The 72,089-nt window shown below is 39.4% G+C and overlaps 6 protein-coding genes and 2 pseudogenes across 8 annotated transcripts in view; 3 read left to right on the forward strand and 5 right to left on the reverse strand.

The window, feature by feature from the left end:
- LOC102013512 (olfactory receptor 4C12-like) overlaps positions 1-8,324 on the reverse strand; it is a 15,756-nt gene extending 7,432 nt beyond the window's left edge. The window contains exons 1-2 of the mRNA XM_005383939.2: positions 8,256-8,324; positions 2,658-2,723 (exon numbers count right to left, since the gene is read on the reverse strand). The gene's annotated coding sequence lies outside the window, so the exon portion shown is untranslated. The remainder of the gene's footprint in view (positions 1-2,657; positions 2,724-8,255) is intronic.
- Positions 1-8,335, reverse strand: part of LOC102014140 (olfactory receptor 4C12-like) — a 15,785-nt gene extending 7,450 nt beyond the window's left edge. Inside the window, exons 1-2 of one of the 2 annotated variants that reach the window (XM_013514328.1) lie at positions 8,256-8,335; positions 3,701-4,653 (exon numbers count right to left, since the gene is read on the reverse strand). In XM_013514328.1, the coding sequence (XP_013369782.1) occupies positions 3,701-4,609 (909 nt within the window). In that variant the 5' untranslated portion in view covers positions 4,610-4,653; positions 8,256-8,335. Of the gene's footprint in view, positions 1-3,543; positions 4,654-8,255 lie in introns of those variants that run through there. The other variant, XM_005383941.1, reaches the window with a different exon arrangement.
- Positions 8,336-18,832: 10,497 nt separating this feature from the next.
- LOC102029982 (olfactory receptor 4C45-like) lies at positions 18,833-19,762 on the forward strand. The gene has a single exon (XM_005384931.1). The coding sequence runs from the start codon at positions 18,833-18,835 to the stop codon at positions 19,760-19,762; it is 930 nt and encodes a 309-aa protein (XP_005384988.1).
- Positions 19,763-23,907: 4,145 nt separating this feature from the next.
- On the forward strand, positions 23,908-39,346 carry LOC102014456 (olfactory receptor 4C45-like). 2 transcript variants are annotated; one of them, XM_005383944.2, is made up of 4 exons: positions 23,908-24,154; positions 36,403-36,700; positions 38,307-38,453; positions 38,565-39,346. In XM_005383944.2, the coding sequence occupies exons 3-4, from the start codon at positions 38,339-38,341 to the stop codon at positions 39,266-39,268; spliced, it is 819 nt and encodes a 272-aa protein (XP_005384001.1). In that variant the 5' UTR covers positions 23,908-24,154; positions 36,403-36,700; positions 38,307-38,338; the 3' UTR covers positions 39,269-39,346. The 2 variants fall into 2 exon arrangements, with proteins under 2 accessions (XP_005384001.1, XP_005384000.1); XM_005383943.2 differs by having other exon boundaries at positions 24,066-24,154; positions 38,541-39,346.
- Positions 24,683-26,956, reverse strand: LOC102030327 (annotated as a pseudogene).
- LOC102030645 (olfactory receptor 4C5-like) lies at positions 28,969-36,745 on the forward strand. The gene is given in 4 exon segments (XM_013513824.1): positions 28,969-29,352; positions 29,355-30,105; positions 36,080-36,229; positions 36,403-36,745. Coding segments are annotated over 4 exon segments (1,434 nt in total). The 5' UTR covers positions 28,969-29,162.
- Positions 39,347-46,138: 6,792 nt separating the features above from the next.
- Positions 46,139-47,046, reverse strand: LOC102003251 (olfactory receptor 4C3-like). Its single transcript, XM_013513877.1, is given in 2 exon segments — positions 46,139-46,470; positions 46,473-47,046. Coding segments are annotated over 2 exon segments (906 nt in total).
- Positions 47,047-61,028: 13,982 nt separating this feature from the next.
- On the reverse strand, positions 61,029-68,672 carry LOC102003562 (annotated as a pseudogene).
- Between the last annotated feature and the right edge of the window lie 3,417 nt (positions 68,673-72,089).

Raw genomic sequence — 72,089 nt, forward strand, 5'->3', positions numbered from 1 at the left:
TACACGTTTCTCAAATCCTCATTAACCACACAGTGTCACAGGAAGCTGAAAATGTCAAGATGGCACCCAATTTGGCAAGCGAATTCAATAAGCAATTTGTCAGAGTTCCAGTGCCTTCGGAATTCACATCAAAAAGAAAAAGAAAGTACTACGTTGTGTGTGAAACTCGAAGTCCTTAGGTGCTAAAAAGATTACCTGATCTTCTCTGCCCCCAAAGCTAAGGTTACAGAATAAGAGACACAGATACTTTTCACAAGGAATGTCTCTTCTTATTCTACCCTGAAAATAAGAAAATACCTTGTGGAAACATGGTGTGGAGAGAAGGTGCTGGAAATTTTATTAAATGACGTATCCTTCTATCTAATTCTTTGCCCTCCCCTCATGAATTATCTCTGCTTTATAAAGAAGTTTGCCTTAGAGACACATATTGAGGAGTATTTATCTAGAAACAATGTATCTTCACCTGATTATATCTTTTCCCTGTGCTTTAATTCATTAACAGCCTACATTTCTGGTCTGGAACACTAGGTGATAAAGCACTGCTCTGGTGAGCCCTTGAGTATCCAGAGCTGGGACACAGAGGACTCTAAATGCGCTGTGATAACAGTTTCAGCTTTCATTCAGCTCTCATATCCCTGAGGACATTTCCTCACTGTCTGAGGTCATTTGGGAGGTTGAGGTACAGAGTCAATCTCTCAGCTGCACCCTAAACATACTGGAACATAGTCTGTCCATAGGAATGAAACTTGGAACCTGAAATACAGCCACACAGAGTAGTGCCTAGAGCTGGGATATAAATGGAGGCTGAAAGTCTCCTGTGGCTTCCAAATGTAGAAACCAAAACTCTGTGTTGGTTTTCGCCCCTTCCCCTTGACATTTTGTGGAATGTTAGGCATTCCATGGGCTCTTTAAGGGAGGAAGCCTCACCTAGGCAAATAGACTTCAAATTCTCTCCCTACATAGTTATCCTCAGGACACTGGAAATATGAACAAACAAATATGTTCTGACATCACACATATTATGGAAATTACTCTCTGCAGTCTGGAAAACAAGTGTTTCAATCACAGGTCATAAAAGTTGAAACATTACAAATATGGCTATGCAGGGAGCAGAGATCCAGCAAAAATAATAATAACAGCAGCTATCATTACTAGTACTAGTAATATAGTACATTACATTGCTTGCTCTCCATGTATTAAAACAACCTTTGATCCTAGAATAATAGGATTTAGTTTGTTCCAATTTTTCCAGTGGCCTCAAGGGAAAAGGTAAGGTGACTGACTTAATATCTTTGTTTCTTTTATATATAAACATTAATAGCTATACATTTTCCTTTTTTAATTTATTTTAAAAATAAAAGAAGGAAAACATTAACAAACAGATATCCATTTACAAAATAGCATAGGAACAATACAAACAATACAGAGTTACAGACAAAGTGGTAGGAAATTAACAATGGTTGTTGTGTTACATATTGATATCCTCAAAGTGGTTTCTCAGGAAAACAAATAGAGACATGCAAGATGGATCAAACAACTAATCATTGACTGTTTTTTCAGTAAAGCAATAGAAGACAGTAGCACAACTATGTTAGCTATCCTGTATATACATACATACATAATTTCCCCTTCTTTCCCTTCTCTTTTCCCACACCTCAGTTGCCCTTTACTTCTGAGCCTTTGCCTTTCGTTTCACAATGTCTATCATACCTCCTAGTTTTTATTCACTCTTTCAGGTTCTTACACTAGTGAGACAATATGTCACTTACACATGGAGGTCTGATTTATTTCACTTATGAGTGTGATCTCTAGTTGTGGCCATTCACCTATAAAAGCCTTGAGTTTATCTTTCTATATAGCTGAGTAATATTCCATTATATAAAAGTACCACAATTTTCTTATCCAGTCTTCAGTGGATGGACATTTGGGTTGCTTCCACAATTTAGCAATTACACATTGTGCTGCAATGAACATGAGTGCACATATATCGCTGTGATATGATGTTTTCAGAACCTCTGGGAAAATACCCAGAAGGGGAATATAGAACAGCTATACATTTTCACTAAGCACTATCTTAGATTGCCTCTTTCTCCCTTGCTGGTTTTTGCTTCCTGTATTTTGGGGCTCTTTTATGAGTTGTATCTATATGTGTATATGATTATTATATCTAGATTATTACAACATTATAAATTGTCCTCCTTGGTCTCTCATAACAATTTATGTCTCAAATTTTATTTGTCTAATAATAGTTGTTTTCTTACTTTTTACATGGTAGAAATTTTTTCCATACTTTTACTTTCAACTTATTTGTGTCTGTGAATCTGAGGTATTTCTCTTGCAGAAAGCATATTGGATTGTGTTTTTTGCGTTCATTCTCTAAATCTTTGCACTTTAATTGGAGTGTAATTGACATATTATAGCAACTTAGTTTGGGTTAATACACATTACCATATTACATAAGAAAATTGTCCCAATATGGCTCTATTACTATTCTATAGTTTGTGTTCTTGCTATTCAAATTACATCTTTATATGTTGTATTCTCATTAACACATATTTATAATTATTGCCTTATGCAGTTGCTTTTTAAATCAGATAAGAGGAAAACAGAGTTATAAAGTAAAATACATAAGTACTCTCCTTTACACATGCAGTTACCTCTGCCAGAGCTCTTGATATCTTCTTGTGGACTGGGTTACCATCTGGCATCAACTTCATCATAGCCTGAAAGACACACCTTAGTATGAGCACATGTGCTATTAATGAAGCCTTTACTTGTTTATTGCAGTTGGTAGTGGTGTTTTGTTTGGTTTTTGTTTTTGTTTGTGAATATCTTAGTCTCTCCTGCATTTTTGAAGAATATTTTCTTGAAGAAGAAATCCAGTCTTTTTCTTCCAGCATTTTGAATATATCACTCCAGTGCATACTAATTATCATAATTTCAGGTGAGAAATCTGTTTGTCTCAATGACTTAGCACAAAAAAAAAAAAAAAAAAAGACCAGCGAACTTTACCATTCAACAATCAACAACTACAACTTCCCAAATATTAGAATCCCAGCCTCAGGGAGGAACCTAGCCTCAAAACATATACCTTCCTTAGGTACCCAAGCAGTATCTATGCCATTGTCATTAATCCTCTGATGTTAACTAGTAACTATACATAAATATCCCCTTTCAAATCAGGAAAGTTGTGTACTCCTGCTTGGACTTGACCCATACAATATGGAACACAGGGCCACCTTTATAGACATTAGATAAACACTATTTCTTGTTCTATAGACAAATAGAACAAGAGATCTCTCTAGAATGGAGGTCAGAGTCCAAAGTAAAAGAATATCATTAAACATGTCCATATTAATCAGCAGTAGTAAGCAATAACTCAATATTACACTAACATTACTTTAATACCAATGCAATATTCTAGATTCACACTTTGGAGTTTACGGAGATGTTGCAGAAATTCGGTTCATTTATAAATATTGATTGATTAAGAAGCAGTAGCTATAATAACAAGAGTATGTGATAGGAGACAGTAATTCTAGATTACACTCCAGTGCTTAAATAGCTATCTGAAAATGCTACATAAATCCTTCTTACAGCTGATGTCTTCACCTGTAGCTCAAGAAACTCAGATGACATCACATCTATTACCTCTCTGTGTAATATTCATTGATCATGGTCAACTATTCGCTGAAGTCACCTTTCTGCTCCAGAGCTTCCACATTGCACTCTTTACCTCAGCGTTTCTCAGGGTGTAGATTAAAGGGTTTAACATAGGTGCCACCACGGTATAAAAGACAGCCACTGCTTTGTCAATTGGCAAAGTGGTCACTGGGCGCAGATACACAAATATGCAGGGCACAAAGAATATAACAACGACTGTAACGTGAGACACACAGGTGGAGAGGGCTTTGCGCCTCCCCTCCAAGCTATAGTTCTTCAGGGAGCGCAAGATGACCACATAGGACACCATCAAGAGGAGGAAGTTCAACAGGCAGATGAGCCCGCTGTTGGCAGCAACAAATACACCAAGGGTGTGCGTGTCCGTGCAGACAAGTTGCAACAGAGGGTACAAGTCGCACATAAAGTGGTCTATGACGTTGGGGCCACAGAAGGGCAGCCACACGGTAAAGAGGATCTGAATAGTTGCATGCAGAAATCCTCCAGTCCACGCCACCCCCACAAGGAGAACGCAGAGCTTGCGGCTCATGACGGTCATGTAGTGCAGAGGTTTGCAGATGGCCACATAGCGGTCGTAGGCCATCACCGTCAGCAGGATGATCTCGGCAGCACCAAAAATGTGTTCTGCGTACACCTGAGCCATACAGCCGTTAAAGGAGATGACTTTCTTCTCATGCAGGGAGTCCACAATCAGCTTCGGAGCTGAAGAAGAAGAATAAACTGTGTCTATCAAGGAAAGGTGGCTCAGGAAGAAATACATGGGCGAGCTCAGAGCCTGGCTGCTGACAGTGGTGACCACGATGAGCAGGTTTCCGGAAAGCGTGATCATGTACAGAACCAGAAAGACCACAAACACGGCTCTCTGCATCCCAGGGTTCTGTGTGAGACCAATTAAAATGAACTCGGTCACGTTCCTGCGATTCTCCATGCACTCAGTGTGGGTGGTAAGAATTCCAGATACAAATGTTTAAGCTTCAGAGAAAGAAAGAGAAAAGAACCACAGAAAGTCAAATAATCCAAAACTCTGCCTTTTCATTGCCCTAGCACTTCATGGGTTATTCTTTTCCTTCCCAAATCTCTTTATAAATGGAAATCTCAAAACTTGTCTTAATTGACCCTCTTAGTTTCCTGGCTTCAAAGTACTCTTACAAGAACTAGAATATTCAGAACAAATGGATTTCTTGTGCTAGGATCAGGGGACTATTTTTAATACTTCACTTGAACATCAGTATAGTGGTATAAAGTAGTCATTAGAAGTAATAATTTTGGATACCAATAAGATGTATATATGAAGTACTATCATTTAGAGCCATGAAATAATCTGTATAATCTAGTCATAATTTTGTAAGCACACTAAGGGTAAAATGTTAGTGATAATAGGCATGAAATTAGAGTTTGAAGATTATAGATTTTATATGTATATTTTGATAATAAAGTTCAAAACCTTCACAGAAAATTTTCCATAGGTTTTGTTCTACCTACAATAAAATACATGTAGGAAAGTTTCTTTTTCCTCATCCTTGATAACATAGGTAGAACTAGGGGACATTATGTTAAGTGAAATAATCCAGAGAGAATACCACATGCCGTTCTCTCTCGTATGTGGAAGTTCAAAAACATCAATCTGAACACATAGAATAGCAATTACCAGGGGAGCAGAGTATGAGGAGATGCATAATTCTGAAGTTCTACAGCCTGGTGGGATGACAACAGGTCACAGTAACCAATAGGTTTTGAACATCTAGAGTAGAACAGATCAAACTCTCAAAATAAGAATTGAAAGGAAAGGGAACTGCTAATTACCCTGACTAGATCAGTGCATGTTATATGCGTGTTTTGAAATACCACAGCCAGGGAAATAGCTCAGCAGCACATGGCAAGCACAAGGTCCTGGGTTCAATGCCTGGTACCAGAAAAAAATAAATAAAAGCACATTTCATACCATTAGTAGGTACAACTATTACATAACAATCAAAAATAAAATTAAAATATGCCAATTCTATACGGCCATTAAAAGCATATGTATAGGAAGTGGTTCATTAGTAAATTAGCTAACACATTTTGAGCATTTACTTCAAGATGTGAGATTAGGTGTGATCTTTTTCTGTCTTCCCTAATTGCTAGAGTTTGCACTAATAATTCTAGTATAAGAAAAATGCATAATTTCTGGTTTTTCTTGGAGGCCTAAATTGAAATCATGAATGTTCAAATTCGGTAGAATATGTTAGACAACAAATATGGGCTCTCTTACACTGGCACACGGTGGGAACTAGGGAAATATTATCTGAATATAACTAAAGTAGTGTTGTTCTAAGTGTAAGTAGTACTGAGGATATTGTTGTTAACAATTCACCAGATGAACAGAGAGTGACACTGTCATGACTGTCCCACAGAACATTCCAAACATCATTTTTAGTCTACCAGCTAAAGATGATTATTCTCTGCTTTTAACATGCTATTTGTCAATAATTTATATGGATAACTGGTTAGCCAAGTCTGAACATTCAACCAGAACCCACTTAATTCAAAATCTGTTTTCATTTACTTAATGCAGAAAGCACGTCACATAGAATTCAATTAAACTTCATAATAGTATTGAAAACTAAAATTTGTCATTATTAATTCTCACATTTACAAGGACCTCAGCTCCATTTTATTTATTGTTATGCATTCTTAAAACACAAATGTAATGAAAGGTAACATGAATTGTCCCTGTATGTATGGACATGACACATGATGAGGGAGTTAGAAAGGAAACCTATTCCAGATGATCCCACAAGTGCTTCCTTGTGTAGATTGTCTCACAGCTCCCAGCCCAGAGTCATGGCCTTACTTCCTCATATCCAGTGTGCTAGACAATCCTTTCAGGTACAAGAACCCCTGAGAATAAAATTGAGTGCACTCCTACTTGCCAATTCATCTCTAGAGGAGATGGCTCTTGGGAGAACCAACAATGGATGAATATGTTTCTATAACTTCCTAAAGATCTGTGTCAATGGTTAGATTTTCATCACTGAAACCAACAGAAAAGCCTAAACTCAGCACACTCATTTTAATTTCAACTTGTAGTTTCATTTCTTACAAACCTTGACTTTCTCTGTATACAATTAAAGAGAGTTCTCTTTTGTAATTTCTGCCTGACTCCTTTTACCACACACCACACAAACAAAAACACACAAACAACTCAGCTTTATATTAAATTGGGTGAAGTTGGTGTTAATCGGCAGGCACAAACACAAAATCAGTGTGATTTTCTGTCCAGTCAAAAGACCAAGAATGTACCCATCAGAACACAAATCCTCTGAGAGTTGTATTTTTGCAGCAAAAAGAACCCTGATCCTCCATAAAAGGGTCCTCGTATTTTAACTGAGAGGCAAGAATCTAAACAAACATTCCCAAACTTACTCCCAAAAACCTTTCTGACTTCTTTAAATTTCACATACTTAAGCGCTTTCAAAGGAAACTTTGCCTGTAGCTCTCCTTTCCCCATTCCTAATAACAGGTACAGATTTATTTTTCCCATCACTTGCTTCTTATAAAAGAATTATTATGTAGTGTACGGTACCTGCTTAGCTTATAATAAATGGTTTATAGGTGCTATTTCATCTAATCCTCACAACGATGCTATAAGGTTGGTACAATTTTATTTGTATTTTAAAGAAAAGTAAATTATGGTTAGGAGAAAGAAATAACTTGCCCAAAGTCATAAGGATGATAAAAAATAGAGGAAGTTGTATTCAAACCCAGGTTATCTGTCTCCAGCTCATCAGCACACACTCAGAACCTTCCCCGTATAGATCCTGTTTAGTTTTAGAGATCAACAGTGCTGGTGCGTAGAGAAGTGGACTAATGCCTAAAGCCACAGCCTGTGACCCCAAGGGATCCATGGCAGATTTTTTTGACACCCTATGAAATGTAGAGTCTGACACAAATGTAAGCTTCCATCAGACAAGTCTGTAGAACTGTGATGCTTTAGAATTCCTCAGATACCTTTCATTTTATTATTTCATATATGATTCAGTGATGAAGAACCTGAAGACCAGACAAAGAAAGTCCAAAGAAATAACCTCAGTGACTGGGGCAGAGGACAATAGAACCCAGGTCTTGTAACACCTACCACTGTGAGGTTTATCCCACCACAATAGTCATCTTTCATAGGAAGCCTTAAAATGAGTATGTTTAAGGAAAGATAACCCCAAGAATACAGCCAATATTTACATTTATCAATATCTGCCTGGATGGCGTGAAAAAGAATGCTGAGGCTGAATGGAAAGCTGCAGAAATGGAGCCATCGTTGAGACCAAATTCATTGCAGCAGAAACAAGCTCATACCTGGCAAGAACAATATCTGAGGAAGTCTGATAAACTAAAAATAAACTGTCACCTGAGCCTGGACTTTAGCAAGACCCCCAACCACTGCAGAGGGTACACTCCCTCCTTGCAGATCTTATACTGTAATGCATTTACTTCTTAGGTCTCAGTCTTACAGTTGCAAGATTCCTTTTTAAAACAGAATTTGAATGTTTCTCTCCCTCCCGAGCTGACCTGTCTTAATGGCAGTGACGTTCACATACCTCATCTCAGCTCTGCTGCCAATTAGACTTTGTATTCTCAGTTGCATCTGATACTTCCTCCCACCAGTACAAGGCGAGATTTTTGCCTCTTTTTCATCCCTGTAAATTATCAAAGTCAGAGGATTATTTAGAGGACATGAGTGACTGTACACAAACCACCTCCAACCACCCAAACCACTGTGGAGGAAACGCTCTGCAACCTGTCTAGGTATCCCACTCTCTCCAAGCTGAAAAGCCTAGAAATTAACTCCGAACACCATAAACTTTATGCCTTTTGCTAAGAAACTGTAAATACATTTATACTGACACTTTAGGAGAATAAATATTTCTGTAAAATATTCTAAAATATCTAAATGTAATCACTGATCAAGTGTCAGAAATTAATGCTCCAATGATCTTAATTCCAAACCCTTGGGAAAAACATGGAAATGAAACTGGATTAAAAATCAGAACTTCTAGATAACTTATTGTGGTTGCCTCTTTAGCTGAAGATAATGTTTGAAGGAATTCATGTCAGAAAAAGCAAACAGAAAAAGAAAGTACTATATTAGATTTCAATCTCAAAGTCCTTAGACACTAAAAACAGTCTTCTGGTCTCCCACACCTAAATCTACAGCTACAGAACAAGAGACACAAATATTTCTGTCATTAAATACCCCTTTTTATCTGCCCTGAAAATAAGCAAACAGCTTCTTCAGGAATCATGGTATGTAACTGAGACCTTTATTAGAAGAAATATGCTTCTGTCTAAGGCTTTGCTCTCCCAGGAATTAATTACTTCTGTTTTTTTGTAAATATTACTTTAGAAACACATATTGAGGAGTATTTATCTAGAAACAATGTGTCTTCACCTGATTAAATCTTTTCCCTATTCTTTAATCCATTAACAGCCTACATTTCTGGTCTGGAATATTACGTGATGAAGCACTGCCGTAGTAAGCCCTTGAGTATCCGGAGCTGGGACACGGAGGGCTCTAAACGCTGTGTGATAACAGTTTGGGCTTTCACTCAGCTTGCATATCCCTGAGGACATTTCCTCACTGGCTGAGGTCATGTGGAAGGCTGAGGTACAGAGTCAGTCTCTCAACTGCACCCTAAACATACTAGAACATAGTCTGTCCATAGGAATGAAACTTACAACCTGACATACAGGTTCCAAGATATTACACAAAGTAATATCTAGAGCTGGGAGAAAAATGGAGGCTAAGGTTCTATGTCAAGTTTTCCAGGGTAGGAATCAAAACTCTGTTGATTTTCAGCCTTCACATTGGCCTGTTTTTTTTTTAAATTTTAGAGATTCAATCATCTATTCAATGGAAGAAGCCTTACCTAGGAGGAAGATTTCAAATTCTCTTCATATATAAATATCATCAGGCCAGGGATGACATGAACAACCAAATATGTTCTGACATCTTGCAAACGCACATTATGGCAATTACTCTGCAGCTCAAAAGACAGGACGTTGTTTAAATCACAGGCCATAAAAGTTGAAATAGCTGCTATATTTACATTTATGGCTAGGCAGTGGGTGGTGAACCAGGAAAATAGCAATAATAACAGCTATTGTTACTGAGCACTGTGTACTTTATTCTGTACATAATTGCCTTGGCAGATTTTCTTTTAGTCTGTGAATTTCTTTTTGGATTAGATGTATTTCTTATAGGCAGTATATTATTGAGGGCTTTTTAATCCAGTCTCTTCTCAGTCTCTTGGCTGGAGAGTGAGGTCTTTTACATTGACAGTTATTATTGATAGCTATTGATCTACCCCTGTCATTGCATTGATTTTTCTCTTTTTAGTTCTTTGAGACTTCCTTTTTTGTTTCACTACTCATCCCGCTTGGTGTATTCACTCCACCAGACTTCAGGCACTGTTGGGTTCATTCACTCTGATAAATTTTTCATCTGTGTTTTCAATGGTTGTGGCTAGCTTTTCTAATTTTTGCTTGACTCTTCCTTAAATTTATTGATCAATTAATTTATTAATTCTATTTATTTGATTATAGCATCTTTGAGCTAGACAATTTTACATGCTTCCTCTTTCAATATTTTGTACAATTCAGCTGTTAGTGTTTGATTCTCTCTTTATTGATACCCCCTTGAAACTGTTTTGGGAGATTTGGGAGTTTTGGAGACTTTTATTACCCTGTCCTTTCATGTTTCTATTTGTGTGTTTGTGCGCGCATGTGTATGTATGCGTGTACATGAGTGTGCACACGCATTGGTGAGGATGAGGTCAACTGTGTTAACAAAACATTCATGTTGGTATAAAGCTCTCATTAGTTACATTCTCCTTTCTGGCTATGCGAACTTGGCCTTGTTTTCCAAGAGATATTGTCTAGAACTGCAATGTATTACATAAAATAGGATTAAATCTAGTCACTGTGTTGCAAGAAGAGAATTCCTTCTAGCTAAAACAGCATCAACAGAGCCAACCATAATCATGAGCATTAAAATTTGTTTCAACAACTTTACCCTTCTATCAGTTTTACCCCTTACAGACTGTAGTATACTGCTACTAACAGACTCGATGTGGAGGGGGAAGGAAAGACAAAGAGAAAAGGATGGAGCAAGTCAGTGACAGAAGAGGGAGAGAGAAGTATCACTAGGTGAAAAGGAAATGTAAAGTCAGACTCAGTTTGAATTATTTTACAGTGGAGTAAAGGGTAGTACAGAAGAGTGTGGGAGAGTATTTGTGCAGGTTGGAGGAGGGATACAGTCCTACTTACTTTTCTCATCCTGGGGACAAAGTACCCAACACCTGAGACTTAGACGAAGAGAGGTTTATTTTGGCTGACTTCCCAGTCCTTCGTTGGCTAGCTCCAAGGCAGGACAGCATGTCAAAGGGTCATGGTAAAGGAGAGTCGCTCTTGTATTGAAGACAAAAAGCACAAAAGATTAAGGGAAGAGCCAGGAAGGGAGACAGCCCTTCCAAACCACACCCCCAATGACCCTTTTCCAGTCAGACCCTGTGTCCTAATAGCAAATCATCAGTAAGCTCCCATAATGCAATCATCTTTTAAAGTCCCACCTTTAAGCACATGAAACTCTTTGGGAACATCTAGATATAAAGCATAATATTACACCTCTGGCCCCCAAAATGCTCATGTGCATTTCTTTACACAAATTTTATTTATTTATTTATTTATTTATTTATTTATGCCAAATGTATGTATGAAAATGTATTTAATCCCTTTCTAAGAATCCTCAAAGCCTTAATAGTTTCAGCACTGACAAAAGTCAAAGTCTGAAGTACCCTCGGGACATAAGGCAAACTCTTAGTTGTGAGCCGGTGCAAAAATCAAAAAGGAAGTTAAATACAGCCAACATACACTGGCACAGGAAAAACATTCCCATTCCAAAAGGGAGAAACAGGGGGATAGAAACCAGTGGGACCAACACAAGACTGAAACCTGGCAGGGCAAACGTTAAATCCTGCAGTTGTGTATGTAGCTCCCTGGGCAAGTCGTAAGAAGATATGAACTCCAGAGATCTGAGCAGCCTCTGCTCCTACAGTATTGCTGGTGGTTGTTAACTTCATGGCTTGTCTCTGGCTAGCTTTGTTCACTCCTTCCTTTGGCTTCCCTTGGACAGTTCACATTCCTGGCTTCTCCAACTTTCTAGGGATTTCACTGCGCTTTTAGTTTTACTTTCACAGCTTCATATGCAACCCTCTTAGGGGCACTCTGCTTGGCCTCCTTCCAGGCTTTCTTCTGAGTGGAAGCCTTCCTGACCCCACAACTCTTACATTATGCATGCCGTAAATGCAGCACCACATGGATGACGCCAGCGTTTGCTATACCTGGCGCAGTAACCACGCTCCCTTGAGTTTCTGCTGCAGAGGCCTCTCAGTGCCTGGATGGCTAAGCACTGTGAACCAAATCTTAGGAGACAAATTTCCTAGGTGGCTGTTCTAGAGCCTGGTGCCCTGAGTGCTGTTCACAAAGCAAAGTCTCTTGTTTTGGCCATTTTGAACCCACAAAGTGTGGAGCCTTGCTCATTCCTGACATTCTTTTAAGCCATTTTTTCTTACTGTCCTGATCTGAAGAATTTCAGTGCCAACCTTTTCAGCAATCAAGCCATCCTCTTCTCCATCTCTGGTGACACTTTCTTTCTGGCAAATCTGTTGTTGTCGTGGTTTTTTGCTTTTTTGTTTTTTTGTTTTTTGTACCTGGAATCGAACTCAGGACCTTACACTTGCCAGGCAGGCACTTGTGCCACTGAGGTATATCCCCAGCCCTTCTGGCAAATCTTAAGACTTTTTAAATGAGATTTTTGCTCTGATTTTCAGCATAAGCCTGTCTAAAAGCAGGAAGCATTATCCATGCTGTAAGCTGAACATAGGGGTGCTTTAAAATTTCCTCTACATAATTAATTAGCGTATTACACTTAATCTCAGTCTCCCCAATCCTCTCAGGACATAAGCAGAATATAGATAAACCTTCTGCCAGAGCACAACACGCATGGTCTGGAGTTCACTTGCCAATGAAGTCATGGTTCACAGCTGAAACCTACTGAGCCTGGCCTTTACTGTCTGCATTTCTATCAGCATTCTGGTCTTCTTAGCTCTCACCAGAATTTTCCATCAAGCTTGGCTTATAATTTTCTAGGGCTGTTTCTCCAATCAGCACCTCCTCTCTTTCAAAACTGCTCCCATGAACCAATTCCAAAGGCTTTGAACAACACGGTCAGATAGCATCACAGCAGCAACCTCATTTCTGTGGTATCAAAATCTGTCTTGGTTACTTTCCTTGTCACTGAAACACAATACCCAACACTTATAACTTAAAATAGAAGAGGTTTATTTTGGTTCACAGGACTATCTTTCAGTCCACAATCAGCAGACTCCAAAGCAGTACAGCATGGCACAGGGATACAGCAAGAAAAAGCTGTTCATTAAATCCAGGAAGCAGAGGGTCAAGGGAGGAGCCATGAAGGGAGACAAATGCATCTAGGCCAGGCCCCAGAGACCTGTTTCTTCTGACCAGATCCCACCTCCCAATAACAAGTCAGCTATAAGTCCAAAAGTGCAAACATCTTTTGAAAGGCTATCCTGTAAGCACACAGACTCCTGGAAGACTTCTAGATATAAATCATTACCAGATGCAGACAGAGGGAAGTGTAATAAGAGATGGAGGGAAGCTGTGAAGTTATCAAAATCTGCTAATATGCTTGTACTTAGTTTTATTTGGGTCCCATATCCTCAATTTTTGTAAGGTTTACTTTGACATATCCATGAAAGTTAAAGCACTAGTTAATTCCTATTCTCTTTTACACTATATATATATATATATATATATATATATATAGTACAGTACATACACAGTATATGTCATATATGTGTATACATACAGTGTGTATATATGTGTGTGTATATTTACACATATACAGTGTGTATGTATATATGTACATATATATATTATGAAAAGTGGAGAGGAACAGAAGGAAGATGAGGCAGTAAGAAAAAGAGAAAGAAAAAATATCTAAAGAGTAGGAACAGGAAAAAGGAAGAAACAAGAAACTAATAAAATAAAGAGAAAGAGAGAGAAGCAGAACAAAAAAAATTAAAAATAAACAAATGAACAGTAAAACCTCGCTCAGCTACCACAGCACAAAAACAAACAGCTCACCTCATGGGCCAGTCGGAGACCAACTGCAGGGGTCCAAGCTGGTTCCCACCCCTGTGGTTTGCTTCATTGCCTGCATAGGAGTGGGGAGCCCTGTTGATCTGGACAGGTCTGTTGACATGCCTCTTGGCTGCAAGCTGTGCTTTGGAAAAGGCGGACTGTGAGTTTCTGTCTCTGTCCAAAGATCCAACCACATAGCCCCGGGCTTGGCAGAGGGCTTCTTTTGCAGTGCAAGATAATGGACAGTGGGCAGGGTATAATACTGCCTCATATCTTCCCCGTGTTTAGGAATATAATAGGAAAGTACTTTCTCTGGTCTGTCTCTGCTGTATCTTCTTTCTTCTCTGTGCCATCCAGGATATAGCCCATGGCCCTGACCAGGTAGTTCCACGTTGCCCATAGCTCGTGGCATTTAGCTGCTATCTGCCCAGTGTTGAATGGTAGACACTGGGCAGAATGCTGTAGGAACACAGAGTTCACCCATGTTTGGGAGGATGATGAGGAGGGATTTCCTGTTTCAGTGATGCTGGCTCTCATTTCCTCCCCCGTGTCAGCTGCTGGCTATGGCATCCTGGGCCCTAACCTCCGTGCTAGCTTTCTTCTTCCAGGTGGGAGGGAGAGCATATGAAGCCTAACTCAAGAGTCTGGCCCCTGAATCACTGGCTTCTTCCCACAGGATATTGGAAGCACTCCCAAGATGACACTGGCAGGGTTAAGGGAGTAAGGGGTATTGTGGACAAGTGGTGGCCCCTCTGCTATTTCTCAACCACCCCAGTATTTATTCAATCTCATGGATTTCTCCTTCAGATTGATTCTCTGTGTCTGGGTGTGTTTGCCTTCCCTGCTTTGGAATATTTGCATCATCCACTGGCTCTCCTCCGAGCTTCCCTTATCACCTGCCTCTGCTTGGCCATCATGGACCTTCAGAAGATTGGCCTTTTGTAAAATCTTTGTCAGGTCTTTAGCACCATGATGAAGAAGTCTTTATCCTCTTTTATGTTGAAAAGTTTTGACAATATATACTTTTTTTTAATATCTGGGAGAATTTGCCAGTAAAGTTATTTGGGGCTAATATTGTCTTTAAAGGAAAATATCAGCAGTATTTAGTCAATGAATCATACCTACATAGATATCTCTCAAGGCAGTCAGTGGCATTTCTGTTTCCTCTAACCTCATTTGTTATGATTCCGCATGAGCATACTAAAGGAGTAAATGAGGTTCTAACACACCCGACAGGCATCAGCCATCTGCTTCCCATCACAGCAGGCAGGATACTGGCATAGCACATCAGTTTGTGGCCACATAGAAGCTCCCTTATACAACAGCCTATGCCCATATGGTGCACTGATAGTGTTTCTCTCAGGTTATTAAAAAATATAGACTATGACCTATAAATTCCATGCTGCAGTACATCTATCTGTACTTCAGTACCTACAAAATGAGTCAATAATATGTACTATGTCACTTCTTTTCTCCAAATTAGCCACTTGGACTTTTTAGGTAGAACTTGAAAATCAGAAGTCCATCTTTTCTTCTCTGGACAAAGTCGATCCACAGATTTTCACAGTGACCTTTTAGTCATCATCTGCCATGAAGTGAATTGTACCCTCCCACCCACCACCAAATCTGTATCATGAGAACTGCAGTCTTCTGCTTTCCATCTTCATGAACAAATACCTGAGGTTCACAATTTACAGAGGAATGACTGATCTGTTGGGTTTGGTTTGTCAGTATCTTGAAGACTGTTCTATCTCTGGTCATCAGGAACATTATCCTAAATTTTTTTCTTTTTTATTCTAGTGTTCTTGCCCAGTTTGGGTAGAATACTGGACTCACAAACAGTTTTGAAGAATTCTCTCATTTTTAATTTTATGGAAGAGTTTCAGACTTGTTCTTATTCAGTAAGTGTCTAAGGATTGAGCTACAAAGACATCTGGTTCTGGGCATTTCCTTCAGAGGAAAATTTAACTACTGATGCAATTTTTAAAAAAATTAAATTACAAACAAAGAAAAAATTTTGCATTATCCACCAAGGAGGTAGCTAGAGTCATCAAATTCAAATAGGCAGAAAGCAATTCAATGATGAAATCGCATTTTTATGGTATATACAACACCACAATATCTTTTCAAGTAACAAGGCCATGAGTGATGTTGGTGTAAAGCAAAGCTAAAACAACTGATGAGTATTAAGAATAGAGCTGAAAGCTTTGCTTTGCCTCTTGGTCTTGGAATCATGAGGTTGATAACTATGAAAGGTGATTCATGGTGAGGTTGAGGCCAGTTCTTCATCACCTCAGAAGCTAAAGGAAAGAAAAGCACAGTTGAACTTCCTTTCAAAAGTGTTTCTGTTATGTGTCTCCGAATGTCTTCAACCATGAGTATTTGGCTGAGAGTTGTAATCTCAGTAGTTACTGTTGGAAAACATAGTAAATAAATATCTCCATTATCTCTTGTGGAATAGAAAGAAAAGACACCTGCCTTTGAATTAACCTTGAGGATGTGGCATCTAACCATGTAATCATCATGAAAGAACTTGATTATATGTATGACATTTAACTGTTCAATCTTTGGTACCTGGGAACCTTGCAGTCTAAATCCATCAGTCAGTTACTAATAAAGATGTCACAATCTCCCAAAGGGATCAGGCACATAACTTTTCCATTCTTCACAGAAACCATACCATTTTTTTCAGTCATATTTTCCAAAAAGTTTATTCTCCTAACTCTTATCTATGCCTAAAGCCACCCCACATCCTAGCCCAAGTTCAACAATGTCACAGTTACCAAAAAAGCCAAATAAATAAGTTTTCCAAACGATATTATTCAAGTTCTCTAAACTACAGTCTGGAAATATCCCTAATTCCACTTTGACATTTCTAAAGCTAACCACTAATGACATCTGCGGCCACCAAGTGGGAATAAGAGAAAGATCTTGACAGTCGCTTTGGCAAAGATTTCAGCAGAGCCAATTACTAACCCTCTGGGAACTTGAGAGGTCAACGCCAAGCTCTGCAGTCCATGGAAGTCTCTTTAAATCTTTCCAGAGTCAGTGAAGAAAGTCTTGCAGAGAAGAGTCTGTGAGAACCGACAGCAGCAGAGCCGCAGACCGACAAGCTGAAGCTTCAGGAGATGCTGCTCCTGCGCCTGAGTGGTTTTCCAGGGAAATAGAATTGAAAAGGAAAACTAGGTTAGAGTGTAATGAATTCTCTCTCCACATTGTTGGTGGGTTCTTAGGAAGCAAAATTTTGGAGGACAAAATCAGTGTCCAACCAAGTGAGCATTTTTCACTTCTGCTTTATAGAGTTGAATAAACTGACTTCCTAGATTTGGATAATTGGGTTTTATACCCATTATTTTTAATTTTGGATTGAATACAGCTCAGAGATTCCTGAAAAACTATATATATATTCTTAAGATTCACTTGAACTTTCATAGGAGAGCAAGAATGTCGATAGAAAATGAAACCTTGAGCTATAAAGGTTTCCTAACTGAAGCAGCTCCTTTTCTAAGTAAATCTAGGCTGTCAATGAAAACCAAATAAGCTACAGTGTCCAAATTAGAGAATTTCACTAGAGAGAGAATGATGTCAGTGTCTTCCTTATCAGATTGCCAAGTCCACTGAAAGCTGTGTTCCATGTGAATGGACAGGAAGACAGCAGTGCTGCACTCAGCCTACACAGAGGCATACACAGTCCACCAGAACCAGATCAATGAAAACCAAGCTGTCTTTCCAAAATTTTTAAGAAGATGAATTTGATTCAGCTAATTTCTTTTCACTGAAGTAGTTCCTTTTTCACTGAAAGTAGTTCCAATTTCACTGAAGTAGTTCCTCTCATACTTGACCTGAAATTAAGTGGTTTGCTATGGAAATTAATCTGGACAAAATTTTTAAAAACCCATAGAAAATATTTTCTGTGATTTGACAAGCTAGATGTTGTTAAGAAGGATTGAAGTTATTATAAAACACTGGGTCTAATGGTTATGTCTCACTGAATATGCTGAATCTGGATACTTCTATTCATAATGGCTTGAATTTATTGTTTTTTCTTAACTTTCATATTGCCATTCTGAAGACAGAATCAGTGAACTGAATCAATAACTAACCACATATTCACCTTTTTAGAAAACACCTCAGATGCTGGTCGTTCCTGAAAATAAAAGATATTGTCCTCATTTCTACTGAAGCTGAGAAATCTTCTTGCTGATATTTGTGTACAGAAAATTTTTGGAAAAAAAAAATTTGAAATTTTTCTTAGGGCTTGGGTTAAAAAGGGAAGAAAGAGAGGAAAATGAGTAAAATGTCTCCTGTTCTTTGCAACAACATCATAGATTCACTCTGGAAAGTCCAAGTCTAGGTTATTGAAGAAAAATTTTACATATTCAATATTTCTACTTGTTAACAATGAAAACAACAAATCATTTTAGATCACCAAATTTATCCCAAAAGGGGAAAATTTATTATCTTAGCTGACTCATATTTGTATCCTCGCCTTAGGAAATTCAGGGTAACCTCATGTCTCATTTAATTCCATTTATAAAGTATAAGGGGGGAAATTTATATAATCTAGAGCATGATTCTATATGTGAAAAAACGTCAACAGAAAAGAAAATTTATTCACTAGAATAATATTGTTAGTTATTCCAATGAAAACAAGCCACTGTTGACTTTTTTTAGAGCTAGAAAGAGAATTGGGATATCAACCACATGTAAATATTCATTCCTAAGAACACCTTGCTTTATTGTGATACGTGTAAGGAATTATCACTATTCCATTAAAGTGAATTAGAAAAATCTATCCTCCTACGATGTCTTAAAGGAGCAGGTGTACTTCATTAACTTCAAAGAGCAATACTAACAAGGGAATGAGGTGTTTTAGTGTTATATTTATAAAAATACAATACTATTGTGATCCTTTTCAGGTGCGCCATATGCCCACAACCCAGGCTAACTGATGGAAAGGATGAGAAATGTAACAGAATTCATCCTCCTGGGCCTCACTCAAAATCCACAACTGCACAAGCTCCTATTCAGTGTGTGTTTCCTGACCTATTTGATCACACTGGCAGGTAACACGCTCATCTCCGTCACCATCTTCATCAGCCCTGCCCTGGCTTCCCCCATGTACTTTTTCCTGTCCTGTCTGTCCATTATAGATGGTTTCTACTCTTCCTGCATAGCTCCCAAAATGGTCTTGGACCTCATCTCGGAAAACAGCACCATATCCTTCAACGGCTGCATGACTCAGCTCTTTGCTGAACACTTTTTTGCCGCAGCCGAGATCATCCTGCTCGTCGCCATGGCCTATGACCGCTACGTGGCCATCTGCAAGCCCTTGCACTATGTGACCGTCATGAGTCGACCTGTGTGTGCTTCCCTGGTGGGGGCCGCTGTGCTCTTGGGATTTGTTCATGGAGGGATACAGATTTTGCTTATGTCTCAGTTACCTTTCTGTGGCCCCAATGTCATTGACCACTTCATGTGTGATTTAATCCCGCTCCTGGAGCTGGCTTGCACTGACACACTCACTCTGGGGCCCCTGATCACTGCCAACAGTGGGTCGCTGTGCTTGCTCACTTTTTCTATGCTGGTTGCTTCCTACGTCATCATCCTGCGCTCCCTGAGGACATGCAGTTCTGAAGGGCGCCACAAAGCCCTGTCCACCTGCGCCTCTCATGTCACGGTTGTCGTTCTATTTTTTGTGCCTTGTTCGTATCTCTATCTGAGACCCGTGACCTCCTTCCCCACCGACAAAGCCATGACTGTGTTTTGCACCCTAATAACACCCATGCTGAACCCTTTAATCTACACCCTCAGAAATGAGGAAGTAAAAAAGGTTATGAAGAAGCTCTGGGGTCAAATAATAAAAAGGAATGTTGGGTGAATCTTGTGATTCGTGTATTTAGACTGGAGTTATCTAGTGGCAATTTATACAGACTTGTTCTCCTTGACTGGGTACACTGAAAGTCATGTTTTCCTCTCTGCTTTAAATTCTTTAATGATGTATAATAGTAGTATGGGGTACAAGGTGATAATTCTGCACACGTATAGGATGTATACTGATCAAATCAAGCAGTGTTTAACATTTCTTTGTGATGGGAATCTTTATACTCCTGCCTTCTAGTTCTTTATAAAATATATAATATGTTGTTGTGAACTAAAGCCACCCTATTGTGCTGTAGAATACTGAAACTCTTTCCTCTTATTGTCTGCCTATTATCCAATTTTCCTTCATTCCCACTCCTCCATAGTCGTGCTAGCCTCTGGTGACCACTAGTATTCTCTCAGCTTCTATGAGAGCAACTTTGCAGTGTCCACTTATGGGTAAGACTATGCAGAGCTTGTTGTTCGGAGCCTGGCTTATGTTCTTTACCTAATGTTCTTTAATCCCACCCATGTTGCCATAAAGGACAGGATTTTGTTAATTTTATGACTGGATAAAATCTTACCATTCATATATGCCACATTTTCTTTATGCATTAATCCACTGTTGGAGACTTTAATTTTCATCAGACGCAAAGACAAGGTCCTGGGCTGACATTGAGACACAGTAGGAAGACAGCCAAGATCCCATCATATTTACACAGCCCAACTTCTTTAAAATAAGAAGAAAAGATAAATGTAATCTAAATCCAACTTGTATTATATTCATCTTTATACCTGTGTACTCATAAAACATAATTATTATTACTTTTGTGAGGAAAGGCCCCCAAAGGTTACAAGTACCAAGAGCCTACTACAGTTATACTGCTGTCTCTTTTGTGGGTATAAAAGGGATCAACACCATATTCCTGACAACTTTCACACTCTGTGCTGCAATCAGAATAAAGCTGTGTTTTAAGAGAGGAAAGACAACTATGAAAGAAATGTCCAGCAGCAGGAAAAACCTTCAAGAAGTATGTTCATCAGAACAGTTTTTTTATCTTCCTAGACTGACCGATTTACAAAAGTTGGCTTACTGTGTAATAGAAAATTTTTTGCTTACAGTCACACAGAAAGAGCCATTTTGCAAACACTCCTATAGGGGCATATATGCCACTCCTTCAGCTATACAATTATTTCTGAAAGGAATTGGGAGAACAATTGGCTGGAATAAAAGAAATACAATGAGGATGCCCAATAGAGTTAAGAGTGAATGCATCTGAACATTAAAGTTATATGTGAGATGTAGACAAAGGAACAGAGGGCTCTGACAATAAAAAAGCGATTAGAGAAATTGCAAACCATGTAAGCATAAATTAGACAGCCCCCATTTTTTATCTTATCTCCAGCACTATTGCCATTATGAATAAAAACCAGTTGCTTCACTGCTTTCCCTGATTCCACCTGATAAAAGGCCATGACATCACGTACTTCCATAAATAAGGCTGAATTATTTAAACTGAAAGCAGATGTCAGTTGAAAAATTGTGAACAGTGTTCCAACACTGAACAAGCTCCAAGGATGTCACCAGGGCATGAGAGATGCCAGAAGCTACAGCTTCTAACAGAGGAATCCAAGGGCACCACTACTGTCCTTCACTAACCATGATCAAAGAGGATGAGTCTCCTGTCCCAAACTCTCTTCACTTTACAATATGTTCTAAGTGCCATCCATTTACGAGTAGGAACCACATAACAGTGACTTAGCATCTCAGTAAGGGTGTTCAATGCGGATTAATATGCACATAAATATTTTTGTAGTAACAAATGGCAAGAATGACTGTGAGATCCCTGAACAGCACTGACTTCAAAGCTCTCAAAAACAATGGATCCTCTATCATCTGATGCTCTGGAAAAGGAGAAAGAAGACACCAGTGCCCAGGCCAAAAGGTCCCCTTCTTTACTGACCCTGTGGTCTCTGTGGGTGAGGTCAGTAACACGTCCAACCCAGAGATCCCAGGATCACCTGTGCCTGACATTTCCTGTGTTCTCCTGACTTTACTCAACACCAGATCTCATGTACAACATCTACAGTGGAAGACCAGAGGCTGCACTGTAATTTTCTAACAAATGTCTACCTTATAATTCATAGAAAATGAACAGCTTTGAAAAATTAAAAATCATCCAAAGATTTCATTCCCAGTGAAACAGAATGAGAAATAAGGTAATGTAAAATTAATAACAGTGATATTGATGACAAAATGATAATGATGATGATCGTGGTGGTGGTGGTGGCAGTGTAGTGATGATGGTTAATAGGTATTAAGCCTTTACCTACACATTCATTTGTGTTCTGGAGGAGTGAATTTCTTTTCACAATGCTCTATTTTATTTTAAAGAGATTGACAAACCTTAGTTTGTTGTTTTTTTTTTTTTCTGTAAAGGGAAGGAAAGCAACACTTATCAGGCTCCAGCCGCCAGTCAGCTACCATTTTCCTGTGAAATATACTCTCCTTTGACTGAGGCACAAACTAAGGAATAAAACACTCATTTCTGAAAGAGGGAACTGAGGATCACAAATGTTTATTTGCTCAGAAAGTCATGTAAACTGAATAAATAAATAATATCTCCTCAGAGCATGTTCCTACTTTTTAGGCTAGCAGAGGCCTAGCCAAGGTTACAGAAGTTGAAGACAGTAAAGAAGGAATCATTGAGGAGCAAAGAGACCCCAGTGGCAACGTGAGGGAGGGAACATGGGAGCCATGGAAAGAGTGGGAATCAGATGGGTCTGGAATCAGATGGGTCACCATGAGCATGGCTGTCGTAAGTACGTTGGGACACAGGGAGTTCCCGGCACCAAGAGATAAGCATCGTCAGAATTCCCTTCTTTTGAAAGAAAGAAAAGAAAACAGATTTGTAGCAACAATAAGAAACTATTCTTAAATGTGACATATCTGTTCTGTTTGTCTTTCATTTTTATAATACAAATACATGTGAATACAACATTGTTTTAAAATGGGGATATTGGTAATACAACCACCATTGTTAATTCCCTACCACTTTGTTTGTAACTCTGTATTGTCTGTATTGTGCTTGTGATATGTTGTAAAATGTTGTATGTCTGTTAATGTTTCCCTCCTTTTATCCTTAAAATAAAAAAAATAAAAAATAAATAAATAAATAAATAAATAAAAATAAAATGGGGATATTGGCCAGGGATGTAGCTCAGTGGCACAAATGCCTGCCTGGCAAGTGCAAGGTCCTGAGTTCGATTTCCGGTACCAAAAAAATAATAAAAATAAAAATAGGGATATTAAAAAATATTCCTCTGCTCTTCTATTTCTCTTGACCAAAAAATATATTATGAATTTGATAGTATTTTTCCAATCCCTAACCTTCACATACACAAATATACACTTACACATACATACCTAGAGATAAAATAATATTGGCATTTAGCGATTTTTCTATTAATGTATCATATTAGGTACACCATTCTTCAACTTACCTTTCTGTACACTATTATTTTTTCAGACTACTCTGTATTGGTATATAGAAATCTAATTTATTTCTAACTACTATACAGAAATCCAATATGTCTCTCATATTTTATTGAAGCATTCATCTCTTTGGTGGTTTCTGTATTATTACAAAATATTCTATGGTAAATAACATTGTACATGGTTACATGTGCACATACATCAGAGTTTTTCTAAGTACACATGTATATGAATCAATACATATATGTTGGGAGTTACTATTGTCAGAAACTGTATTTAAAAACTTTATATAGATCACCTCATTTAATTTGCACAATAACAATTCGAAATGCAGATTTTCTTTACAATTTTTCTCTTACTTTTACTTTTAATGCTTTAAAAAAGGAGGAGATCCTGACACTTGACGCATCATAAATGGATCTGGAGGACACTGTGCTCAAAACACGAAGCCAGTCGCAAAAATACAAATACCGCATTATCTCTTATATGTGGAATCTAAAACATCAGGCTTTTAAGGGCAAGCGCCAGAGGTTCATATCGTTTTGGGCCACTTAGTCAAGGTCAGTAGCAAGCACAGAAAATGAGATCCAGACTCAAGTTCGTCTGTCTCCAGGGCTGGCTCCCCACTCACCTGCTGCCGCTGCCGCACTGCTGACGTCACAGAGCCGGGGAGGAGCACTAAGAGAAGCCAGGCCGGGATGCGCAGGAGCCTGGGACGCAGGCTGTGTGTGAGGGCACTCAGCCAGGCTTGCCGCGTGTTTCTACCGCGTGTTTCCTCCTGTGTTTCTACCACACAGACTCGTACGGTGTCGACGTGGCTTGCTAAGTTCAGATGACGATGATGGATCAATAATAAGTGATTTTGAGCCTGGCGTGGTGGCGCACGCCTGTAATCCCAGCACTCAGGAGGCTGAGGTAGGAGGATTCTTCCAAGTTCGAGACCAGCCTGGGCTACAAAGTGAGCTCCAGGCCAGCCTGAACTGCATAGCGAGACCCTGTCTCAAAAAAACAAATAATTAATAATAATAATAATAATAATGACTTCAAAATAATAATAATAACTTCGAACAATAATAACTTCAAATAATAATAATAATAACTTGGAACTTCAAAATTAGATAACCTTGAAGAATCAATTAACCACATCAAACAACATAGTTTTCTCTCATTGAAAACAGGAAAAATAATAATTCAGGAGACATAAATATATCCTAAACCCTTATTACACACAAAAATTATGCAAGTCAATTGAAAAGTCTAAGTAAACTATTAAAGTTGATGAACACAAAAAAGATGAATAATGAACAATGAGCTTTTTTGGTTGTTTTACTTATAGAAACAAACTTCCTTTTTTCCCCTTGCTTTGGCACTCATTATCCGCCTGCAGTTTCTTATCATGTGGAGAACTTTCTCATGGCATTTTTTTACCTCTTGTTTCTCAGGGTATAAATCAGTGGATTCGGCATAGGCATCGGACTGCCTTAAAACCTGTCATGTTCTTTTCCACGGATAAAGTAGATGATGGACGCATATAATTAAATACACAGGGCACAAAGAACAAGTTACAACAGTACAGTGGGCCCCGCAGGTAGAGAGGGCTTTGCGCCTCCCCTCCGCACTGCGGGACCTCAAGGAGCACAGGATGACAACGCAGACGGCAGTCAACATGAGGAAGTTCAGCAGGCAGATCACGCCGCTGTTGGCCACCACCAGCACACCAGTGACATAGGTGTCAGTGCAGGCGAGCTGCACCAGAGGATCACAGACAAAGTGGTCAGTCATGCTGGGCCCGGAGAAGGGCAATCAAAGGTCCAGTAGGAGCTGAACCAATGAGTGCAAGAAGCTCCCCAGCCAAGCCACTGCCACCAGCATGGCACAGTTTCCTGGTCATGACGGTCGTGTAGTGAAGAGGCTTGCAGATGGCCACATAGTGGTCATCACCATGAGCAGAATGATTTTGATTTCAATACCTCCCAAAATATGGGCTCCAATGAGCTGAATCATGGATCACTCATAAGAGATGACTGTGCCCTCATATAGGGAGTCAACAGTGAGAGAGGAAGAACAACATTTATCAATAAAAGATAAGTTGGCCAGGAAAAAATGCATGGGGGAAGCCAGCATCCAGCTGATATCATGGTCCCAAGAGAAAAAACAGGCCAAACTGATTTGGTTGCCATCTTGGCAAGAGTTGCTCATTGTAATTCTCTAGGAACTGAGAATTTAGAGCACGCCCCACTCTTTGCATTTGCATAACATCCCCTAACGACCTCCCTGAAACCACACATGTGCATGTTTATAAGGACAGACTCGGAGCCTCTGAGCAGCAGCATAAGCAGCCACATGTTGTTGATGCTACTAGGTAGTGAGTGTCTGTGCTATCTGGATTGGACTTCTAGGGATGAAAGTGTTATCTTCAGTCCAAGCCCATGTATTTAGAAAAGAGTGTAAAACAGCTGAATTCAGGGACCTGCCACTCCAAAGCAATTTTCATTTGTTACAGATTTCATGGAGCTCCTAGCTCATAGTTCTTCTGCCATTTTGGGGATTTTGCATCTGGTGAGATCTCAAATAAGAATGTTTTTTATAATATACTTTACTGGTCATTTCGTCTGGCAAAAGTGTAGTAAAATGCCTTGGAGAGAGATGTCCTTCAATTATCAGTGGTTTTTTTTCTCTAAAAATATGTTTTGATACCTACTGTTTTGAGGCTGTCTTTTAAAAATTCATTTTCTGGGTTGGAATGTTAGTGCCTCACTAGAATTGTGTGACCTATAGGGCAAAATAAAGCCTGCCCATAAACTCAGCTTTACTTAGATAATCCCTGAAGCTCCAGTGGCACAGTTAGTTAGCACACGGTACTTATATCTAGATAATCCCTGTTCGTAATCACTTTCAAATCACTAAATGAGGCACAGAAATGTTATACATAGTCTGTACACGGATGCCCATGGAAAGCAGCAGCTAGTGATGGTCAGGGAATACTGGTTCCTTGTGAACCGTTCTCTAAAATAAGATGATTGCTATGGAGGGATGCTGTGGCTTCCAAACACATTCAAAGAGGTAGGTACAACCTCGTACGTGTGAGTTATATGGCACAGGGGGTTTCACCTTGGCACATTCATACACACACAGCACATACTGGATTGGTTCCATCCCATCCCTGCCCACATCTCTGTCCTCCTTCTTCCCTCAGTTCTCAACATAGTAGGGTCTTTGGTTTACAGGTGTGTTAGATTTATAATGTGTTCCTACTGTCACAGAGAATTATGAGCAGAATACTCAGTCTCGGGATATTGTGGATCCAATAACAGTATGAGCTTGTTGGTCTTTCATGTTCTTTTCTTAGATACTTCATATGGGTATAGAGCATTTTGGACAGTTTAGATCATTATCGATAAGCTAATTTGTATTTTCTATGTTTTGTATTTTCCACTCATATCATATCAAAAGAATCTTTTTACCTCATTGGTTTTTCTTGCAAATACCTTTGACCTCTACTTGACACTGCACAACTATATAATTCACTTAGTTTTTTATTAAATAAGCACTTGAATTGTTCTTGTTACTTCCTATCATGCATGTATATGCTGAAATGGACCTGTCTTTGTAACATGCCTATTTTATGTTGAATAAATCTCTATGAATAAGAAATACTGCACTAGAAAACCTGACTAGTCATCAAAACCTTGTTATATAAGATCAGACTTCAGAATATTTTATATCAACACACACTCACCAGCACTGCATTGCAAAGTTGTCATAAATCTTTGTAAAATAAATGAGGTAAAAGTATTTCGCTGGTTTTAATTTGTATTTTTTCATGATTAATGAAATAGAGAATTTTTAGATGATTTTTAGAATTATTTTTATTAATTTCCCTTATTTTATAATAGTACGTAAATATTTTGATTTGTTCAAAACAATAATAGTTTTAGTTGTCGCAAATATTTTCCAAAATATCCCAGATTTTTATGTCTTTAAATGTGTCATTTGCAACACTGTGCTTTTTCTCAAAATGTCCATCACTACCCAAAAACCAGATATACCTTTTGAAAAGATCTATGTTTTATCTGAAGTCTTCAATGTATGCTTTTTTTGGAAAGACAATTAGTTTTGAAAAATGCTTATCTAGTTCTTAAAAATATTTTATGAAATATACATATTATTTTTAATATCTTTGAAAACTAATATCCTTTTATCTATATTCATCGATTTTTTTTTTTTTTTTTTTTTTTTTTTTTTTTTTTTTTTTTTTTGTTTTTGGTTTTTCTCTGGTACCGGGAACCGAACTCACGACCTTGCACTTGCCAGGCAGGCGCTTTGCCGCTGAGCTAAATCCCCAGCCCCCATTATTTGTATTTTTAAATGTCAAGAAAATTTTGAATTTTTCAAATCTAATCTTCTTTTGCCCAATGCATTTATTTTTATATTCAACTTTTTTCTGAATATAATTGGTTTTTCATCTCTTCGGTTGCGTATTGTCCCATCACTTCTCTCATAATACTGAAACAAATAATTCAAAGATAAAAATAATGATATTTTTTATTCCTTTACCAGAATCTGGATGATATGTGAAAAAATGCTTAAACTTTAGGATCTCAGCTTGATACATGTGATAATGACATTCCTCATTTCCCCTATTGTTATTTTTTCTATTTTAGATGTAAACACATTTAGGAGCAGTAAGACCAAGATTTGAATGAACACCATGTGCCTAAAAAGCGATAAAAATCCATTGTAAAAATGGTTCATATGACTCTAAAGAACACACCCTGTTCAATCAATTATAGTGCTTTTATTTCCTCACAGTGAGAATATTGCTCTGTAACAAATACAGGGAATTATTCAACACCTTCTTTAGAGTAGGCTTTAAAATGTAAAATGCCCCTGAAACCTAACAATAGCTGAAGTTGTCCAAATGAGAAACAAAAGTGTTTCTAATAAATTTGAGGAGTGTTTCTTTGCATCACACAGTCTGTGTTACCCTCTGCAGAACTCGCTTCTTCCACAGGTGTCTGAGTATAATCTTGATTATGTATATTCTTACGTGCTTTGGGTATGGCATGAGCTCAGTTTTAACTGCCAGGATATATCTTCCTGCAGCCTCAAACATTCAGTGAACTTCATGCTGGAATGTGACTACATCACCCCTAACTTCAAATTAAACTCAGCTGATGCTTTTTATTTGCCCTGAAACAAGATAAAAATAACAAGCAAAACAAACTCTGCCCTGTAGCCTCTTCAGCACTAGTGCCTGAAGAAGAGAGGCCAGGGACTCACACCTCTGCTCCTCCTGTCATCTTCTGTTTATTCCTAGTTTTCCTATAGGAAAATATATTTTTCCCTGATAGCTAAGATAATGGTACTCTAAATTTTTATCGGTTTCTTGAAAGGAACAGTTAATGCTTAATTTATATTACCAACTTTACATGCTTATATCTGGTAATCTGAACAACTACTTTGAAGATAACAATATGCAATATAACAACCATTGTTGATTTCCTATTAGCATGTTTTGAAAGTTTATATTGTTTTTAACCGTTTTTTCTTATTTTTATTCTCTTTAAAATAAAAATATATGTTGGCAATTACTAGGAGATACCTATCCACATTCCATTACAGGAAAGGTCGGTGATGAGTCGATATCACAAAGCCATGCTTGGCGAGAGAGAGAGAGAGAGATGCATAAAGAGACAGACAGACAGAAAGACAGAGAGAGAGACAGAGACAGAGACAAAGTTGTTCATTATATGCCTAGTGATGTGGGCAAACTTTTAGGTCAAGTTTTTTTTCCTTGGAATTTCATCAGTGTTGTAGAAAATCCTGGTAGAAAGTATGTTTGCTCAAAACTTATCTGGCACAATTTCAATACCTCTGTTATCCACAGCTCAATTATTTATCTCCATGCCAAACTGGATTCATGGAACAAGTGAACAACGTGACAGAATTCATCCTGCTCGGCCTCACACAGAACCCAGAGGTCCAGAAACTCTTATTTGTCGTATTTGCAGTCATCTACTGCCTCACCCTGGCGGGTAACTTACTCATTGTTGTGACCATCACCAGCAGCCCGGCCCTGGGCTCCTCCATGTACTTCTTTCTGTCCTTCTTGCTTTCATTAATGGCTGCTGCTCTTCTACCATGGCCCCCAAAATGATATTTGACTTCCTGGCTGAAAAGAAAACCATTTCCTTCAGTGGGTGCATGACTCAGCTCTTTGCGGAGCATTTCTTTGGAGGAGTGGAGATCATCTTGCTCACGGTGATGGCCTATGACCACTACGTGGCCATCTGCAGGCCCCTGCACTATGTGATCACAATGAACAGGCGTGTGTGTGGCCTCCTGGTGTCCACAGCCTGGGCCGGGGGACTGCTTCATGCTCTCATCCAAATTCTTTTCACGGTCTGGTTGCCATTCTGTGGCCCAAATGTCATTGACCATTTCATCTGTGACCTTTTCCCTCTGCTAAAACTCTCCTGCGTGGACACCCACGTCTTCGGACTCTTTGTTGCTGCCAACAGTGGGCTGATGTGTGTGCTCATCTTTGCTGTTCTTGTCACCTCCTATGTCCTCATCCTCTGCTCCCTGAAGACTCGCAGTACTGAAGCGCAGCGGAAGGCTCTGTCCACCTGCACCGCCCATGTCACCGTGGTCGTCCTGTTCTTTGTGCCCTGTATATTCGTGTACCTTCGGCCCATGGTCACCTTCCCCATTGATAAGGGAGTAGCTGTGTTTTATACTGTGGTGACCTCTATGTTGAATCCTTTAATCTACACCCTCAGAAACACAGAGGTGAAAAGTGCCATGAAAAAGCTCTGGAGCCAAAGAATAAGCTCAGGTTGTAATTCATACGAGCAGAGAACGTAATACAAATCTATCCACACTTTAGCAATAACGTGACCAATAGGAAAGGAAATGCCCTTGAAGTCAGCATACATCAGTTTAAGTATATTTTCTCTATGTTCTCCAGAATTTCTTTCTTGGTTCTTTTTTCAGGAAGGATGAATATTTGACTAAGTGATAACTGATGCTTCTTCCAATTTTTGTATTCTTGTCATCTATGCAAAATTATTGACCCAAAGGACATCACTAGTCACCATAGAAATGTCATTATAGGTAGAAAATCCATAACTGTTTGTAGTCTGTAGAATAATTTTCTACAAAACTCCATGTATAGATTTCATAACTAATAGGCCAAGATACTATAATATTTAAACAGAGAGACTTAGTACCTTAAGATTTTGTTGAAAATGCAGTTTTAATCTCCACTAATGAAATCAAATTGGAAGTATTATAGTGAGGGATAGAGAACAACCAAGAATGCAGGATTTTTGAGGAACAGATATCATTAAAGAAGGAATGACAGTGAAATTAATGATGCATAACTCCAGGGACACCATTTATCTTCCAATTCCACTCATTCTATAAGAAATAATTTTCTCTGCCTAAAGCAAACGTTTTCAAATACAGCCAATCTTGGACATTGTTTCTCAGGTGGAAGATATTTGGTGAAGAACTTTTTCCATCAAAAGCACTCCATACACCATTTCACCTCCAAAATAGCTCTTCTTGGATCCATTTATGACTCAGTTGATAAGAACAGAGGTGGCTGACAGAATACCTGAGACAGTTCATGACATCAAAGTAATCAAGACAGACACTGTGCGCATTCAAATTCAAGGAGTAAACTGCAGAATAATGAGGTAGGGCCTCGTTTGGGAAGTACACATAGCGTAATTTCAAGGGAAAGCACTCAGATTTAGAAAAAAGAAGAAAAGAACTTAAGTCACAGCTAGGAAAGAAGTCCTGCAAGTTTAATTCTACCTTCCTAGACAGTGAAAAACCCACAGGACTCCTTAGCAATGCCTGCGATCCGTATGACATGTATGTTGCATGCCTTTTACCATGCAGCAGATTAGTAAACACTGCATTCTTTTTGGAAGATTAGTTTTTCTCAGCTGTGGCCAGCACACTTGCTGATCACTACATATCAATGTGCTGCTACCACCATATTTTCCAGCCCACTTCTTTGAGGTGGAACCATGTCTGCAGAATTGATTTGTATCACATTCAGGGAATAGCCTCTAAGAGCCAGCATGCTTAATTCTCTAGCTTTCTTTCCCCTGCTACAGCAAGGCTAGAAAACGCATTGAAATGCCTGGGAAACAGCCTGGCTTACAGAATCAGCACATGGAGGACACTGCCCCAGAGGACCAGGACTCAATCTTTAGTGGTTGAACAGGAAATAAAATTCTATGTGTTAAACCATAAGAGTTCAGGATTCATTACCACAGGGAGATATAGCACATTCTCACTATGACATCAACTAACTTCTTCTTTTTAAAGACCTACCATTATTAAAGAAAGAATAGGATATGTAACTTTTGCAATTATCTTGATTTTCAAGTAGCATAGAATGAGTAAATGAGGTCCAAAATGTACAATAGATATTGCGAAATGGGAAGAAATTATTCAAAAGGAAAGATGAACTAGGGGAAGGAAAAGGAGAAAGGAAGGAAGGGAAAAGAAAATACAAGATAGTTACACTACTAGTTTCTCTTATTTCATTGAAAAGAAAATTTACGCTAATACCATTTAGAGAATTTTTATGCCCATATTTTGTACTCTGAGTAACTACTTTGAAGGTAAAAATGTGCAATGCATTGACTATTGTTATTCTCCTACTATTTTGTTTTGAAACTTTGTTTCTATTTTTTCCATATCATAAAAAATAGTAATATTTACAAAATATATGACACAAGTGAAATTTTAAACTATAAACTTATACATCATCTTCTTTCTCACTTTACCTAAAAGTGCAAAGCAATACTGAAGGACATCACAAAACTTTAAACTAATCAATGCCAACAAAATTTTGAACTTGGAGTTGAACTAGTTTTTCAAATCTTACCAGAAAATCCTCTGTCTGTGAAGCACATGCTCTTCCAAGCATATGCTCCAATTTTCCACCAATTCCCTGTTATTTATATCTCATTAACTTTGTTTTGTTTTGAAAATAGGGACCAAAACAAAAGCCTTCTCTCAATCTTAGGTTTCTTCATCAAAAATTGTAACCGGACCTAGCCAGACAACAGCAAGATTGAAGAACAGGACTTTCCAGGACTTATTCCCTCCTCATAAGCATCAATTTGAACAGCAGCTCATGCACAAGAGCTCCTTCACAAAAGCTGGACAGACCAGGTGTGAGCTTATAGCACCAGGGTTTAGCACAAAAAAAGGACCATAGAAGAGGACAGGAAAGAGCACTCAGTTCCTGCCTCAGACTTTTCTCCACCAACCCCGAGCAGCACAGTATGGAGATGGGAACACTCGGTCCGGGGAAAGGAGATGATAAGCACTAGCATTTGCCTCCGATCACAACAGCAAGCCTGCCACCGTCCAACTCAGCACTGGGCAGTCCCGCATGGCCCCAGGCTCCAGGACTGCACCACAGCCCAGTCCCCAGGCCCAACACCACCAGCTTCAGTCTCTACAGCACAGAGACTTGGTCTCAAGCCTGCCCAGCACCAGGCTGGCCCCAGTGAGCACTGTTGGTAGCAAAGGTGTAGCTACCGCAGAATACAGAAACGAGCTCCCTCAGTCTCCTACAAAAGGAACTTTTGAGAATCCAAAAAAAATTGAAGTCAGGAAAACCTAAGAGATATCTACACTGGATGAGTTCATTTTACATGATTCAACCCTTGCAGCAATATGTGTCCGTTTACAGATGAATGGGCACACAAAATATGGTATATACATACAATGGGATACTGTGCAACTTTACAAAAGGAAGAAATCCTGTCATACACAACTACTTTAATGAACTTTGAGGCTCACAGTGTCTGCTCAACAAGTATAAAGTTTCGGTTGTGGAGGATGAATAAATTCTAGAAATCTTCTGTACAACATTGTGTCTATGGTTAATAGTACTATATTCTATCCTCAAAATTGTTAGAAGAGTAGATCTTATGTTACGTATTGTTACTATTAAAAACTCAAGGAAAATGGATACACAAAAAGTGGCATACACATAAAATGCAATATTATTCAGCCTTAAAAGATAATTAGAGTATGACACTGTCAAAAGGGGAGAACTCTATACAACTTTGGCTATTGTATATCAAGAAAAGTTATGGCCACAACAAAGAATATGAGCTTAGTTTTTGGGTTTGGTACTGTCTATGGCTTCAGAAACCTGTTGGTCTCTTAGAACGCATCCTCTTCAAAAAAGACAGCCAGCCGTAAACTCGTTTCAATGTTTTTTATTTTTACGCTTACAGATAAAACTGTATATATTTCTGTATAAACCTGTATAACATGGTAATTTGAAGTACATATACATGTGGAGTTACTAAACTTAACTAATTAAAACATGCATTGCCTCACATAGCTATCACTTTTGTGGTGAGAACATCTGACATCCATTCTCTTACCATATTCAAAAATCCATTATATTGTCATCTGCTATAGTCACCATGCTGTAGCATAAATCCCTTGAGCTTATTTTGTAATTTTGTACCCTTTAACCGACATCTCCCCCAATATTATCTGCAACTAACCCAGCTTCTAGTAACTACCATCCAACTCTCTGTGTCCATGAGATGAACCTTTGTTAGAGTTCACATACGAGTGAGAACATGCAGTGGGTGCTTTTCTTTGGCTTATTTCCTTTCACATAAAGTGCTCAGGTTCATCCATACTTTCGCAAATGTATCACATACAATATCTAGCGCTGTCTTAGGATTATGCTCGATGAGCTGTAATAGAGATAGTTTCCTTAATATAGCTGAATAGCATTCCAAGGTGAAGGCATCCTACATATGCTTTCAGCAGTCATCCCATTGGTGGACACTTTGGTTGATTCTGTATCTTGGCTACTATGAATTTGCTAAATTGCATCAAATGTTTTTTCTGCATGCATTGAGATGACCCAAGTGGATTTGTTTCCTGTTCTGGTAATGTGATGTATAATACTCATTGCTTTGCATGTACTGGATCAGGCTTGCATCCACTTCTGCAGGGGATCTTCACATCTCTGATCATCAAGCATATCAGCCTATGGTTTAGTTTTTACTTATTTTAGTGTCTTTGCTATCAGGGTAGTGATAGAATCATAAATTGAGATTGAAGCATTGTCTCCTTTTCAACTTTTTGGAAAGGTTTAGGAATAGTTATTACTCTTTAAATATTTGGTAGAAGTCACTTACATAGCCATCTTGTTCTGGGCTTTTCTTTCAGGGGAGACTTTTTAGTACCGATTCAATATAAAAAAAAAAAAAGATTCACACACTGACACCTATACCAACTCAAATGAACCTTGAGTATACTAAGGTTATTCATGTGTACACTAATGTCACAGACTTATTCCACTCATTGCACTAAATGAAGTAAGACATACACGAGGAGGCTGAGAATGAACCTCCTTTTCCCAGTACAGGCAAGGTCCAAGGGATTCATTTCTCAGCATCACCAAAAAAACATGACATGGGCAAAGAAACACATACTGTATTTTTCTACCTAGGAAGAAGCTAGACTATCAAATTCATAGAGACAGAAAGTAGTCTAGTGGGTACTAGGGACTGAAAAGGGAAGATACACTACTGTGTAACTATTTGAGTAAGGAGCATCAATTTGGGAACATGAAAAATGTCTGTAGATAATAGGACTGGTGGCTGTTTTAAAATGTGGATGCACTGAATGCCACCGATGTTAACACTGTTGAAATAATATTTTCTGCTATACATATATGCATATATATGCCACAGTTTTTCAAATAACCAGAGGACTTATGAATGAGGTTGGTGAAAAATTAACCAATATTGAGAATAGAGCTAAAAGCTTCGCACTGCCTTTCTGGTCCTGGAATCTGGAGTGTGTCTGCTTCATTCAGAATAAAGGTCCATAACTGCGAAAGCTGATTCCTTGTGAGGGCGCAGCCAGTTCTTCATCTCCTCAAAAGCCACAGCGAACGAGACAGTAGATGAGTCTCCTTGCCGAGAGCTTCCCCGCTTCATCTGTGGGCATCTTCAACTATGACCGTCTGCCTGTGATTTCCTGTATCGCTACCACTGGAAAGCATGGGACCTAATGCTAGATATCAGCATTTTCTCTGCGGAGTACAAACAGAGGATGAATGCCCATGAATTAACCTTGAGGATGTGGCATCTAAGCAGTCATCCCGGAAGAACTTGATTATCTCTAGGACCTTTAAATTCCCAGTCTTTATGGGGCTGGGGATTTAGCTCAGCGGCATAGCTCCTGCTTGGCAAGCGCAAGGTCGTGAGTTCGATTCCCGGTTCAGGAAAAAAAACAATAAATAAATACATAAATTTCCAGTCTTTGGTACCTGAGATTCCTGCCATCTGCCATCGAAATGCCTCAGTCACCTCCTAATAAAAATGTCACAGTCTCCCAAGGGGATCAGACACATAACCTTTAATGCAGATACATAATCACTCTTCAGAGAAATTGTACCATTTTTTCAGCCATATTTTCAAAAAAATTTATTCGCCCTATGCCTAAAACCACCCCACATCCTGGCCCAAGTTCAACAACGTCACAGTTACCAAAGAAGCTAAATAAAGCTCTTTCCAAACTACAGTACCTAAGTCTTCCAAACTATACAGCATTCAGAGTCTAGAAATATCTCTAACCCCACTTCCACTGCATTTCTAAAGCTAACCACTAATGACGTCGCGGCCGCCAAGTAGGGTAAGAGAAAGATCCTGACGGTCGCCTTGGCAAAGATTTCAGCAGAGCCAATTACTAACCCTCTGGGAACTTGAGAGGTCAGTGCCAAGCTGTGCAGTCCGTGGAAGTCTCTTTAAACCTTTCCAGAGTGAGTGAAGAAAGCCTTGCGGAGAAGAGTCTGCGAGAACCGACAGCAGCAGAGCCGCGGACCGACAAGCTGAAGCTTCGGGAGACGCTGCCCCTGTGCTTGAGCGGTTTTCCGGGAAGAGAGTTGAAAAGGGAAACCGGCTTAGGAGTGTAAAGAATTCTCTCTCCAAGTGGTGCATGGGGTCTTAGGAAGCCAAAAGCTGGTGTAGAAAATAATGACCAACAAAGCAGATTTTATCCTTTTACATATTTTAGAGTTGGATGAATACAGTAGCTTTTCATAATTTGATCATTTGGCTTTATTCCCACTTTTTTTATTTCAGTTCAGTACAGTTCAAGGAGATAGTTTCAGAGGAAAGGAAGAGAGTAGAAAAGAAGTCCCGGAAGCATCAAGTTTTCCTGACTAAAACAGCTCACAGTCTGAATAAATCCAGACTGCCAGTGAGAACCAAAGAAACTAAAAATGGCCAAACTGCAGAAATGTCTAGAAAGATAATTCCAGTGTCCCACCTCCCGGTTTACAACACCCACTCAAAGCTGTGCTACCGGCGCACAGAAGAGAAGAAAGTGATGACCACACTGACTCTAAGCACTGAGAAATCCACCACCAACCAGGCCCAGGTCAGTGAAAACTATGCCTTTTCCCCCAAATTGTGTGAGCATTAGTCCATCTCTTTGCAATGCAGTACTATTTGTAGTTACACAACTGACCTGAAATTTAGTACTTAGCTACAAAAATGAATTTAGACAGGGGAACATGAAAATATTAATAGAAGACATTTCTTTGTGGTTCTGAAAAACCACATAAGAATGATTAGAGTCCTATTAAAGCATTGTAGTTAATATAAAGATCTCACTAAATACACCAAATCTATATGCTTCTGTTTCTAATGGCTTGAATGTTTCCCTTTTTCATGACTTTTATGCTACCACTTTGAAAGAAGAATTTGTGAATTAAATTTATTCCTAAGGATTAACCTCACAGTCACCATCTATATAAGCCATGAATCAAAGGAAAGCACCTCAGATAATGAGTTTTCCTGAAAACTGAAGATAATTTTCCTCACTTCCATTAAATCTGAGAAATCATGACACTGATTTTAGTGCTCAGAAATTTTTTGAAAAGTTACGTGGTTATGTGTTTTGACAGGGATTTGGATTGGAAACAGAAAAGAGGAGGAGAAAGAATAAAAACCAACATATTTTTGCTGTTGAAAAATCCATGCTTAGATCATTCCAGAAACAGAATATAATTTTTATATGTTCAGTACTTCCATCAGTTAGCAATGAAAGCTGCAAAAAATTCAAAATCTTATTTGACTGAATTTATGTCAAAAGAGGAAATCTTATTATCATAGCTGACCCTAACATTTATGTCTTATCATTGGGACACAAGGTAACCTCGTGTCTCCTTTAGTTCTATTTGTAATATCTAAGCATGGAAGCTTATCTAATACACAATATAATTCTATATGTGATAAAAGTTCAACTGCAAGGAAAATTTACTTATAGAGTGGTATGAGTTTTAGTGGAACTTTGTACCATTTACATAGCCACTTCTAAAGATGTAAGAAAAAGAGCATAGAAAAATAGTCCTGTCATGTCACGCACAACATCTAGGGCTGTCGTAGGAATTATGCTCAGTGAGCTGTAAAAGAGAATTTCCTTAGCAGACATAGAGAAAACAACTCCATGTGTAGATCTGTCCCTATCTCTATGTGCATTCATATGATAGGAGTCTTGGATCACAGAAAACAGCTGGTTTATATTTAACAAGAGTTGTTACTTTGCTATGCCACACATGGATGACTTTAGTAGAATATTGTATTCACATTCCCATAAATACTCGTGACAACAGATAAGTATAAATTCAAAGTTATGGTAATTGATCATCTTTCTATACACACACATTATCTGAACAATGAAAAGAAGATATCATCCAGAATTTTTAGAGCAAGAAAGTTTGGACGTCAACACATCAGCACTGACTCTTACAAACACCTTGCTTAACTTCAGTGGTACTCGTAAGTTACTATTATTAATCCATTAAAGTGAGTTAGGAGAAATCTACCCTCATTCTGTTTTTCTATACAATAGTCTACAAAAGAACAGAGGTGAGCAGAAGTATAACACCATTAATTTCATAGAACAGGAGTCCTGAACTAATAAAGTATTTTAGTACTGAATTATACTATCAGAACCCCAAATTACCATGATTTTCTTTCAGGTGGATCATATGCCCACAACCCAGGCTAACTGATGGAAAGGATGAGAAATGTAACAGAATTCATCCTCCTGGGCCTCACTCAAAATCCACAACTGCAGAAGCTCCTATTCAGTGTGTGTTTCCTGACCTATTTGATCACACTGGCAGGTAACACGCTCATCTCCGTCACCATCTTCATCAGCCCCGCCCTGGCTTCCCCCATGTACTTTTTCCTGTCCTGTCTGTCCATTATAGATGGTTTCTACTCTTCCTGTATAGCTCCCAAAATGGTCTTGGACCTGATCTCGGAAAACAGCACCATATCCTTCAACGGCTGCATGACTCAGCTCTTCGCTGAACACTTTTTTGCCGCAGCCGAGATCATCCTGCTCGTCGCCATGGCCTATGACCGCTACGTGGCCATCTGCAAACCCTTGCACTATGTGACCATCATGAGTCGACCTGTGTGTGCTTCCCTGGTGGGGGCCGCTGTGCTCTTGGGATTTGTTCATGGAGGGATACAGATTTTGCTTATGTCTCAGTTACCTTTCTGTGGCGCCAATGTCATTGACCACTTCATGTGTGATTTAATCCCACTCCTGGAGCTGGCTTGCACTGACACACTCACTCTGGGGCCCCTGATCGCTGCCAACAGTGGGTCGCTGTGCTTGCTCACTTTTTCTATGCTGGTTGCTTCCTACGTCATCATCCTGCGCTCCCTGAGGACATGCAGTTCTGAAGGGCGCCACAAAGCCCTGTCCACCTGCGCCTCTCATGTCGCGGTTGTTGTCCTATTTTTTGTGCCTTGTTCGTATCTCTATCTGAGACCCGTGACCTCCTTCCCCACCGACAAAGCCGTGACTGTGTTTTGTACCCTAATAACACCCATGCTGAACCCTTTAATCTACACCCTCAGAAACGAGGAAGTAAAAAAGGTTATGAAGAAGCTCTGGGGTCAAATAATAAAAAGGGATATCAGATGAATCTTGTGATTCGTGTATTTAGACAAGACTGCTTAGTAACATTTTATGGAGATTTGTTGAACTTAGTGAATGATTAAAATTGAGATGGTCAATTTTCCTGTCTGCCTCTAATTGTTTCACTGACATATACTAATAGTATATATTAGGGGGTGCAGGGGGTAATTTAGCTCAGGTATATAATTATACTGATCCAATTAAGGTAGTTAGCACTTCCATCTCTTTAAATGTTTGCCATATCTTTGTGTTGGGAATCTTTGAATTCCTCTCTTCTGGTTTTGTACCAAATACGTGATAAATTGTGAACTACGGTTTTAGGGCAATAGAACGCATTCCTCCTCACTGTATGTTGACATTCGTCATTGAAACTCCCCCATTCCTCCTCTTCCCCATCCCTCCAAGTTTCCAGGGACCACTCTTCTACTGTCAGTTTCTACGCGTTCAACTTGAGACCTGGAGAGAGGAAAAGAAGGCTCTGAATGCAAACAACTCTTACAGGCAACTGCGAGTCATGTAAGCGTTAAGTTGGGTCCTGGAACTGGATAACAAGGTTCACAAACCTGAGTGTAGAGAAGAATTCAAAGCATGAACATAACAAGATGCTAAGTGATTCACAAAGAGCCAGGTGCTCTGAAGTCAGAGAGGAAAAGCTTTGGGTGAGACAGCCCTCATTCCTGACCTTTTTTTCAAGCATTAATTACCATTATAAATGTAAAACAGATTCTTTACTTCTGTCTTCATTAGGAAAGGGGAATAGCATTACATACTTTGTTAAACACAGAGAATTAAATTTTCTTAATTGAAACCAGGTTGCGAAAAACTGTGAAAATTGCCCAAGGGCTGTGCAAACTTCAAGGATGTCACCAGCCCTTGCGGGATGCCGGGCTGCAGTTCCAATTGGAGGAATCACAGGACACCACTGCTGTGCTTTGGTAGCCATGATCAAGGAGGATGAGACCTCTGTCCCAACCCCTCTCCACTTCAGAATATGTCATCAATCCATCCTTTTCTGGGTAGGGACATCACAGCCATGGGATCATCTTATCAAGGATGATTAATGGGGCCAGTGTCCAGGTCTCTGAAAACTAAGGGTGAACTCATTAATGACTCGCTACCCCAGGATTAAAATGCCATAAATGTCTCTGTAGTTACAGATGGTGGAGGCAGTGGGAGTGACTCTGAGATGCCTGAGCAGAACTGAGTTCAAGGCTCTCCCATGTGATGGATTCTGCCATATCACCTTTCTGTCTTTTGGGTTTCTCATTCAACATGAGAATTGTTTTTCAACTTCTGTGTATTTCAACTTCTGTGTCTGATTTATCTCATTTAACATTCATATGAGGAAACAGGGAGAGGGAGCAGAGGATCTGGAGAAGGGGAAGAGAGGGGAGAGTAGGGAGAAAGTGGATAACATGGTCAAGATTATGTACTGAATGCAATCATTATGCACTGCACAGAATAAACACATTAACACAGTAAAGGTCACTGTCCTCTCCTAGTCCTCTGGAGAAAGGAGACACCAGTGCCCGGACCAAAAGGCCTCCTTCTGGACTGCTCTTGTGGCCCCTGTGGGTGAGTTCGGAAACAGGTCCAACCCAGGGATTCCAGGATTGCCTGGCCTGACACTTCCTATGTCTGCAGAGCATACACAAGGCCAGATCTCACATACAATGCCTACCGTGGAAGAACAGATGCTACGCCAACTGTCTGTTTCAGAAATCGTATGAAACCAATTGTATGCTTTTCAAGCTCAAATTCATCTCTCAAAAGTGGAGTTTTATATCTCAAGAAAAAGAGGACGAGAAATAAGATCATGTAAACTAAGAATGATGATGAGCCGGGCATGGTGGTACACGCCTGTAATCCCAGCACTAGGGAGGCTGAGACAGGAGGATCACTAGGAGTTCAAGGCCAGCATGAGCTACATAGTGAGTTCAAAGCCAGCCTGTCCGGCATAATAAGAGCCTGTCTGAAAAAAAAAAAAAAACTAAATGAATGAATGAATGAATGAATGAGAATGATGATGTTGACAATAGCAACAATAAAAAGATTATGATGGTGGTCTGATAGTGATGAGGAGGAGGAGGAGAGCTAATGTTCCTGGAGCATTTTCTGTGAAGAAACACTAACCTAAGCACTCATTCTGATTTTGGAGACAGTGAATTTTCTTTTTTTCTTTTTTTTTTTTTTTTATTCTCTGCTTTGTTTTATGTGACAGGATTGTATCTCTGTACACAAGATGGTGTTTTGAAATATATACATGTACACATTGTAGAATGGCAAAATTGAGCTATAAACATATGCATTTTCTCATATAGTCATCCATTTGTGGTTAAAACTCTTCTTTCTTTGTATCAGGATTTGAACTCAGGACCTTTGCTTACCAGGCAGGTGCTGTGCCCCTGAGCGATATCTCTAACCTTGTGATTAAAACTCTTAGAATCTAGTTAGCTGAAATTAGTTTAAAATGTATTCAGCTAACATTTGGGCTATACAGAATTCAAGTCTAAACTAGCCCATCTCAAAGCCTTTGTGCTTGAGCAAACCCCATGCCACTAACTCTGAATATGAACAGAAAAGGCTAATTTCTTACATCTGTCTTCAATTTCTCAAATTTTCTGAGGAATTCTCCCTGGCAGGTAGTCCTCCTTTCACAGAAGAGAAAGGCTAAAAATGTTGACTCTGAAAAGAGCTAGGTTGACTTGTCAGTAATTTACAGCCTCGTGAAGGCTTTGATTCTCACGGAACAGGACATCACGTTGAAATTACGCGTTCCTTTTCCTGCCTGCGTCAGTGTGTGCACAAAGGGGTCGCCTATGGCTTGCAGAGGAGCATTTTCCTCTGATCAATAAACCCAGAAGAAAAATTATCAAATATACTTGATATAAGTAGCTCTGCATTCTCATGTCCATTTAAAACAAAAACTCTCCATGAAAGAGAGGTGGAAAATTATTTTTCAGCAGCTAAAACAGAGATGGCCTTTTTACCTCTGCAGTATATCATCCACAGTACTCAAACTTTGGAAGTTTGCATTATTTCTGGTTTTTATTATTCCATTTTTCTTTTCTCCCTGGCGGGGAAGGGAACCAACATTTATCAGGCTCCAATCACCATCATCTGCTATTCATTGCACATATTACTCTCCCCTGACTGGGCACAGACTGAGGAATAAAATACTCCTTGTTGGGCAAGAAAACGGGATTGGAAAGGTTTATTTGCTTAGAAAATCACGTAAACTGAAAAAATAAATAACATCTCCCCAGAGTTTAGCATCTGCCTTTTAGGCTAGCAGAGGCTTAGCCAAGGTTACACAAGAAGTTGAAGTTATAGTAAAGAATGAATCATTGAGGAGCAGAGACCCCAGGGGCAATGTGAGGGAGAGAACATGGGAGCCATGGAAAGAGTAGCCTGGAATCAGGAATGGGTCACCATGAGCATGGCTGTCGTAAGTATGTAGGGACACAGGGAGTTCCTGGTACCAAGAGATAAGCATCGTCAGAATTCCCTTGTTTTGAAAGAAAAAAACACACACCATTTGCTTAGCACCAAAAAGAGACTATTCTTAGTGTGACATATGCTTTTCATGTTTATTTTTCAATTTAACTATACTGTCTTGTATGAACACATTCCTTTTAAAATTAGAATATAAAAATTGAAAGTAAAAGATTGCTATGCAATTCCCCTTGACCAAAAAAATACACTACTATGCATTTGATAGTATTCTTGCAATTGCTTCTGAAAATAACTTTCACATACACAAATACACACTCATCCACACACACCTAAGATAAAGTTATATTGATAGTAAGTGATTTCTTTTTCTAGCATTGTCATCATACTAGATGTGTCATTCTTCAACGTATCTCTTCACTTAACATTAGGTTTTCCAGACTTCTCTTTATTGAAATAGCAAAATCCAAATTATTTTAACCACATATAAAATCCATTATTTGTCACATTTTATTGAAATATTGCTCTCTTTGTTTGTTCTGTTTTATGACCCAAAAATTCTACAATGAGTATTGCTGTACATGATTAAATGTGCACCTCATTCAGAGTTTCTTCAAAAAAAGAAACGAATACATAAATCTATACATGATCAACTGTTTTATTTTTAATAAATGCCCTCAAGTAACTGTCTAAGGTGATGAAGTTAACAGCAAGGGATGAGAAAGCCTCCTGCTGCTCCTTTTCTAGCAGCATTGATACCCTGAAGTGTTTTAGGCTTTGCCAAGCTAATAGGTAAAAATGGAATCTCATTGTACCTACAATTTGGCATTTTCCTAGTTTCTACTGAAGTTGGGTGAGTTTTTAAATATTTACATAATTTGTAAAATTTCTTGTTTGCACATTTAACTTTTCACCTCTTGGTCGTGTAACTTTTTGTTGTTTGTAAGAGTGCTTTCTGTATGCTGCCTTCTGGTTAAGGTAGACTCAAATAGCCTCTCTGAGACAATGTCCAGTCATTGGACTTTGTTTATGGTGTCTTCTTATCATTCAGAAGCACTTTATTTATTAAATAGCCACATTTGTTGGTTCGTTTTATTTTTTTATTTTAAAGATAAAAGAATGAAAACACACTGACATACAAACAAAAAAACACCCAGACAATAGAAGCAATACAGAATTTCGGACAAGGTGATAGGAAATTAACAATTGTTGTTGTATTACATATTGTTATCTTCAGATTGGTTATTCAGTTAAGCAAATATAGTCATGTAAGATTGATCAAACAATTAAACATTAACTGTTCCTTTCAATAAAGCAATAGAAGTCAGTAGTACATCTCTCTTAGATATCCTGTCCTGTGCATATATATTTTTTTCCCTTTCTTTCTTTTTCTCTTTTCCCTCATCCCATTTGTTTTTTCCTTTTGAGCAGTTTCTTTCCCTTTCACAATATCTATTATACTTTTCAGATTTTATTTACTCTTTCAGGTTCTTACACTAGTAAGGCAATATGGCATTTACACATGCAGGTCTGATTTATTTCACTTATAAGTATGGACTCTAGTTGCATCCAGAGGTCCCATTCAACCCAGCTATTTCCCTTTTGGGTATTATTCCAGAAGAACTAAAAACATCATGCCACAGCAATATATGTGCACTCATGTTTATAGTTGCACAATTTGTAATAGCTAAACCGTGGAAGCAACCCCGAATGACCATCAACTGAGGAATGGATGAAAAAGATGTGGTATTTGTATATGACAGAATATTACTCTCAGCTGTGCAGAAAGATAAACTTGTTAGTTCATTTTAATGACTTACGTTCAGAAGTTTTTTCAGCCTAAGTCATAAATGTTTTCTCAAATATTTCTTGCATCTGGAATTTATTTTCATAATTGTATAAAGCAGAAACCTAACAAGGCACAGTGATTCATGGCTGTAATCCCACCGCTCTAGAAGTTTGAGGCCATAGTTCTGTAAGTTTGAGCCCAGTCTGGGCTATTTAGTGACTTAGCAAGACCCTGCTTCAAAACACAAAATGGAAAAGGCTAGGATGGAGCTCAGCATGAAGACCCTGTGTTCAATCCCCAGTATCACAAAAGAAGCAGGAAGGACTTTATTTTAAAACTCTCAAGTAACTCCACATACTCCTATAGTGCCGTTCATGAATATCTTATATGAATGGGTATCAAGGTCTGAATTGTAACTAGCCTGGATCAAACTATGACAAAGTAAAAGAAGTCAATATTTATTTTGCTCCAAATTTCTGCAACTTTTTGCCGCAGCAGATATAAAAGTTTGAGGCCAAAACAAGAACTTGATCATGTTCCAAATGTACTGGTTCCTAGAAACTAATTCCTCTTAGAGTAGAAAAATGCTTTCCTATTACTTTCCAGATTATTTCTTAGTACAGAAATGGATATGGCCCTGGGGTGTGACTCAGTGGCTGAGAGCATTCCCAGCACACCACAGCCCTGGTTTCGTTTCACACACACACACACACACACACACACACACACACACACTGAATATGTTGCAATATGGTAAATTACAGATTGTCAGACAGATTATTTGTATTATAAAGGAGGGAAGCCCGCATAAAGGTTGAAAGATTGGGAGGGATAAGGTCAAGGTTGTAAAACCAGGAAAAATGTGGAATAAATGCACATACATATTAAATATGAAAAATAAAACCACTGATCTCTAAAACAGAATATTCCAACCTATTAGAGATAGACAAGCAAAGGAAAGAAACCTCTGTGTGGATGATTAGGAAAGGACTGGGTACACAGAGTAATATCAGGTCAACATGCTGGCACTTTACTCTGTGCCGAAAGCTGCTTTAAAACCTACATATAGGTCATTTCATTCAATTTTCACAGCAACAGTTTGAAACACAGATTATTCTTACCCTTCTGCTCTTCCTTTACTGGGATGCATAGTTCATGCCTTTAAAAAAAAAAAAAAGGAGGAGATCCTGCCATTTGACACATCACAGATGTACCTAGAGGACTTCATGTTCAAAACGCTAAGCCAGTCGCATAAATACAAATACCGCATTATCGCACTTACATGTGGAATCTAAAACATCAGGCCTTTAAGGGCAAGCACCAGAGGTTCATATCATTTTGGGCCACTTAGTCAAGGTCAGTAGCAAGCACAGAAAATGAGATCCAGACTCAAGTTTGTCTGTCTCCAGGGCTGGCTGCCCACTCCCCACTTGAGATATATATATATATATATCAAACACTTACTTTTTACTAAAATTATACAATTCATGTGAAAACCCTTCTCAGTAAACCATAGAAGTCTCTGAAGATGAAAAGGTGATCTATGGTAATATGTACAAGCATTAGCTGTTTCACTTACAGAAATGAAGTCATCTATTTTTCTGCCTTGCCACGCACTATTTTCCTGCGACTTCCTATTGTGTAAAGAACTTTCTCATGGCATTTTTTACTTCTTCATTTCTCAGGGTATAAATGAGCGGATTCAGCATGGGTGTCAGAATGCCATAAAATACTGCCATGCTCTTGTCTATGGGTAAAGTAGATGATGGACGCATATAACTAACTATACAGGGCACAAAGAACAAGGTCACCACTGTGAAGTGGGCCCCGCAGGTAGAGAGGGCTTTGAGCCTCCCCTCCGCACTGCGGGACCTCAAGGAGCGCAGGATGATAATGTAGGAGGCAGCCAACATGAGGAAGTTCAGCAGGCAGATCACGCCGCTGTTGGCCACCACCAGCACACCAGGACATAGGTGTCGGTGCAGGCAAGCTGCAGCAGAGGGTACAAGTCGCAGACAAAGTGGTCGATCACGTTGGGCCCACAGAAGGGCAACCGAAGGACCAGAAAGAGCTGAACCGATGAATGCAAGAAGCCCCCCAGCCAAGCCACCGCCACCAGCATGGCACAGAGGTTCCTGGTCATGATGGTCGTGTAGTGCAGGGGCCTGCAGATGGCCATGTAGCGGTCATAGGCCATCACCGTGAGCAGAATGATTTCAACACCTCCCAAAAAATGGGCTCCGAAGAGCTGAGCCATGCAGCCCTCATAAGAGATGGTTGTGCCCTCATACAAGGAGTCAGCAATGAGCTTAGGTGCCAGAGAGGAGGAATAACAGATGTCGATAAAGGACAGATTGGCCAGGAAAAAGTACATGGGGGAAGCCAGCAGGGAGCTGGCAGCGACGGTGACCACAATGAGCATGTTGCCACACACTGTGATCACGTAGATAACCAAAAAGAACACAAAGAAAGCTCCTTGTACCTCTGGCTTCTGTGAGAGTCCCAACATGAAAAATTCCGTCAGATTGCGCCGAACGGCCATAGAATCCAAGGGCACAAAGAACGCAGCTACAGCAACGCCTACAGAGTCAAAGGAAACACAAGAAACACACAGGAATTCATTCCAGAGCTTTTGGCCAAGTGCACACACAGCAAGAGGCGCGCAAATACCTGCTCAGTCTTCACCGAAGTCTGTGCCCACACTGTCTGCTCCTTCGCTCTTCACGCCCTGCCTACGAGGTAGATTCTCCTCTGAGTCTCATGTTGCAGAGAAGGAAAATGAGACACCCACTGCACAACTTGGAGCGGGGGTCTTGAGAACTTTCCTCCCCCTCCCACGACCCCTATCACTTTGGGGGAAGTATAACCAGGAAATAAGGGGCAGGGCCGGGGGCGGCACCAGGCTGTCTCGCCGCAGGCCTGTGGGCTTCGCTGAACCGCCTTACATTTACGCATCTGCGAGTGACTCTTCCTGTGCCGCTGATTGACCGCGTCACCACGAACGACTTCTCACAGCCTCCATGTCCTTATTTACAGAATGAAGATAAAAGCACTCACGGTTATTATGTATCAGTTTTAGAAAGGACTCTAAAAGTTTAAAATAAATAAGTTTTTCTATAACCTGAGGTTACAGAGGACATGAAAATAGCACATTCACCTGTTTGGAAGAGCCTGCGTGCGTCATCCCTCCGTAAAGGGCGCCTCTAGCCATCAGCATTAACGCAATGGGCAGCAACCCTTCCTGTGGCTTAGGGGCCAGGGAGTAAGTGTGTGCAGCCAAGACTAAGCGGGTATCGATGTGGATATAATTTCATACTGGCGAGGCTGTGGAGAAATAGGAACTCTTCTCCACTGCTGGTGGGAATGCAGACTGGTGAAACCACTGTGGAAATCAGTGTGGAGATGCCTCAGCAAACTAGGTCTAGAGGTCCCGTTCAACCCAGTTATTCCCCTTCTGGGTATTTTCCCAGAAGATCTGAAAACATCATACCACGGAGATATATGTGCACCTATGTTCTTAGCAGCACAATTTGTAATAACTAAATCACAGAAGCAACCCAAATGCCCATCCACTGAGGAATGGATAAAAAAATTGTGGTATTTTTATATAATAGAATGTTACTTAGCTATAAAGAAAGATAAACTCACAGCTTTTACAGGTAAATGGTCACAACTAGAGACCACTTTCATAAGCGAAATAAACCAGACCTCCCTGTGTAAGCAACGTATTGTCTCACTAGTGTAAGAACCTGAAAGAGTGAATAAAAATTAGGAGGTATGACAGACATTGTGAAACTAAAGGAAAATGCTCAAAAGGAAAGAGCAACTGGGGTGAGGGAGAAAAGAAAGAAGGGGAAATTATGTATACATGTATATACAGGATAGCCAATATAGTTATACTACTGACTTCTATCACTTTACGGAAAGGATCAGTTAATCATTAATTATTTGACCCATCTTGCATGTCTCTATTTGTTTCCCTGAGAAACCACTTTGAGGATATCAATAAGTAATACAACAACCATTGTTAATTTCCTACCACTTTGTCTGTAATTCAGTATTACTTGTAATGTTCTTATGCTATTTTGTAAATGGATGTCTATTTGTTATTATGTTTTCCTTCTTTTATTTTTAAAATAAAATTTTAAAAATTCTTTTAAAAAGATATGGATATAACTTCAAACTAATCACAAAAAATTCCCTAATACTGATTTTCATACAGAAAGCAGAGGGCAGAGGGCAGAAGGCAGAGAAAATAAAATCATTATGAGTACTGTACAACATAGCCACATACCTACTTCATATGCCCCAAAGTAAAAATGATAAGCTGACTTACCTCTGTGATGCAAATTTGTGGGAGTACAAAAAAAACCACATTCATTAAAAATTAATAAAGAGCCAGGCATGGTGGCACACCCCTGTAATCCCTGCACTCTAGGAGGCTGAGGCAGGAGGATAACAAGTTCAAGCCCAACCTAAACCACTTAATGAAAGCCTTTCTCAAAAATGTAAAAAAGGACCAGAGCTGTAGCCCAGAGCACCAGGATTGAAACAACAACAAACTAGTAAACAAAGGAAATCTCCTGTCTGGGTTATCCAAGAGGAATAAAATTATTTGTACAACATAATGATAATTTTAGTAAAAATCATTCTATTCCATTTTTATTTGTTTTTTTTTTTTATTTTAAAAATGGATGGCAGAAAACTTACATTGACTGAATCTGAGGGCGCCTGCGGATATCCAGAATGTTCGTACACCCCAGTATAGTGGAGAGATGAATATGACAGTCTTGCAGGGTCGCTGAGGCCTGCTCCAAGCACGTCATCCCACATTTCACTGTTTCATGCTTTTAAAATCCTAGATGAGATTCAGCTTCTTTTACATAAAGCCAACACACAAACTGGGCAGTTGTTACTTATTAAAGAAACTAAGCTGAGCTTTTCTTACAATAGAACTAGACGAAAAGCCCAGAGGAGGCCATTCACTTACAAGCAGGTAGGTAGGTGTTCTTCCCATTGTTCAGTTCCTTGTATTAGCTAAAGAACATGATGACATTTAAAACCATCTTTTCCAATCGCTCCCCTTTTAGTGGTGGGTTTGAGACGCAGAGGGATGAAGTGCAGCTGGTGCAAAGTTGTGTGGGAGATTTGGGGCAGAAGTACGACCAGCACCTGGTCATTTGGTACTCCATTTTAGGTTTTTTCTCATACAACCACCACCCTCCTCTGTCTGCTTTCCCTCCCTTTGGAAGGAAAGAAAGAAAGGGAGAGAGGAGAGAGAGAGAGAGAGAGAGAGGCTTCTGATATTCAGCGGCAAAAGCTCTGTGGATATCAGACTTATTTGTTGTGCTTTCTTCAAAGAATGTCCATCAACACAGTCTCTGAGAAAATCATTCCCTTTCTGCTGAAAGGTAACTTATAAGGCAGAAAAGGTGACCTAGGGCTTATTAACGCTGGGCTCTCGTGCCCCTCTGAGGGAGCCTAAGTCTCCGCCCTCTCAGGGTCTCTAGCTGAAGCAGCATTGGAAGCAGCTCCGCCTCGTTCACAGTTTAGAGCCATGCTGATGCCCTCCCATGAGGAGCCCCGCAGACAGTTTGGTTTCTCAAGGAGGTAGCCTCTACTCTGCCTCTTTACAATGCCCAGTGTCCATCTAACATACAGAAAGAGCCCACAAATTGTCAAGAAGCAAAGGAAGAGTTAGGGTATTTCGGGAACTGCTACTGGAGGGGCACGGTTTTTAGGAAGAGCACCGACTGAACAGCAACAGCAAATCCAAAAGCGTTCATTGGGCATCCTGCGGCAGCACAGGTCCCAGGCCCTCTCCCAGGCACAGCTCTCTCAGCTCCCCACCTCAATGCACAGAGGGAAGAACCAGTGTCCAGTATCCACCTCTCCACTGTGTGGCACCCTAAGATCAGGGAGCTGGAGTCAGAGCCCCAGAACAGGACTTACGCTTCTACCGTTTCCAACCGCCAGTCAGTATTCACTCAGGTCCTACTTAACATAAAGTAGCACTTTGCCACATGTCAGGCATACCACAGGGAGCAAGCCAGATCTGGTTCTGAGCAGCAAGGAGCCTATATTCTAAAAGGAGTGGTATTCACCTCCAAAATAAAACAGGAAGAAAAATAAATAGACAAAACCAAATATGTGAAATTGCCAGATTAATTACAAATATAGATATACAGGTATAGATGCATAGTGTTAATGGTCATAAGTAATTATGAATTTCTCTCCAAAAAGCTATACCCATTTGTCTTCCTAAGTGAGCTCAACAATTCCACACTTAGAAGTTAATCCAACAATGATAATCCTAGTCCTTCATGGACATGCAGTAAAATTGCTAAACCAGAGAGATAGACACACTTAATATTTATTGATATATTGTATGAAGCAAACTTCCTTCCATGAGATCTATAACCACTGGCACTCCCAGTGCTCTTGTTTGTTTCGCCGTATGTACCCAATAATTACTCAATATTGCCAAATTCTATTCTAAGCCCCCTCTAAAACCATTGCTTGACAGCATCTAGAAAAAGTCACAAAATTTATTTGAGATTTATTCTACTATAAATTTATATCCATAACCTTAAACAGCCCATTAAAATTGCTGAGCAACACTACTTCATTTCTTTAATCAACACATATTACCATCTTTCCTCAAGAACCATCTACAAATTGCCTTATTTTCTTCAATATTCTCTTTCCTATTTTCCAATCTCTACTCTTCACTTTTAACACAGATTCCCTGTCAAACTAGACAAAACTTTCTTAGAACTACTTTTTTATCTGGAAAGTTCTTCCCTTCCTTCATTTTACCCCCTTCTGCTTCAGAGCTGTGTTAATCAACCTTCCCATCGCCGACACCCACAATTTGAAGGAGAAAAGGTTTCAATTGGCTCCTGGTTGAAGAGGATTCATTCCCTGGTCAGGTGTCTCTAAGGTAGAAATATCACGGCGGAGTAAAGTCACTTAGCACATGGCAGCTAGAGAACAAGACCAAAGATAAAATGACAGGGACAAGACATGAACCCTAAGGCCACACTTGTCTGACCAATCCAGACAAACCCAGAAATGTACTCCATCAAGCCCCCAGGCAGATTCCAGAGCCAATCAAGTTGACACTTCACCCTAACCGCCACAATAGGAGTCAGATATACATAATTCTCAGTGGTCTTCCCACCTTCCCTCACTAGTATTTCACCAATAAAACTCTTGCATATTTCTTCTGCCTTAGCATCTGCTTCTCAGAGAAGTGGGAGCTATACAAAATGAAGAATAAAGAATTTGGACAAATCAATAAAATAAAATTAGACAAGTAGGTGAATCTTGAACAAGCACTTCAGAACAGAAAATCACCAGTAAACATGTAAGAAAAAGAGAGAGCATACTTCTTTAGTCATCTGGAAAATATGATGCAGAATCATAAAACATACCACTGCAATGCTCCTCCCCTGTGTCCAAAATTTAAAAGATTGTCCATATGCAGTGTCTGATGGCAATGCAGAGGAGTGGTATCTTTCAAGCACAACTGGTGAAATGTGCATTGGGTTTGCAAATTTTTATTGGAAAAATACTAAAAGCCAGCTACTGATATAACTCAGTAGCACAAACGCCTGCCTGGCAAGTAGAAGGTCCTGAGTTTGATTCCCAGTAAAAAAAAAATTACATTGGTACTACTCACTACAGCCAGCTGCTAAATTTGAATAGCCATATAAACTATGACACAAAAACTCTACTCCTAAGTAAAAATTCAAAAGAAATATGCACATACATGCTTTAGGCATTGCAAAATACACTATCTATTAGTAATAAAACAATTGGGTAATAACTCAAATGTCCATCAACAATAAAAAGAATTTTAAAACTATTATATATTCAAATAATAAGCTAACAGCAATGAAAATGCAAAAACTATATGCACATATAGCATGATTGGAAAAAAAAGAAGCAGCAAAATATACCATATACAGATACAAATTCCTGATGATGAATGTTATCACTGTATATCTAAAGTGTACCAACAAGATAAAAAGAAAAAAATAACATGAATCACGGACAAGTAACAATGGTAGATACATTTATATAATGCAAAGTGATCTGATATATATATGGATATAGAGATATGAAGGTGTATAAATATATCTATTATGATTTTTTAATGTTTATTGGTACAATTTAGATATATATAATGATCATGTTCTTAAGGAATTTGTAACTGTGAATGATATATCTTAGTTCTTTTTTTCCAATTCCCCTCCTCTCGCTTCAACACCTTTTCCCTTCCTTATTTTCAAAACTTTGTTCCCATTTTATCCTTCATTTCTCATTGTTTTACTTTTCCCTTTCTTCCTTCCTTACCCTCTGCCCCCTCCCTACTTCCCCTTCCCTTTCCAACAGTTTCTTCCTATTTTACAAAACTATTATACATTTTGGTCCTTATTTACACTTTCAGTTTCTCACATAAGAGAGACAATGTAATATTTACACATCTGTAACCTATTTATTTCACTTAAGAATATGGTCTAAAGGTACATCTATTTACATAGAAATGTCTCAAGCTAATCCTTCTGTATGGCTGAGTAGTACTACATTATTTTTAAAAAAAAAAAAACACACATCTTCGTTATCCATTTTCTGGTTTATGAGCATTTTGTTTGTTTCCAATATTTAGCTTTACAAATTTTCTGCTATAAACATGGGCATGTATATATTGCTGTGGTATGATGCTTTTAATTCTTGGGAAGATACCAAAAGGGCAATAGCTGGGTCAAGTGGGACCTCAAATCCTGGTCTTTTGAGGAATCTCCACACTGATTTCCACAGTTGTTATACCAGTCTACATTCCCACCAACAATAGAGAAGAGTTGCTTTTTCCACACAGCCTCACCAGCATTTTTTATTCATTGATTTCTTGATGATAGCCATTCTTTCTGGAGTGAGATGGAATCTCAGTGTTGTTTTAATTCACACTTCTTGAATAACCAGTGATGTTGAACATTTTTTCATATATTTATTTGCCATTTATACTTACTTCTTCATCTGAAAAGTGTGTATTCATCTCAGATAACCATTTTTGTATTGGGTCTTTAAACTTGCAGGGATTGATTTTTTTCAGTTCTTTATATGTTCTAAATATCAGTTCTTTACCTGAGGAACAACAGACTAAAGATTGAAATAAAGACCATCTATTCCAATTTTGTGTAGGGATTTTATTGTGAATGGGTATTGGACTTTGTCAAATGATTTTTCTGAGTCTGTTGAGATGACCATGTGGTTTTTGTCTTTGGCTCTGTTGATATGGTGTGTTACATTTATTGATTTGCATACATGGATGCATCCCTGCATCTCTTTGATCAGTCTTGCCTTGAAGTTCACACTATCTGCAAATAGAATAGCTACCTCTACTTTTATCCAGGTCTCTGTCACATGAAGTATTGTATTCCACCCTTTGTCTATCAGTCTACAAATTTTTTTAGTTAAATGTGTTCCTTGCATGCAACATATTTTTGGATCTTGCTTCTTGATCCATCCTTCCAGTCTGTTTCTTTTGACTGGTGAATTGAGATCATTTACCTTGATTACAACTAATATATATATTGGCTTATCCTTGTCATATTGTTTTCTTTTTAATGGTTCTCTGCTACTCACCTGTGTTTAGTTGCTTACCTTACCGAGTGGTTTCTTTGTTTTGGTGTTCTTGTCTTTGTGGTCTTCATTTTTTCTTTCTAATATATCCTCCAGAGCATTCTGAAGAGCTGGTTTGGTGATCATGAATTTCTTAGTTCTTTTTCTTGGAAGTGTCTTGTTTGTCCATTGACTTTGAAAGATAGTTTTGTAGGGCACAACAATTTGGTTTAGCGATAGTTTCTTTTAGTGTTGAAATACCTCACTCTAAGCTCTAAGCTCTCCTTGATTTGAGGATTTATGTTGAGAAGTCTTCTGTAATCCTAATGGGCTTTCCTTTATAGGTGATTTGTTTCTTATCTCTAGTCACTTTTAATATTCCATTTTTGTGCTGAATTTCTTAAATCTTGATTATTATATGCCTTAGTGTAGATTTATTTTGGCCATGGCCACGTGGAGTTCTATGTACTTCATTTACTTGTATGTCAAATTCTTCATTCATGTATGGGAAATTTCCTGCCATTATTTCTGTAAAGAAGTTTTTCATGGCTTTTGTGATGTCTCCAGCTTTCTCACTGACTCCAGTCAATCTTATGTTGTTCTTTACTTCATCTTGCAACTGTTGGATTGATTTCTCATGGTCTCTCGCTATTTTTAAGATATCTTTCTTTTCATGATCACTAGCCTCAATCCTGCCTTCTACATCTGAGAGTCTACATGCATGGTTTCTGATTTCCTCTGTCTCCTTTTCTCCTGGATTTGTCTTGGGTGGGATGGAGCTCTGGAGTCCCATTTTTCTTCTGTATCTTGTCACTTTGCATTTTTTTACTTTATGTTGTTTTCTGTGTTGATGCTTGTGAATTTCTTGTGATAGATAGCTTTATCACTAGTATTGAAGCTTCCCTAGGAAAGGGATGTCTTTTTGGTATAGATGGTCCTTGGTTATTCAAGGGAGAATAAATGATTATAATAGGTATGATATTCTTGCTAAAATAATAAAATTAACAATAACAATAACATCAAGCACAGCCTAGAAACTGATAAACTGTGGTAACTATTAACTTAGTACCTTTAACCACAGAAGCTATCTACAATTATATAATAAAATCCAACATAAACCAGGAACTTGTGTGCAATGATTTTCCCCTTGGTAGAATAATTTTACTCTGTGTGGGAGTGGGGGGGTTGAGATGGATAGAGGACAAGACAGAGATATAAATGAGCAGAAATATAGTAGAAGGAAGGCTGGAGGATAAAGAATGATTACCCAAACTTTGGGAAACTGGAACAGAGGACAGGAGAGAAAGAATGAAGGAGAAAGCAAAAGATATCAAAGTGAACCAGAAAGACTAGAGACAGTGCTCACTCACATGAAAATATCAAAAAGAAAGACAACTGTAGAAAGAAAAAAGATGTTCAGAACAAAATGTAATAAAAGTAAGGGATCTCATCTTACTAAAAAACTTTTGTACATCAAAAGAAATAACCAACAGAGTAAAAAGACAACCCACAAAGTGGGAAAATATTTTAGGCCATTGTCCCTCAGACAAAAGACATCTAGAACACATAAAAAATTGAAAAAAAAAGACCCCCCCAAACACAAAGATCCAATCCAAAAATGAGCATCTGAGATGAATAAACACTTCTCAGATGAAGAAATACCATTTAGCAAATAAATGTATGAAAAAATGTTCAACATCATTGGGCATTTGAGAAATGCAGATTGAAACAACACTGAGATTGCATCTCACTTCAGAAAGGATGGCTATCATCAAGCAATCAACCAATAACAAATGCTGGTGGGTATGTTGGGGAAAAGGAACCCTTCTCCACTGTTGGTAGCAATGTAGACTGGTGCAACCACTGTGGAAATCAGTGTGGAGATTCCTCAAAAGACTAAGGCTGGAGGTCCCATTTGACCCAGCTGTTGCCCTTCTAAGTATATTCCCAGAAAAATTAAAAATATCATGCACAGCAATATATGTGCACCCATGTTTATAGCAGCATAATTTGTCATAGCTAAATCTTGGAAATAACCCAAATTTCCATCAACTGAGGAATGGATAAAAAAGATGTGGTTTTTTTTTATACAGTGGAGTACTATTCAGCTATAAAGAAGGATAAACTTAAGTCTTTTATAGGCAAATGGATGCAATTTGAGACCATACTCATAAGTGAAATAAATCAGACTCACACGTGTAAACATCATATTGTCTTCCTATGGCAAGAAGCTGAAACAGTAAATAAGATCCAACATGTACAATAGATATTGTGAAGTGGGAAGAAACTGTCCAAAGGAAAGAGGAACTGGGATGGGGAAAAGGACAAAAGAAGAAAGGGAAAAAGAAAAATAAATAGACATCTATGTTTATATACAAGATATATATATGAGATAGTTAAGATAGTTATACCTCTAATTTCTATTAGTTCATTGAAAAGAAAGGTTTGTGCTTAGTTGCTGGATCAATTTCTTATGCATATATCTTGTAATCTGAGTGCCCACTTTGAAGATAATATGCAATGTATTAACCATTGTTGCTCTCCTACTATCATGTTTTGAAATTTTGTATCATTGTTTTCGCTGTTTTTTTCCTCTTAAAAATAAACAAAACAACCAAAAATAATAAATAAAATAAACAACTTGAGGAGAACAAAACAAACACAGAAAAAAATATAAAATATAATCCCTCTAGTGTCTGCAGTTCTGTGGTAGTGTTCTAGACAGAGCCCAAATCTGTGCTGAGGAACCCCCCCATAGCTGCAGTAGGATTGGTGCTACGTGCAGGGCTAATCTTGGCCTCTGGATGTGGGGTCTGTGGCCAAAGTCTTCTGCAAACAAATTTCTCTATGTGCCCCAGAATCCCACCCACATCTCCCACATCTCCCTACACTGATTGTCTCTGTGTCTCTCTCCTAGTTGCTGTGGCACCCTCAGCGACAGCTCAGGCATTCTCCCAGTTCTGTATACAGTTGGCTCTTCATGGTCCTTGCACAGCCTCCTATGTTCCATCGCCCCCATTCTATGATGATGTTTAATGTCCTGCTTTTATGTTGATTGCTTTACTGATTAACAGATACCTCTGAAATGTAACACCACATTGCTTATGTGGGCTCTCTTCTTTTTTAATGTCAGCATGTACTGCTATAAGCTTCTTTCAAGGATTGTTTTTGCTGCATCCCACAAGTATTGATATGTTGTGTTTCCATTTTCATTTGCTCAAGATATTTTGTAATATTTCTTATTATTTCTTCTTTGATCAATTTGTTGTTCAAGAGTATATTGTTGAATTTCCACATACTTGCGAATTTTTCAATGTGTTCTTTGAATGTAGATGGATTAAATTCTCCAAGCAAATAACATACCAGCAACAGAAAAATTAAAGAAACAAGGCCCAATTATATGTCTTCAAGAGACTCATTTCACCTTTGAGAAAACACACAGAATGAAAATGAACGTGTAAAAACAATGTTCTACACAAATAAAAGCCAAAATAGATGGGTGAAGTCATGCTATATTTATATCTGACAAAGCAGACTTTAAGTTAAAATGTAAATAAAAAGCTACAAAGAAGTTCATTCTACAAAAAGATCCATCAATCAAGGCCTGACAATTGTAAATATATATGCACCCTATAATGGAGTGCCTAAGTATGTGAAGCAAATATCAATAGATTTGAAGGAAGACATAGACTTTGCTTTGTTACCCCACCATAGACAATAGGTAGAACATCTAGACAGACAACCAGTATGGAAACACTGGGCTCAGGCTACATTTTAGATCAAATGGATCTAATAGCCATATAACAAGTATTCTATCCCCCAGCCACAAAATACACACGCTTCCCAAACACACAGAATATTTTTGAGAACAGATCATGCCAAGTCACATATCTTAAAAAATTTTAGAAGACTGAAATGATATACAGTATCTTTTCTTAATATGATGATGTTAAGCTAGAAATCAATAAATAGTCTGTGATGCATCTGTAAGGAGCTGATTTCTTTAAGTTCTTCCAGTTTGTGCTTTGTTGAGCTTCTTGGGCTTTCAGTTTTATTTCTTTCATCAGTAAGAGAGAGTTTCTGTTAGAATTCTCTTGACAGGTACTCGTTGAAGGGTTCCAGGTTCTGAGCTGCTATTGGTCCTAGGTCACACTAGAGGCTTCAAGCCCTAACCCCCTTCTTCAACATGCCTGTTACCATTAACCTTTCAGAGACCTTCTCCATCTTCACCATGTTTTTTACCTAGGCTTACTGCAGCCTCTCTCAGCTGGAAGAGGGACTGAAGTGTGCTTACCCTGACTGGCCCACAGCTGGAACTCTTTTAGATGAGATATAGTCCTAAACTGAGCTAAGAGAATTTGCTAATAGGCTGGCTCTTAGAGATGAAAGACAGAGCAATCAAAGATGACTCCAAAAATTTTGGACAGAGACAAAGTAAAACTGAATACAGTACTGGGGTGGCAAGTCCCTGCTGGAAACGGGGTGGGTATATAACTACATCTCCCCAACTAACACCATGAAACACATCAGGACTTGTGTCAGTGCCAGGAGGCGTAGCTCATTCATGAGTTTCACTGGAACAAATGCTGCTTATGCTGAGGAAGAGATGCAATAGGTTTCATGTGGTGCAAAGAGCAAGAACACAAACAGAGCAAGGCAAGGAGCAGGGGCTCCTTCCCATCAGTTATGGGTGGCCAGGTGCATAGGCTTCTAGGAATACAGAATTACTCAATGGGGAAGAAAAAGCAGAACACACAACAGGAAGTGTTTCCATCATGGATCAAATTGTTTCTGGGTTATAAAAAGATATACATAACTAAAGCATTAAGTTTTCTGTTGTTTATAAAAATGAGATTTCATAGTAGAAGGGCATGTTTTCAAAAAACTGGTTTATGGACTGTGGAATTCATGTCTGTTATGAAACTATACATACCTGCAGTGTTATTCCCTTTCAAAACTTCCAAATGCACTAACTGCATATCCTTATATATTACAGCAAAATTTATTTCTCCTCCAATCAGCACTCTTTATTAACCTTAGGGAAGGTTAGGCTTAACTGCTACATGTAGGCCAATAGGGAAAAATCACTTCTCTGGTATGTAAGGGACTTTGAGTCTCCCATGTAGAGAAGCAGCTTGATATAAATCTTAGATCAGCAAAGGAAAGAAAGAAAGAGAGAGAGAGAGAGAGAGAGAGAGAGAGAGAGAGAGAGAGAGAGAGAGAGAAGGAAAGAAAGAGAAAGAAAGGAGGAAAAAAGAAAGAAAGAGAAAGAGAAAAAGGAAGAAGGAAGGAAAGAAAGAAAGAAGAAAGCAAGCTCGTAAACAAAATAAATGTCATGGACCAGTCTACCTTGTGATGATGGAGAGATAAAATCAGGAGTCACTTGGAAGACACTGAAGAAATTCTGCGATGAAATCATTCCTTGAACTTGTGTACGCTGGACTGGAACACTGTTCCTCCCTCCGGCAATGGAGGATGGATGTTGCTAAGAACATCTGATGAACTATTGCTTTCCGGAGTTCTCTCTCACTTTAAAAATATCATATACTTTTTTCCATTGACTTTTTGATGAGAAAATCCATTATTTTAATAATCTTACAATATAAATTGATCCTTTTATTGCTGAGTACATTCTACTTTATTATAATGTCCTAACCATTAAAGTGCTATGATTTTTTTGCATTTTTTGCATCTATTTAAAGGGTTGGTCTATGGTTTTTCTCATGGTATCTTTCTGAAAAAGGATACACTTGGGCTAGAAAGCTTGTGTACGGAGCTAATTCTTACCTTTGTGGTAACAATTAAAATACACAACTTTAATTTCTCAAATAAAATATATGCTCAAAAAACACATGCTTGTTTATCTCTTATTCATCTACTATTTTTATAGAAAAAATAACTTTCTGGTAACCTTTTCAGGGTTCCTAATATGTGATTCTTTTTTTATTATTCTCTTCAAAACAAAAAAGAAAGAAAGAAAAGGCAATAAAAGAACTTTGATACCAGAGCCAAATCCTCCACCAGCACATTTCCCAGTCCTGGAAGAAATCCCAGGGAGTAAATCAATCCTTAAAGACAGAGGTGTTAGTGTGATTATATTCAGCACTGTAGCCACAGAATCTAGAAGATTGTTTCGGTTTTTATTTTTATTTTTAAAAGTTTATTCATGAATTGTTGCACTTTCTGCTTTTACATAATTTTGATGTTTTTGGAAAAATTACTTATGCTAACTGTAAATAAAAATTACACAAAATATATAAATTTAAATTTACCAAGTAAAATAGATTCCAATCATAGAGTGAGACACTGATACCATTTGATAAAATCACTTCTAAATAAATCCTTCTCCATCCATCTACATACACATAATAATGTCTACAATTTCCATCGACATTGTTTCATTTTCATTTCACAACCTGCTTTTGAAATTCCATATTACATGGCAAGCACTTTCTATAACAACAAATAGGTATATCACCTTTTAAATCAATTAATAAAATTGGTGTACCATGGGATATAAAATTGCAAAGAAAGTATAACTTGCTGACATTATATATGAAACAGCAGAGTTATGATTTCATGAAAGTAGGAAAAATAGCTAAAATTACTGCACAGGAAATATCATTGATTTGAATTAATATATGTCATATCTTTGTACCTAATACAGCTTTGCACCTTATGTCTGTATTATTATCCTTGTCAAAGGAACATTTAAAAAGAAAAGAACATCTTTTGCCATGAAATCAACACAAGTCAGCCCTCAAACTGAATAGCTGGGATAGTGGATCAGAGAACTCAAGAGCCCCAAATTGCAGCGAGACGTAAAATACAAAGCAAAGGTACCTCAAGTTGGGAAGAAACTAGGGGCACACATTTTACCAAGTGAATTAGGGAGAATCAAAGCCTTCTTGATAATATATTTGATGATAAGGATGAGCTTGAAATAAATTTGTACATGAGGAAGTTCATCAGGCTGATCACGCCGCTGTTGGCCACCACCAGCACACCAGGACATAGGTGTCGGTGCAGGCGAGCTGCAGCAGAGGGTACAAGTCGCAGACAAAGTGGTCGATCACGTTGGGCCCACAGAAGGGCAACTGAAGGACCAGGAAGAGCTGAACCGATGAATGCAAGAAGCCCCCCAGCCAAGCCACCGCAACCAGCATGGGACAGTTTCCTGGTCACAATGGTCGTGTAGTGCAGGGGCTTACAGATAGCCATACAGCAGTCATAGGCCATTGCCGTGAGCAAAATGACTTCAACACCTCCCAAAAAAATGAGCAACAAAGAACTGAGCCAAGCAACCCTCAAAAGACACGGCTCTCCCCTCGTGTAACGGGTCAGTAGTGAGTCTGGGGGCCATACATGAAGAATGGCAAGTATCAATAAAGGACAAATTGAGAGGAAAACGTGCAGGGGGAGCCCAGGGCGGGGCTTTAGACTACAGTGATCATGATGAGCAGGTCGCCCCCAGTGGAGATCAGGTAGGTGCAAATAAAGAACACAAATAAAGCTTTGTACCTTGGGATTTTGTGACAGTCCCGGTATAAAAAATTCTGTGGTATTCCTTGAACTGTCCATGAATCCTGAGATGTACAAAGAAATCTTTGTTACAATCTCTTTCAAGACATTTCAAAAATTATAGCCACATCAAATGCTGGAAAAATTGTCCATCAGTGTTAATAGAATATAATTAACCCACACCCTCAATTCCTAAGCAAGGACCTGCTGATGATGTTGTAGTGCTTTGCATTTCTAATTAGTAGTTTTCTCCTCTGGTTTTTCACTTTGGACAAATTATTTAAGCTGTGAATTTTCTGTGCCTCTTTTTCCTCAGAGATAGTGCCGACCATTTATGGTCATGATGAAGATAAAATGAGCTCATATAGGCAAGGTGTTTAGAGCAATGTCTGGTATTGGAGTGATTGGTGTGGAAATATTTCCTATCACTCCTGCTACAACCGATCATCATTATTATTACCCTTGTTCCCTGACTATGTGCAGCCAGGCACTCGTCACCAACTCGCTGACCCACTCCTGTCCTCCTCCTTCCCTTCAGCATGCAGGGAAGTCCTACTACAGTCCTCTAGTACATGACTGCACTACATGACTCCAGGATCAGACAGGAAGCACACTAATGAACAGGAACTTCCCAACTGTAATAGCGGACTGTGCTCCAGCACCCACCATGCACACCACATGCCAAGGTGGATGCCGACTGAGCACAGGAATGTTGAAAACCTCACAGGAAGTGGAGCCCCACTGGGTACTCAGGAGAGGGCACTTAGGGATGGTGAACTGAAGCCACATAGCACGGGGTCTCCAGGCAGGCTCACCACAAATTAGATCTGAGGATTTTCCTCCACTCAGTCTTGATCCCATCTTTGAGATCTCTTCCCAGTATCCAGAGCCCCAAGTGCCTGCCTCCAGCCTCTGGAGCAAGCAAAATTCAGCATTGCTGCTTTACTGGCCACGACAGTTATCTATTTACTTGTATGTTTTAGAATTCACTGCCTATCACTAACATATACATTTTAACGTATATTACTAGGAAGAGTGACTTAATTCTTCTCTGAGTCCACTTCTTTTCAAAAAGACATGACCTTACCTTCAAAAATTCTAAGGGTTACAAAAATAGTTCCAAAATAAGAAGTCCTCACCCCAATTTTGAATTTGGCTATCATCCTTCATGCGCTAACTCACTATTTTTTTTAAACTGTGAATCGCAAACTCTTCTGAAACTTCTACTATACCTCCCTAACTACTTTTTCTGGAGCTGTCTTGGTGCTCTTCCTTCTAAGACTTTTGCAACTTCTCCCCTCTCAAGTGATACCCTACACAGCCTGTCTCAGAACCAAAGCATCCTAGAAATGATGTCACCTGCTCCAGATTGATCTATGTATCTATTTCCTCCTCCCCACACCAGTCTTTTACTACACAGAAAGTGCATAAGAGAAATGTAAAAATGAAATTCTAGCCAATCCATTCAATTTCTCTTTAACTCATAGAATATAAAATCTGATATAAACATTTGAAATCTTCCATAGGTTAGATCAAACTTTTTTATTTTAAAGAGAAAAATAAACAAAGAAAACAGAGTTTCAAATAGGTTAGTAAGAGAGTTACAATAATTAACACATTGCATATTGTCTTCATAGTAATTATTCAGAGTACAAGATATAGGCATGATATCTTGTCCAAAGAATATTAGCACAAACCTTTCTTTTCAATAAACTAAGAGAAACTAGCTGTATAACTATCTTGATTATCTTATGTATAAACATATTTTCTTTTTACCCTTTCTTCTTTAGATCAAACTTTTTAAAAAGAGAACTATAGCTCAGAGAAATTAATGAAAGGACAAGAAAAAGAGGAAATAAAGAGTTAGGATCCATCTCAGAAAGTACTCATGCATGTCCAAGTTACTTCCCTTCTGTGAGCTTCATCTTTTATCCAAGAAGCCTAGCACATTTGAGTTGGACATTAAGATTTTGGGAGAAGAAATGTCCAACAGAAGAGAAGAAAACAGAACATTGTCCTTCTCCTGTTGGCTTGGTCTTAGAACAAACACTTGAGGAAGATAATTTGAGCTCTGGGAGCTTTCTGAGTATTCTTAATAAAATAACTAAAAGGCAACCTATGGTTAAGGGTTGTTAACAGCAATTATTGTGCTTCTCTTACTGTGCATTAAAGTTTGTGAAGACTTTTCTCATCCATTAACACCTTTGTTCATCAGAATGTCATGCAAAAGACAGGATGGATGTGACACTTGGTGTCTTACTTTCATTTCTTGTGTAACGTGGTGCTATCCCACTAACCACTCAGCTAGATCAGGGGCCTCAGGTTTGCTCGGTTCAGAAACACACTGAAGTAAAGTTGTGATCTTACTCCACCGCTAACGTAGTAGCTGTGTAAAGTTTGCCCACTAGGCTCCATCCAGGTGGCTGGGCCCACTGTGGGAAGAGACATCATGAGGCAGCACTCCCAGGAGTGAAAGGATGGTGAGCAGAGCAGTCCTCTGGTACAGTCAATAGCAAGGCACCGTCTGCACCCAACTCCTGGCCCCATGAATCAAATCACTCCTCTAACATTTTAGGTGCCCCCACTGCGACTCCAGCCATCTCTCCCTTTCTTGGATAAATTCATTAGCAAACCTATCTATTGGCCCCCATATTGATCTGTGTGAGTTAGAAATGCTGGAATTAAACAATATACCATCCAATCTCATAGGTTTAGTCCTAATAAAAGTTTACTTTTCATTCATACTAAGTGCAATGCAGATATGCTTCATCAGGAGAGTCTCCAGCCCTCCTCCAAGTTGTGACTTACAGATATGATTGCATTCCATCCTGGAGGTTTCCAGTCCCCTGGGCTTTCAAGACCTACTCTCTTTCGTTGTCTTCACTTGGCTAGACAATGATCAACGAGAGATAAGGGATCATGGGGATTTTTTGACCAAGCCTAAAGGAAGGTCCATCACTTCCACCAGTTAGTAATAAGGCCTGTCTGGCTATGAGAGGGTTAAGGAGTGCAGTCTTTCTGTGTTCTCAAAATAAAAATATAAAAGGATTTGGGAACCACATCCCATTGTCTGAACCCTACTTTTTTATTTGCTATCTCCTCTTCTCTCTTCAAACATTATTAATAAATAAGACTACTTTAAGGAACCTGTAACTCTGGATAGAATTTTATGATCCAGTGAAAACCAAGTTCAAAGCACTGTCACACAAAAAGAAAGTCTGAGAGGCTGGGGATTTAGCCTGGCAAGCAGGAGGTCGTGAGTTCGATTCCCGGTACTGGAAAACAAAACAAAACAAAACAAAAAAGTCTGATTTCCATACTGTGCTATATTCAAGGCCATCAGTGTTTATCAAATAAAGATCAAATATAGTAATATTCCATCCTTTGGATCCAGGCCCCACAATTTACAGTTCTGTGATCTTGAGCCAGTTATTTCATCTCTGTTTATCTCAGTTTACTCATCTGCAAAGTGGGTAAAATACTGAAATCTGCCTCAGAGGATCACTATGATGATCAGAAGAGAGAGTTGGAGTGATAGCATCAAAAATAGTGAGCAAAGTGACCCTAGGGCTCCGCCCTCCCCATCCACAGCAACAACTAGAAAGCTGGCAAGAAAACTTTAAAAATTAACTTTGAAGAATCTCGAATCTACACACCTAACAACCAGGAGAAGGTTTGGTGAAGGACGAGACAGTTGCTTCGCAGTCAGGGAGTGCGATGGAGTTTTTAAATCCCTGACTACCACATCCTACAGCTCAAACACACGGCAGCCGAGAGGACAGAATCCTCCACTTCTGGTACAAGTTGCTGGATCATTGAGAAGCCACAAATCACAAATGCAAGAAGCTATCACTTCACACTCATTAGGACAGTTGCAATTTCTTCAAATGTTTATTGAAAATATCTGTAAAGGTGTGGGGATGTTAGAAATCCCGTGCATTGCTGATAAGAGTGTAAAACGGTGCAGCTACTGAGGAAAACATTGGCAATTCTTCAACACGTTCAACAGAGTTACTACAAGATTCAGCAATTTCATCTCACCTACACACAAACGAATTGAAACATAATGTTTAAATAAATGCGAATACATTATGTTCATAACATCACTAGTCACAAAAGCAAAATGTAGAGATAACTCTTGCCGTAACTGATAGTCCATAATTTCCGTGTCATTGGGCTAAAGTGACCCCTGCTGGAATTTACTTGAAATTGCACCCAAGATTGGATTTCTCCCCATCTCTGACAGCTCCTGCTCATTTTCCAGACTCCTTGGGACATTTCTTTACAGAAATCTATGGATTTAGATTTCCAAAAAGACTCCGTTATCCAGTAGCAGCCAACCAAATTGGCACTGTCCTATACACATGCGTGATTCAGCCCTATAGACGTTAAGTTCTTCCCAAATTGATCTATAGATACAATTCCAAGCAAAATCCAAATAAGTTATTGTGTGGAGTTTTTAAATGTTTTTTAAAATGCTAAAACTCAAAACAAATGAGGTGTTTCCTAAACAGACCAAGTTAGAAGTTGTCTTACAAAATACCAAAAGAGCCGGGCATGGTGGTGCATGCCTGTAATCCGAGCACTCGGGAGGCTGAGGCAGGAGCATCATTGTGAGTGATCAACCTGGGCTACAAAATGAGCACAAGCCCAGCCTGAACTACATAGTGAGACCCCGTCTCAAAAAGACCAAAAAAAAAATTGCAAAACTATAGTAATTAAGACTGTACATTGGACCCAAACAGACTCCTACAAATACAGAAGTTTGCTATATAACAGGACAGAAACTGAAGACTAACACAGAAAGGAAGTACAATCCAACAAATGATGACAAAAATGTAGTTATTTATTGGGAGTGGGGATTAAATTGAATCATTTCCTCACACAATTCCCAAAACAATAATTTTATGTAGAATAAGAACTTAAGCAAAAAGACACAACTTTAATTTTTGGAATAAAATATCAGTTAATATCTTCCTGATCTTAATTTTTAAAATATATTTCTTAAGGCACAAAAACATTCAAATAATAATGATAACAAAATTTTAAACTATTAGCTGCATGTAAAATAAAAATTTTCAACCTATCATGAGTGAAAAGAGAAGCCATGCACGTATCTTATAAGTAACATGTAACTGACCCAAGGTTAGTCTGAATGCACAAGAAACTCTTGTAACTCTATTTTTTTCTTCAAACAGCTCCATTGAATAATGGGCAAAAATGTGTTTAGAATAGGCAATTTACATTAAGGAAGGTACATATGACTAGGAACATGAAAATATGCTCAGCTTTATTAGTAATCAGGAAATCGCCTACTACAGAGCAGTGGTGGTGAACCTATGGCACCTGTGTCACACCAGCCAAGTTGTCCCAGATCTTGAAAACTGGCAATTGAAATATTGCCCAAATCTTAAAACGCATTTAGAAAGTTCTACAACATTTTCAGGCTACCCTACAGGCCATCGGGAAATCTACAAGGAATTTTCTAGTGTTGTAGCAGCTGCAAAGTAGAGTTTTAGTAACAGATTTTTACAGTTCCATAAGATAGAGATGACCTGATATTCTCTTACTTCTCCAGATAAAGTGAAATGTAAAGAACTTGACCTTTTCTGCTTACACTGGTTAGATTTTGGAAACCTGGAGATGGAGCTATTGGAATTTAAATAAGACTCTAACTGGAAGAGTAAATTCTATAACCCACGTGCAACACCGGAGGAGACAGAGTGTGAAGAGGGGTCAAAGCACAGCACAGTGGGTAGATCTGAAAATGAAATCCTTAGCGTGGGATTCTCTGCCAAATAATTTTAAGTTCAGTGAAAGCATTTGGGATTGCTTCTCTTACTTTGGATCACCTTATTCTTGTGAGTAGCTTTTCTCAGCTTTGAGTTCAATCAAATCTGATTCAAGAAACAGACTAACAGATGACCTGAGTGCTTCATGTGTTGCTCTCAGACTAACAAAGTATAAGGCAAGCTGTGACAAGTTATCAGCACACACACGACAGCAAAGATCATGTGAACTGTGCAAAAGCACACCAGATGTGAGATGTACCTTTCTACAAGAAGTTGTTTGTATCACTGAAAGCTCTCTTGCTGTGTTTTTCTTTTAAGACAAAAGATGTTAATGCTTGAGTTATTTTTTCTAAACTGAAACTTCAGTATTCAGATTTAATTGCACTGTTAGCAACTTTGTGATAAACAGGTTTGGGTTGCAATTTGGGCACTTGGTCTCTGAAAGGTTCACCATCGCTGCTATAGGGGTAAATACACACTGAATGCTTGTGTCTACCCCAAAAGTCTTATGCCGAAATCCTAATCCTTATAATGAGGGCATTTGGAGATCAGGCCTTTGGGAAGTAATTCAGTCATGAGAGCAGGGAGACCTTGTGAATGGAATTAATGCCCTTATAAAACAGACCCAGAGAGCTCCCTTAACCCTATCACCCTGAGGACATGGCAAGAAGATGGCTGTCTATGAACCAGGAAGTAGAGGACAAGGCAAGAAGATGGCCACCTGTGAACCAGGAAGTAGTCCCTCACCAGACCTCTAATCTGCTGGCACCTAGACTTTGGACTCTGAACTATGAAAAATAACTACAGTGGTACCTTGGTTCATGAATTTAATTCATTTCACAATTCTGGGGAAGACAGCCGTGCTTGTGTTTTATCGGTTTCTTGCCCCGCTGTAATTCCTGCTGAGTTGCTATGGCACCCAGCCAATATGGCGCTGGAGGTCATGTGGTATGGTGCTGAGTCACTATGGCATCCAGCCAATATGGCGCTAGCCACTAGAGGCCATGTGCTAAGCCCCTCCCTTCTTCCACTGAGTCAAATTACAACATCCTACTTCCCTTTTTGTAATACCCTGTTCCCTTTTCCCATGTTCCCACCCAGTCCTGGTCTGCCATGTCAGGCAGTGTGCCTCCTAAACCCCGCTTCCAGCCTGGGGCTATTTCACCTTGGACCCCATGAAAGAGCGGTAGAGGCCACGTTTTTCTCTTTCCTGTGGCTTTCTCTGCATCCGCAATAAAGGCATTTTGTTCTGTTTTGCTTCTCTCTGCTCTGGAAAAACCTATAAGTGTTCATTACTTGTCTGCTGAGATCATGACATGAAGAAGAAAAGAGGTTTGCCTATCATAACAGAGAAGGAAACAGACTTAATCAAGCACTGTGTCAGACAACACCAAGGACTGAGGAAGTGCTTCTCTCCATTGTGTAGATGAGATCCGTGAACTTTCTGGAATCCCTGCATCACAGACGCTCCCAGCTTTCTGAAATGAGCTCTTCAGAAGATCCCCCTGGATTGTAACCATTGTGAAGCTCAAGACTACGCCTTCCTTTTCCTGCATGTGCATTCCCAGGGCCCCACTCACTGCAGACGCTCAGTAAATATGGAGTGAATGAAGGCTTGACAGAGGTGTGATTATTGCAAGAGAAGGGCCAAGAGGACAGCCCTCATTACAAGCATCAAACCGGACATGCTAAGCCTGTGTGCTCTACAAAATGGGAAGTTTCCCAGTTTGTGGCTGGATTAGTAGCCCCTGAGGGTCATTTCTCCCCCAGAGTTCCTCTTGACCTTAATATATGCAATGAGGTTAAGCAATGTCAGGCACATATTAGCTCAGTGAATATGACAGTGTGCAATTATAAAGCCCTGTACATGGACAAGTTACTGTCATTATTTTTATCCTCTATAGCTATAATTTATTCATTCATTCATTCAATCAAGAAATACTAGCTGGGCATGGCGATGCATGACTGTAATCCTAGCACTCTGAGAGGCTGAGGCAAGAGAACCACAAGTCCTCATGGGCCTCATACTGTACCGCAGGAGACAGATGAGACACTATGTGTGTAACAAATTAATTAAACAGTACATGTAAAAGTGCTATGTACTATGAAAAGAAGAAAAAGCAGAGCAACACAAGGGAGACCAGTGCCCCTGTGAGGCTACAACTTTAAACTGGTGGTCAAACTGCCCTTTAAAAAGTGCTTTCTACACAAAGCCTTCAGGAAGCCGAGGAAGTTGGCCAGTAGATATCAAGGGGTATGGTGTTCCAAGAGGAAAGAGTGTCCAGCACCAAGATGCCAAGATGGCCGTGAGCCTTATGTGTTAGATGAACAGTAAGGAGGCCACAGTGCTGGGAAAAGGGTGGAGTGAGGAGCAGATGGGAGGAGAGGAGGCCGGGGGAGCAAAGGGCCCCATGTTGTGTAGAGTGCTGCATGTGAGCTAAAGATTCTGGCTTTCACTCTGAGTGATGCTAGCCGCACTGCAGACCTCCAGGAGAGTGCGCTGGTGATAGATTAGACAGGGGCTGGTAGGGGAAGAATAAGGGAGAACAGGGAGATCAGCCAGGAGCAAGTGAGAGGCGATTATGGAACCTGTGGAGACATGGCGAAGCAGCACCATCTGGTTACATGTTGCAGGTAAAGACAAAAGCAGTTCTTAGTGGAGCAGATGTGAGATGTGAGAGGAAGTGGAATGAGGGAGGACCCCGATGCTTTCGGCTGAGCACTCAGCTGCTACCAAGTGAGATAGAAGACTTCTGGAAGAACATGTTTTGGGGAAAGGTCTCAGGAGTTCAGTCTTGCTGAGACACCGAGGACAGGTATATTTTTTATTCTTCACTCAGTGAGTATTTATTGAATGCATACTGCATGTTAGATAGATATTGAACTAGCCATTAGCTAGATGCAAGAAGTCAGAGCCTGGCTTCCTGGTAGGGAGGGGACTATGTGTTGTGAGAAAGACACAAAGGTGTGTAATATTCAGGGCCTGTGCTGGAGGAGTCGAGGTTCAGTGCAGAAGAATATAAGGGTAGTGACGACCTCAAAAGATTCCAAGCCCTGTACAAATTCATAAAAGGAAGGACGCGCCAGGAGAGGATGTTCATGAAAACTTCCTAAAGGCAGAAGGGTTTCAGCTGGGATTTGGAAAGCAGGTAGGATGCTCAGAGGGAGGGATGAGGGAAACAGCACTGGTGCCAGGTACAAGGGATCTTCGGAGACAGCCCTGACAGAGTGCGACTGAAAGGAAAGGCGAACAGGAAGAGAGGGTCATGCGTGGAGGGTATTTCCTGACTAGTAGGAGTTCATAGTCAATTCAGAAGGTAAGGGGAGTCGTTCAAGTTTTTTAGTTGGCAGGTGATGACACCAGAGAATGGTCTGATTGGTCCAGAAGCTTATGAGAGAAAAGGCATCTGCTGAGAGCGAGGGGCAGGGTTGGGCTTAGGATTTGGGGGTAAATCTTACGGTCTGGTGGCTGCTGGAAATGAGACTCAAATAAATACAAGATGGCTAAAATAGGAGGGACCAACAGCAGTGAAATTACGCACATTTGACCCTGCAGGCAGCTCTCAGAGGAAGGGTGGAGAGGAGTGGAGTTGGAGTGGACTGACAACTGGTGGTCAACTTGTAATGCCCAGCTGAACTGAGCTGGTGTGGTGCTAGGTAAGGGGAGCCCACCTGAGTATTGTTGCCAACAACATAAGAGGCAGAACTGGAGAAGCTGCTGGTTCTCCTGGGGCTGTGGGTTCTTCTGGAGGAGGTGGTCATGCTGGCTTTCCTGATATGAACTCAGCTGTTCTCATTGTTGGAGGAGCTCAGGACCTTGTGGTCACTGAGAATGGTTACGGTTCACCTTGGGGGAGCTCTGGTCCTTACTTTGAGCATCACTTCCTGGCTCAGGAGGGGAAGGTGGTACATTATTCAGCCTCCTGGAGAAGCTTGTCGTGCTGGCTTTCCTGATATGAACTCAACTGTTCTCATAGTTGGAGGAGCTGGAAACCTTGTTATCACTGAAGATAGCTATGGTACTTTTCGGGGGAGCTCTGGTCCTTACTTTGAGCATTGCTTCCTAGCTCCAGGGCAGATCCCTCAGCCTGCTGGCACAGATCTTTCATCCTGCTGGCAGACTTTCTAGCTTCCACCACTGACCTTTGGGCTTTCCCAAGGCAAATCCGTGAAACGGACTTGCATGAGACATTGTCAGGGACACTAGATCTTCAGCTGGACTCATGGACATTGCCGTGGGATCCAGGCCCTCAGCTGGACTCTTTGGGTCTTTAGTGTGTGCACAGATTTCCTGCACTCTGTTTATGACTCTTTGAGTGACTATTATAATCCTACAAATTATGTGTCCTGTAGTAAGTTGTTTCCTCGCAAACCCTGACCACAGCAGGAGCCGTGGGCATGATGCCGCAAGTGCGGTAGTGGTGTCGGGCAGGGAGGTTCCGGGCTTTGCTGAGCAACTGCCAAGGGGAAGAAGCCAAGAGGCCACCAGACTGGGAAAGTAGGGGCTCAAAAACCAAGGGCTGAAGGAGGGAAAACCAGAAGCAAAAGAAGTTCAGACAAGAGGGAACAGAGGAGAATTAGAGAGAGCAAAATGTTAATGAGCTGGGCAAGGTGCTGCACGCCTGCAATCCCAGCACTTTGGGAG

This window comes from Chinchilla lanigera, unplaced genomic scaffold, assembly GCF_000276665.1.
Source record: "Chinchilla lanigera isolate Chin_1 unplaced genomic scaffold, ChiLan1.0 scaffold00021, whole genome shotgun sequence".
In the NCBI taxonomy this organism is placed as follows: Eukaryota; Metazoa; Chordata; class Mammalia; order Rodentia; family Chinchillidae; genus Chinchilla; species Chinchilla lanigera.

Bases quoted from the DNA above. Each gene is read 5' to 3' on its own strand.
- LOC102014456 (XM_005383943.2), top strand. From the start codon at position 38,339: ATGGAAAGGATGAGAAATGTAACAGAATTCATCCTCCTGGGCCTCACT. The intron at 38,454-38,540 runs GTAACACGCTCA...TGTCCATTATAG, and splicing joins CTATTTGATCACACTGGCAG to ATGGTTTCTACTCTTCCTGT.
- LOC102029982 (XM_005384931.1), top strand. From the start codon at position 18,833: ATGGAAAGGATGAGAAATGTAACAGAATTCATCCTCCTGGGCCTCACT.